Consider the following 53,656-nt stretch of genomic DNA (forward strand, 5'->3'; position numbering starts at 1 on the left):
AGTACAGAAAGCAAGAAATACGGGTTGCCTCCCGCAAAGCGCTGGTTTATCTAGGTCCCGCACGACCGTCTTACCAAGTACAATATCTAGGACCCTTGGCCTAACGCTTGATCGGGTGGTTTCTCACCCGGTCTAGCGGTGTTCAGGCTGCGATTCAGCTTTCTGACATACCCTATGGGACGCCAAAACATCTTATCTGGTGGGTCCTCTTTGACTTGGATTGGGGGATCTTCAATGCTACGCACTAAAAATCCTTCTTCGATCGAGTGTTGCTTCAAATTGTCATTGCGTTCAACATTTGCAACTCGATTTGGCGGAACACTTACCGTAGGATCGATTCGCACAACTTGCTTTAACGGTTCCACCTTTTCATCCTCAAAACCAAGACCAACATTGTAAAGTGCTCTTTCTATTGCATCGATTTCCTTCTGCCATTTGTCTATCTCATCTGAAAAGGATGCAACACAAGATACCGCCTCCAAGGGATCGTTTTCAAGAGCTTGGGGCTTGTTAGAATAATTTACAACCACATTAACACTGAAACATTTCTCCTCAGTCATGGAGCTTTTAGGGGCATTATTCAGATTAAAAACCACTTTATCGTCCCCTACTGATAGTGTTAACTTACCACTTCTTACATCTATGACTGCTCCTGCAGTGTTAAGGAATGGTCTACCCAAAATAATTGGGGTTTGCATGTCTTTAGCCATATCAAGAACAACAAAATCCACAGGTATATAAAATTTACCTACTCTAACGGGGACATCCTCTAAAACACCTAAGGGGTATTTGAAAGAACGGTCGGCCATTTGTAGAGTTATATTGGTAGCTTTTAACTTACCCATATTCAACTTGGAACACACAGATAATGGCATGACGCTAACACTAGCACTCAAATCACATAATGCATTATCAATCAAGAGATTGCCAATATGACAAGGGATAGAAAAACTACCCGGATCTTTTAATTTAGGTGGAGACTTATTTTGAAGTACGGCACTACACTCTGCAGTGAAAGCTACTGTCTCTACCTCACTAATAGACCTTTTTCTCGTCAAAATTTCTTTCATAAATTTTGCATATGAGGGGATTTGTGTGATCAATTCAGTAAAGGGAACTGTTACCTTCAAATCTTTAACCACCTCCAAGAACTTACCAAACTACTTATCCAAGTTTGTCTTCAATTGACGATTGGGGAAAGGAAGTTTGATGATTGGCTTTGGAGCATTCTTATTCTTGTCTGGAGTAGCCACCTTCTCTGGAGTTGTACCCTGAAATGTAGAATTAGATATGTTAGTATTATCCTTTAGCCCTGTAGGGCTATCAACTACATTGTTTGGTTTAATGGAATCAAGATTAGCAGTATTTAATAAAACAGGTTCATCAACTCTGGGCATAGAGGGCCCTTCATAGTTCGAACCACTCCTTAGAGTAATTGCAAATGCTTGATCCGTAGGCCTTGTAGGCTGTGCCGGCAAGGCTCCCTGTTGGCGGGCTTGTAGAGTAGCGGAGAGTTGCGCAATTTGATTATCTACAATTTTATTATGCGCTAAAATTTGATCAATTGTCGTATCTCTGCTCTCCATGTGCTTTTGCATATTGACCAACATTGCTCTAATTTCCGCCAGAGAAGGGTCGGAAGATGAGGAGGGTTGTTGTGGTTGGTTCTTTTGGCTAGCATTGGGATGATAATATTTCTGCTGCTGTTGCTGTGGCGCCTGTGGTTCTTGTGGTGGTGGATTTTGAACATTAGTGCTCCGATAGGAAAGGTATGGATGATTCCGATACCCAGGATTGTAAGTGTTGGAGTATGGGTTATTCTGCCTATAAGCTTGGAAGGCATTAACTTGCTCCACGGAACTCCTGCAATCCTGCTCCCAGTGACCTACAATACCACAATTTTCACAGAAAGCCTCATTAGAATTTTTATTAATCGCAGAAACATTGGCTACATTAGCAGTGCTCAGGTTATCTAATTTTTGGGAAATAGAGGTTAATTGAGCTTGCATAAAGGATACAGAGCCGACACTATGCTTCCCCTTGTTAGCAAATCCTCTGGGATTCCCATATTGGGAATTGTGTATCGCCATATCTTCAATAACCTGACCTGCATCATCAACATTAAGATTCATAAATCTCCCACTAGCTGCAGAGTCTAAAATTATTCTAGAGGAATTTCCAATGCCATTATAAAAGGCTTGGATTAACTGCCATTGTGCTAAATTATGGTGAGGGCATTCTCTTTGTAAGTCCTTGAACCTCTCCCAAGCCTCATATAAAGACTCATTGGCTTCTTGGGCAAAGTTCTGAATTGCGCTCCGTAGTACTGTTGTTCTCTCTGCAGGATAATACTTGTTATAGAAATTCAAGACAAGAGTTTCCCAGTCAGTTATACCAAGTGTAGTTCTATTTAAGCCATTAAACCACAATTTAGCTTTTCCAGTCAAAGAGAAGGGAAAGAGAATCTCCCTGATTTGGTCTTGAGTGACCCCGGCTTGCCTGATGGTGTTGCAATATTGACAATAGTCGACAATGTGAAGATTCGGGTCTTCACCCTTGGCTCCACTGAATTGCTTCCTCTCTATCATCGTTATAAATTGAGGTTTAATTTCAAATTGAACCCCATCAAGAGCCGGAGTAGGGGTGAGATGTGGAAAATTCGTAAGCTTTGGTTGTGAATAATCACTAAGCTTCTTTGGAGCCGTCATCTCTGATTCTGCGTCTGATGATGCCTCTAAATCGCTAGAATCAGTTGGAGGATCGCGGTGATTATTGTTATTATCACCAGAATCCGCCAGGATTTGCTTGTAGAGATTTTTCTGTATATGGAAGGAACGTTCGATCTTAAGATCGAATGGGATATAACCTGATCTGGAACACCTGGGCATAAACAAAAAACTAGAAGCAAATATGAGATTTGTCTCAGAGAACTAATGCTCTCTGAGACAAAAGAGAAATAATCTAGACTGCAAAAACAATCAGAAATAAAAATAAAACCGTTTCCCCGGCAACGGCGCCAAATTTTGACAGGGTAAAGTCGTATCCCCTAATAAAAAATAACTACCTAAATCACTAACTACAGTAGATAGGGAAGTAGGGTCGATCTCCACAGGGAAACAAGTCTTTTTACTCCTAATTAATTATTATAATCTAAATTATTTAAGTAACCAATAATTATAATTAAGTAAGAAACTAAACTACTAAGGTTGAGAATAGGAAGAAAACAATATATGAAAAAATCTAGGGCATAGGTTCACCAATAAATAATACTCCAGGGTAAAACATAGTAATCAATCATTGACATTGCATAAATAACATGATTAACAGGCTCTCACAATTTATTAATCAACATAGACCTAACAGGCTCTCGCAATTTACTAGATCTAAGTTCTTATTGAAAATAGCCTTTAATATCAAATTAACATCTGCTCGATTCATCAATTTAATATTGCTATACTTTTACAAGCCGCAATTGTAAAACATTAAAACAATCCAATAAGAAATTATCATGCAATACCAATAACCAATAATAGTCAATCATCAATGCATCAATTAACTAGATTGTAAAGGGCTCTCGCTACGTATTACAATCACACAATTAATTTACCGGTATTAAATCTCATCTCTCGAATCTCGACTTAACCATTTACAAATTAACCTGTCTATTGAAACTAGACCTAAACATTAATTCTCATCTCTCGATTCTTGAATCAATATTGTCAAACTCATGCATAAAAGATAGGCCTAATCTAGTCACAGAGCATTAAATCAATCAATAGGAAATTAATCTAGCATTGATAATCAACAACAATAATTTACCCCTTCATATTATTTATTAGATCCCCATAAACCCTAGAAATTAAACTACTCACAAATCATCATGACTAAACTAATCAAATAAATAAATAAAAGCATAATCAAGGGAGTAAATAAAATAACTGAAATTAAAGGGGAAGAAATTGTTACCAAAAAGTAATCTGGAATTAATGGAAGAATTAAGGACAAAAGTTTAGAGAAAGAATTCTAAGAGAGAGAAAAATACTAAGTAGAGAGAGAAAGTCTAAGAAAGAAGGTAACTAATAATTCCGTACAAAACGTATTTAAACCTCTCCTAAAACAAGAATTAAAACAAAACTAATCAGCTTCTAAGAAAACACGCGCCCGATCGGGCCCGCCTTTTTTACAATGCCCTTTACTGATGTGCCGCGCCCGATCGAGCTTAGCTCACCCGATCGGGCGCGCCTCTTCCTTGAGGGTCCTTATGCGCGCAGCCGCCCGATCGGGCGTATGCTTGCCCGATCGGGCCCGGTCTTCTTCTTCGAGGCTTGAACTTCGATTGGGCTAGATTTCTCGGCCCAATCCGGGTTTCCTCTCGGGTCTCGAATACTTGGTCCAAATGCCTCGTGATCCCAATTACCGAGCCCTTAATCACCGGCTCTCACCGATCCTTGGCTCCAAAAGTGGTCGTGTCCTTCTAGCTTCCGTAGTCGATCCAATAAAGCCCGGGAAAATGCTCCAAGAGTGCAATTTCCTGTAAAATACAACTAAAACTACGAAAACACTAGAACACACAAATTAGTAATAAAAGCGGCCCGAAAGAGCCAAAAACACTACTAATAACGACCAAGGGACGGGGGTAAAACACTATATAAAATGGATATATCTGCCCGATTGGGTGGAATTTTGGAGAAATCGAGTGCCACAAAAAGAAATATCGGGCAAGCAAATTGGCAATTTTCAGGTTCGTGTTCGCGCCCGATCGGGCGCGCACTTTACATTTCTGAAGGACATACCTTCGCCCGATCGGGCGAGGCTTGCCCGATCGGGCGCGCCTATTTATCAGGAGGTTTTATTCCTCCTTCTCCCTTTCTCTTTTCTTTTTTCTTTCTTACTTCTTCTTCCTTATTCACACTTTCTCTCTCTAAAACCTCCATTTTCAAACCTTCAACCTCACTTTCTTTCCAAGATCTCCTCCAATTCACCCATCAAAACCTTAAAATTTTTTACATATTCTCAATCCTCACACCTCCCTCTACATTTTCCACCCACTTTCTCCCACTTTATCTCATAATTTCTTCTAACCCTTAGAGAGAGAAAGCTTCAATACCCAATTTTCCACCTACATATGGCTTCCAAACGTTCTAGACAACAAAGGGGCAAAAGTTCGAGGCAACAACAACCAATGGTCGACCCGGAGCTTCAAATACCGGGATGGGAGGAGGTTGTTATCACCTCGACGGAACAACGGGCAAGGATGCTCACTCTCATCGAGAGGCAGGTAATCTCAACCCGTTTTGTTCATCATCCTACATTATCTAGATTAGGTCTTGATAAATATGTAGAAAAATTATTTAAGGGTATAGGCATGAGTGGTTTCTTCCAAATGCATCATGATACTTATGATTATTTAACATTAGAATTTATCTCTAGTTTTAATGTTATTAAAATGAATGTTATAATCACTCATGTACAATTCCGATTATTAAACAACGATGTGCGATTAACTCTAAAAGAATTTGGGAAGTTGTTTGAATTGAAATCGGATAAACCTATCGAACCCTCCCAAGACCACATTGCCGTGGTCTACATGAGACTCACTAGGGAGGGTTTATCTAACCTCCAACACGCCAAAGGGACGTGGATTCAACATCCCGTCCCAAAGTTTTGGCAAAGGTTTACCGGCCTCACTATTTTTAGGAGGCATGAACCGGCAAACGTGAGGAGGGATGAATTAGAATTGTTGGCATCCTATGTAATCCCTAATGCTGAAAAATTAAACATACCTCATAGGATTTCCAATCACTTTCAAAGGGCGGTCAATGCGGCCGAAACGGGTAGGTCTAGGGAACCTATCTATTTTGGGGGGTTAGTGACCCATATTGCCATAAAACACCTAGGTTGGAACCCGGATGGGCATAGGAAAGTAGTGGGCTCAACCCTCATGGACCTAGCTTATTTAGGGAGCCTAAACTGGGTGCAACCCATGGGAGGTGAGACTTAGTGGATAGTCCACCGACAATCGGGTAGGAGAGACCAAGCATTTACCTTACCCAACCCCGCCTTGACCAAATTTGAGAAGGGGAAGCCTTCTTACACATTTAAGATAAACGGTCAAGGCGAGGTTCAAGAACCTCACCTTTCACCACAACCCCACCAATCACCCCAAGACCATTCCCCCCAACATCATTCACCACACTACCCACCACCTCCACCCTTCACCTATGGCATACCCACCTACTCGGTCACTTTGAAGAGGACGAAGGCATTTGTTCTTTTAGGAAGCCTTCAGACGATATTAGATACATTTGTTCCCTTCTTGTTACCCATGTTGTTGCTTGTGCCCTTTTATTGTTTATTTAGCCACATTACAAGCCTATATGAGCCCCATTGGTTACTAGTCCCAAGCTTGGCTTGGGGGAGCTATTAGTTGGTGAGGTGAGGGAGTTGTGGTGTGCATATCATTTGCACAATGTGGGAATAAAAGAAGAGTGATTGTTCTTTGATATTATGATTGGGAAATATTGATGTTTTGTGTTACAAAGTTGAAAATTTCCAATATGAGGTAAAAAAGAAAAAAAAAAGCAAAGAAAAAAAAAAGTTGTCTCATATGTTCAAATGTTCTATTTGAAGGTTGTTCAAGAAAAAAAAAAAGAAAAAAAAAGAGTTCAAGTTTGAAAGAAAAAAAAAAGAAAGAAAAAGAATAAGTGGTTCAAAGTTTGTTTTAATTCACTCTATTTCATATTATCATATTTTGCGAGTGAATATGTAAGTGTTGGGATTGTGTTGTATATATGATTGTTTGGTCAACTTTTGTGGAGTTGAGTTGTGATTGGAGATGTTTTGGTCATCACTTGTTGTGACCTTGGGTTTTATTAGGATATGGCTCCCTTAAGCATGGCTTTACTCTCACATTTTCCCAAATTTGTCCTACCCTTTACCCTAGTCTTACATTACAAGCTTTAAAGACCTTCCGACCTTTGTGCATAAGAGTTGTATGAATGTGAAAGTGTTGTTTATCAATGCAAGTTATGATTTGACATATTTCGAGTTGACTAGTAGGTTGAGCGATCATTGTTTTAAACACACGAGAGTGTGAGATGGGAGGGCATTGTTCACAAATAAAGGGGTTGGTTGGAGAGCGATCGAGTACATCTTTTACTCGCCACATAAATGAGAGTTGAGTGCGTGAGCACTAGTCTTGAATTCTATATGCTCATGTGGTTTGCTTTACTTGACAATTGTTGGGGATGAAGGATGATTAGATGAATGAGATTGATTGACATTGAAGCATGTTCATTAGATTTATCTTGAATCGTTTGTGCTTGATTTTGTTTATTGGGATGCGGCATGTTTTATATGTTCATTGATGAGCTCTTTGCTTAGGGACAAGCAAAGGTTTGGCTTGGGGGAGTTTGATATGTCCAATTTGTATAGTGTTTTACCCTCGTCCCGTGGTCATAATTAGTAGTGTTTTTGGCTCTTTAGGGCCACTTTTATTACTAATTTGTGTTTTCTAGTGTTTTCGTAGTTTTAGTTGAGTTTTACAGGAAATTGTACTTTTGGAGCATTTTCCCGGGTTTTCATGGATCGACTACGGAAGCTAGAAGGACACGACCATTCTTGAAGCCCAGGATCGGTGAGAACCACTGATTAAGGACTCGGTATGTGATACCAGGGCTATTGGATCAAGTAATCAAGACCCGATGAGGAAATCCGGATTGGGCCGAGGAATCGAGCCCAATCAAAATCCAAGCCTCGAAGAAGAAGCCGGGCCCGATCGGGCGTATCGGGCAAGCATACGCCCGATCGGGCGGGTGCGCGCAAAAGCAACCTCAAGGAAGAAGCGCGCCCGATTGGGTGAGCGTAGGCTCGATCGGGCGCTGCATACCAGCAAGGGGCACAGTAAAAAGGCGGGCCCAATCGGGCGGCCCTTCGCTCGATCGGGCGCGTGTTTTTCTAAGTAGTTGATTAGTTTTGTTTTAGTTTTTGTTTTAGGAGTGTTTAAGTACGAATTATGTACGTAATTTTTGTTTACCTTCTCTTTTAGATTTTCTCTCTCTACTTAGGATATTTTCTCTCTCTTAAATTCTCTCTCAACTTTGTTCTTAATTACTTTCGTTAATCCAGATTTCTTTTGGTAACAATTTCTTCTCTTTTAATTTCAGTTATTTTATTTACTTCTTTGATTATGTCTTGCTTTATTTATTTGACTAGTTTAGATATGTTGATTCTTGAGTAGTTTTATTTCTAGGGTTTTTGGGGATCTAATAAATATTATGAAGGGGTAAATTTGTGATTGTTGATTATCAATGCTTGGTTAATTTCCTATTGATTTATTTAATGCTATGCAATTATGTTTGGCCAGATTTAATTGTATGAGTTTAGCAATATTAATTCGAGATTCGACATATGAGAATTTATGTTTAGGCTTAGTTTCAATAGGCGGACTAATTTATAAATGGTTAAGTCGAGATTCGACAGATGAGATTTAATACCGGTAAATTAACTCTGTGATTATAATACGTAGCGAAAACCCTTTATAATCTGATTGATCAATGATTGATGATTGCTTATTATGATTTGCCCTGGATTATTGTTTATTAGTGAAACTATGCCCTAGGTCTTTTAATACTTAATTTCTCCCTACTTTATTTCCTCCGATCTTATTCTTCGTAGTATAGTCTTTATTTACAACAATATTGGTTACCTTGATAATTTAGATTATAATAATTAATTAGGAGTAGAAAGACTTATTTCCATGTGGATTCGACCCTACTTCCCTATCTACTTTAGTTAGAGGACTTAGGTAATTACTTTTGATTAGGGGATACGACTTTACCCTGTCAATACTCCGTAAGAATCCTCAACTAAAACAAACTTAAACGTTAAAATTAACTCCTAATAATAACACGCGCCCGATCGGGCGAGGCACCGCCCGATCGGGCGCGCCTTTTTGCTCATCAAGTATGAATCTCGCGCCCGGCCGGGCGCGTCTCCGGGCGCCAGCCTTTTTAGCCGGACGTCTCTCTTGGGCCACTATTTGGACTACGATTGGGCTCCAATTCTTCGGGCCAATCTGGGTTTCCTCTTCGGGTCTTGAATACTCGATCCAAATGCCCTGGTATCACATATACCGAGCCCTTAATCACCGATTCGATGGCTCTAACCGGCCCTGGGCTATAAAAACTGGTCGTACTTCTCCAATGCTCGTAATTGCTCCATAATATCTCGGGAAAATGCTCCAAAAGTGCAAATCCCTGCAAAAGTCAACCAAACTACGAAAACACTATAAAACACCAATTAGTATTAAAAGTGGCTCTAAAGAGCCAAAAACACTACTAATTACGACCAAGGGACGGGGGTAAAATACTATATAAAATAGACACATCACAGTCCAACCAACACAACCACCAGCCTCCTAGAGCAGCACGGCCCAGCCGCGCAACACCTGTCGTTACCCTCACGCAACCACCAATTCCCACCTTCAGCCATAGCAGCCTCATGCTGCAGCTCTCACCACCAACAGAGCAGCCACCTTATCACCAATCTCAGTTCGCATCCATCAAGACCACCAACAGCCTTGCTCACGCAACCACCATTTTGGAACCCCCTGCTGCCACCATCACCGCGCAACCAACCCACAATCAGCCACATCAAAACACCCTGTCTCTCGCAAGCACCCATCATCAATTACCGCAGCAGCAATTCATGCAAACAACACCCATAAAATCAGAGCAAATTCTCAAGGTTCGGGCAAACCGTCAAAGAGTTCAGTCGAAGTGCCAAAAGAGTCAGAAACATTGGAAGTTTTCTTATTTGAAGAGGAGCGGTCGAACACGCACACCCATGGTTCGACCGAACCAACCTCTGGTTTGATTGAACCACTCCACGAGCTTCACACGTGATTTTAATAAAAATCGAACAGCCTTGATTGATGCTCAATGATAGGAGATGATGATGACGAACGGTGTTGATTTGATGATGATGATTGCTGAAGCTATTTTGGTGAGGCACAAAGCTTGGGATTATTTCCCCATTCAAGAGCAGCCGAAATATCAAAGAAGAAGAATAGGGTCTGATGGTTTTGGTGGGATTGGTGGGTTTTTGTTATTTTCTTTTCCTTTTATTTTTAATTACTCTTTCCCTTTTTCTTTTTCTTTCTTTCTTTCTTTATTTATTTCCTCTTTTTATTTATTTATATTTATTTATTTATTTATTTTCTCTTATTAACTTTGTATATATACCCATTTTGGGTAATTAGTGAGAGAACTATTATTCTATTTTCTTAATTAGTTTTAGGAGAGATTCTCTCTCTAGGTTTAGCTTAGGATTAGAGTAGTTTTGGAAAGAGAAAGTGAGGGTTTCACTATTGTTGGGCTTGGATTTTGAAGAAGAAGATTGATCATCTTGTTTGTAGACTTTCATCTTCAATCAATGAGAATCTCTAACTCTCTCTCCTCGATCTATTTTATTTACTTTCTTTTGTTATTGTTTTAGTTGTTAGTGTTGCTTGTTAATCATGTTGAGTCTTGGTTATTTGTTAATTAATCTTGTTATTATCATGATTAGTGAGTAATTTCCCCATTAAGGGGATGGTTGTGGTGTAGTTGGATTTTGAGCATGTTCTACGGTTTGGAATTGATTTATTTGTGATTAAAGTATTTATATGCTTGATATTCTTCAATCTACTTGCAAAATTCATGTTGTTAGTTGTAGATTGGGGATGAATTATTGTTAGAAGATGCAATAGCGGACCTAGCAAGATTCATTTGTATTGATCGTTATTTGATAGCACCTCCTAGTATATGGTTCTAATGTGGAAGCATAGAGGCTATGTTAGGAGAAGCCAATGAACCCCGGAAGGTGGCTAGATTGGACCTTATTTTGGTATTCGAGCATGTTTAGTTCATAATTAATTCAATTTCTATGCCTTTGTTTATGATTGAGTGAATGATATACCTAAACCATTTCCCTTAGTGTTTTATTTCTTGTTTTAGCATCTTTAGACTTTAGCTTACTTATCTCCTATTCCAGACTAGCTTAGTTTTAGATAACATTTGGTGGTATTTATTCGTTCCCTGTGGTTCGACCCCTATGCTTGCCTTATACTCATTTTAGGTTTGTTTAGGTTGTATAAATTGTATTTGATTTAGGGATAGACATTTGACGACGCGTTTATTCCTTTGTCAGCCAACAAGTCCAAAATACAATCATAACAGCAATAAGAAGCGGGGTGCCGTTGGAGTTTTTCTTCTTTGAATCCATTAGAGCAGAATCAATAACTTCATCTTTTGATTCGAAATTCGCAAGTTCAATGGGTTCACCAGGAACAAGGCTATCAACCATCTGTGAATAAGAATAAATTAAATAAATAATCAGACTCATGTCAAATGCAGACTTAAAATTGTATAAATATATGAAGAAATCAAATACATTCGCATAACCTCACTCATAACCTCATGAAAAACAGTGGTATAACCAAGTAATCTCACTCATAAACAAATTTAGAATCGCAAAATCTCACTCATAAACAGACTTAAGAATTGCATGAAAATATCAAATAAAATCAAATTAATCAGAACAGAACAAAAATCTGGTGCACATTTGTTCATATAAGCACTCAAGAACTCATAAGAAGACATCTCACACATAATTAATTCAGATTAAAAGAAGTAAATTGAAAAAATCAGATTAAAATCGCATACTCAAAACGCATAGTTGTTATGAAATAGGACCTTTTTTGGGACTTTGAATTTGATTGAGGAACAATGCAAAGCTAAATGAGAAAGCAATTAAAAATGAACAAAATAAAACACACAAGATTTATAGTGGTTCACTCAAAAATGAGCTACATCCACTTTTGGGGAGATTGGAGCTTGTATTACTCTTCAATGGAGGAAGAATTACAATGGAGAAAGATGGTGTTCTTGGTGAGCTAATTTAAGGTCTAAGTCTCACTTGTGTTTCTCTTTCATCCTCTCTACAATGAAAAACAAGAGTATATATAGTGCAAGATGAATCAACGGTTAAGATTACATCCCGAGCAAAATAAGAAGAAATCGCAGCGCTGGAACAGGGGCTCGAAGGTTCGACCGAACCTACCCAGAGTTCGGTCGAACTTAGTGTGGTTCGGTCACACCTCCATAGGTTCGACCGAACCTACTCTAGAAATCAAAAGAGCATCAGTTCTGCCAAAAGGTTCGACCGAACCTATTAAATGGTTCGGTCGAACTCCCCCTGCGCGGACAACACTTCTTTAAACAGTCATAACTCCCTCGATTCTTAACCAAATCAAGCTTATGACCAGTCGTTGGAAAGCTATTGAGAAGAGCTATCACCTCCAACTTGAATCATCTCAATATCACTTCTAGATCTTGAGATATTCTCATTTTAAGTCAGTCCTTTCCATGCTTCTTTGCTTAAAGCTCCAAACACCATAATACTAAAGCATATATCAACATGGAGCATTCGAGGCACACATATAACAATTCTCCACCTTGACTCGCAATCCTCGACACTTCCTCTTAACTAGTAATCATCAACAATGAAGCTCCATCCCCAAACAAGCCCTTTAAGGGCTTACATCGAACATAAAGAGAGACCAACTAAGTCCACGCACAAAGTGAACTTAGTTGTAGGCAAAGATTTTGTCAACATGTCCGCGGGATTCTCCTCGGTGCCAATCTTTTTCAAGAGTAACTCTTTCTTTGCAATCACATCTCGAACGAAGTTGTACTTAACATCAATGTGCTTGGTTCGTTTATAAAATGTGTTTTGGTTCTTGGCTAAGTGAATTGCACTTTGGCTATCACCAAAAACGGAGACCAAGCTTGAATATGAACTAAACTCACCCACTAGACCCTTAAGCCACTTTGCTTCCTTGAATGCCTCGGTAATGGCCATGAACTCGGCTTCCATAGTTGAAAGAGCTACAACATCTTGTAGCGAAGATTGCCAACTCACGGCCGTACCACCCAAAGTAAAAACATAACCGGATGTAGATTTCCGATCATCCAAGTCTCCTCCATAATCCGAATCACAATAGCCAACAAGTCCGTTTGCATCCCTTCCAAATTCAAGGCAAACGTTTGAGGTTCCTTTCAAGTACCTCAACAACCACTTCACGGCTTCCCAATGGACCTTTCCCGGTCTTGACATATACCGGCTCACCATGCTCACCGCATGAGCTATATCCGGTCTTGAACATACCATGGCATACATCACACTTCCAACCGCACTTGTGTACGGAATGTGAGCCATATCTTTCTCTTCTTCTTTGGATTGAGGACAAAGCTCTTTTGAGAGCTTAAAGTGAGAACCCAATGGAGTGGACACGGGTTTTGCATGCATCATGGAGAAACGCTCAAGCACCTTCTCTATGTATCTTCTTTGACTAAGATACAACACATCCGCACTCCTATCACGAATGATCTCCATACCAAGAATCTTCTTGGCTTCACCAAGATCTTTCATATCAAACTCACTACTCAACAACTTTTTCAAGTTGTTAACCTCAATCATATTCTTGAAAGCCACCAACATATCATCTACATATAAGAGTAAGTAGATAAAGGAACCACCTTCAAGTTCTTTGAAGTAAACACAACTATCAAATGAACTCCTTGTGAACTCATGTGCCAACATGAACGAATCAAATCGTTTGTACCATTGCCTTGGAGATTGCTTCAAACCATACAAGGACTTCACAAGACGGCATACATGATCTTCCTTTCCAACCACCTCAAACCCTTCCGGTTGTCTCATGTAGATCTCTTCCTCCAATTCACCATGGAGAAATGCGGTCTTCACATCAAGTTGGTGTAGCTCCAAATCTTCAATAGCTACCAAGGCAAGCAACACCCTTATGGATGAGTATTTCACAACCGGTGAGAAAACTTCATGAAAGTCAATGCCTTCAATTTGCGTGAAACCCTTTGCAACAACTCTTGCCTTGTAGATAGGACCGCCCAATTCCGGTGTACCTTCTTTCTTCTTGTACACCCACTTGCACCCAACAATTCTCTTGCCTTTTGGTGCACAACATAGCTCCCAAGTATTGTCCTTACTCAAAGATTCCATCTCTTGCTTCATGGCTATTAACCACTTACCGGCATCGGATTGAGACATTGCTTCTTTAAAGGAGCATGGATCATCATTGTTGGTCTCAACTTGACTTGCAACGGTGAGAGCATATTGGACATAATCACACTCCTCGATGTATCTACTTGGAGGCTTGATTTGTCTTTTTGCTCTCTCTTCGGCAATGGACTTCTTTTGGGTTTGTGGTGTTGCTTCACGAGGTCTCCTTGGAGAGGGACCATCTTCATGATGTGGATGCTCATCATCGAGCTCCACCTCCTCCTCGGTATCATGGTGTGTACCTACATCATCATTACATATAGAAATCTCCTTTTCGGGAGCAATCATACATGTTTCATCAAAGACTACATCTCTAGAAGTTATAACTCTTCTAGATTGGGTACACCATACTCTATAACCCTTAACACCTAAACCATAGCCTATAAAAATACATTTTTTAGCTCTAGGTTCAAGTTTACCATTTACATGAATAAAAGCCGGACAACCAAATACTTTCAAAGTAGAATAATCAACGGGTTTTCCGTACCATACCTCTTGTGGTGACTTGAAGTTAAGGGCCGAGTGAGGAGAGCGATTCACCAAGTAACAACGTTGACACGGCTTCCGCCCAAAAAGATTTCCCCATATTTGCTTGTGAGAGCATACACCTTGCTCTCTCTAGGAGAGTTCTATTCATTCTCTCCGCAACCCCATTTTCTTGAGGTCTACCTACACAAGTTCGATGCCGCACAATGTCATTCTTGGAACAATACTTTGTGAACTTCTTTTCAACAAACTCTAGACCATTATCGGTCCTCAAGGTCTTGATTCTTTTCTCGGTCTTTTTTCTCAATCATGGTCTTCCAATCAAGGAAAACATCAAATACATCATCTTTATGCTTGATGAAGAATGACCAAACTTTCCTAGAAAAATCATCAACCATAGTGAGCAAATAATTGCAACCACCAATAGAAGGGACTTTAGAAGGACCCCACAAATCCGAATGGATGTAGTCAAGAATCCCTTTGGTGTTGTGAATTGCGGGTTTGAAGCTAACCTGCTTATGTTTACCATACACACAATGCTCACAAAAGCCAAGGTTCCCAAGCTTCAAGCTTCCAAAACGACCTTGCTTACAAAGCTCCGACATACCGTGTTCCCCCATATGGCCAAGTCTCGAATGCCATAACTTGGTCTCACTATCACTCATAGTACCCGTGGAAACATTTGCCGAGCCAACCATGGTGGATCCTTGTAATGTATACAAGCTACCCACTTTTGAACCTTTCATCAACACAAGAGCACCTTTGACAATCTTCAAAACTCTACCTTCCGCTATGTACTTGCACCCATTAGTGTCAAGGGTGCCAAGAGATATCAAATTCTTCTTCAGCTCCGGAACATGACGAACTTTAGTTAAGGTTCTCACAACACCGTCAAACATTTTGATGGCGACCGTCCCAATTCCAATCACTTTGCAAGTAGCATTGTTTCCCATTGTGACATTACCTCCATTATACTCCTCATAAGAGCTAAAGAGATCCTTGTTGGGGGTCATATGAAAAGAGAAACCCGAATCTAAAATCCATTCATCCTTTCCCTTGAATTTCCCATGAGTGGCAACCAATGCACCACTATCACTATCGGTGTCAACATAACTAGCCTCGGCGGTAGTTTGAGAGTCTTTGCCCTTTGTGTTCTTAGCATCACCATTTCCTAATTGTTTCTTTTGCCACTTCCAACATTCCGTTTTAATGTGGCCCTTAATGCGACAATGATTGCAAGTCTTGTTACGATTAGGATTCGGTTTCTTTGACTTAGACCGACCCTTATTCTTCCCCCCATTACCATTACTAGTAGAACCCTTTTAAAAGGTTCTACCTCTCACAAACAAACCATCATTGGAGTTATTAGATGATTTAGAAATTAATTGATTATCAATTAAGTCCCTTTGGGTCAAAGCATCTCTAACATCATCTATACTCAAGTCATCTCTACCATACAAGATAGTTTCACGAAAATGCTTGTAAGAAGGTGGTAATGAACATAACAAATAAATTGCAAGATCTTCATCATCCAATGTCACATCAATATTTTGAAGATCCATGACAATCGAGAAAAATTCATCTAAATGAGACTTAAGTGAATTACCTTCCTCAAGGCAGAGATCATAGAGTCTACTCTTGAGTAATAGACGGTTGGTGACACTCTTTGCCATGTAAAGAGACTCCAACTTTGTCTATAGCTCCTCCGCGGTAGTTTCATTGGCAACTTCCCTCAATACTTCGTTCGAGAGACAAAGTTGTATAGCCGACAAAGCCTTCAAGTCGATCTCTTCCCACTTTTCTTCTGTCATGGTTAACGGTTTTTCTTCTTTCCCATCAAGGGCCTTGTGCACACCATTTTGTATCAAAATAGCTTTCATCTTTAATTTCCAAAGGCCAAAATTAATTGACCTATCAAACTTCTCAATGTCTAGCTTCATTGTTGACATGAGTACTCAATACTCAAAACAAGAAATCAAACAATCAACCCCAAAAACAACCTAAGCTCTTGATACCAATTATTATGAAATAGGACCTTTTTTGGGACTTTGAATTTGATTGAGGAACAAAGCAAATCTAAATGAGAAAGCAATTAAAAATGAACAAAATAAAACACACAAGATTTATAGTGGTTCACTCAAAAATGAGCTACATCCACTTTTGGGGAGATTGGAGCTTGTATTACTCTTCAATGGAGGAAGAATTACAATGGAGAAAAATGGTGTTCTTGGTGAGCTAATTTAAGGTCTAAGTCTCACTTGTGTTTCTCTTTCATCCTCTATACAATGAAAAACAAGAGTATATATAGTGCAAGATGAATCAACGGTTAAGATTACATCCCGAGCAAAATAAGAAGAAATCGCAGCGCTGGAACAGGGGCTCGAAGGTTCGACCGAACCTACCCAGAGTTCGATCGAACTTAGTGTGGTTCGGTCACACCTCCATAGGTTCGACCGAACCTACTCTAGAAATCAAAAGAGCATCAGTTCTGCCAAAAGGTTCGACCGAACCTATTAAATGGTTCGGTCGAACTCCCCCTGCGCGGACAACACTTCTTTAAACAGTCATAACTCCCTCGATTCTTAACCAAATCAAGCTTATGACCAGTCGTTGGAAAGCTCTTGAGAAGAGCTATCACCTCCAACTTGAATCATCTCAATATCACTTCTAGATCTTGAGATATGCTCATTTTAAGTCAGCCCTTTCCATGCTTCTTTGCTTAAAGCTCCAAACACCATAATACTAAAGCATATATCAACATGGAGCATTCGAGGCACACATATAACAATAGTAACAAACGAACTTAAATCAGATGAAATTGAAGAACTTAAATCGCAAACAATGAAACAAGTAAATGTATAATAACAAAACGAAACAAATTGAAGAAGTTAAACGCATAATAACAAAGCAAAATTAAGTAAAGTAAATGAATTAGCAAGGTAATAAATTAGCAAGTAAATTACCTTTGACAATCTTGAGATGAAGATTCACGAGCAGATTAGGGTGTAAAATTAGGGTTTTTTATGAAAAAAAAAATGAAAACAAGAGGAGAAGAGAGAGGAAACAGTAAAGGTTGGAAAGAGAGAGCATAGAGAAAGAGAATAAGGGGGAAGCGACGTGACTGAGAGAATTAGGGTGTAAAATTACGGTTTTTTTTGTCATTTGATGATTTGGGCTTAGCCTATATTTAAAAATTAGGGTGTGTAAACTTATGGCTGATAACAAGTTTAGGCGGGTTGGGTTCGGGTTGACCTAACTTAAAACTGACCCGATTACTTAAACGGGTTAGGCGGGTTGGTTTCGGGTTGGGATTTTCAACCTAAACACGACCGTTTAACTTCAGGTCGGATTCAGATTGACCCAATTACATAAACGGGTTGAAAATCCTTCTCAAAACCCATTTATTTCGGGTTGGGTTCGGATTGGGTCAGCTTTTGCGAGCCCTACCAACATTATTGCCACTAGAGAAACTGGGGCGCGCCTTTAGTGTAACTCCCGAGTCCCGATAACTAAGGATAACGTTCTCTCCTATTGCTGCATCCCCCAAAAAAATCACTTTACATTTCCATGGCTTCCGGCATTTTTCTTCACTACTCACCTCACTGCTTTCTCTCTCATTTTAAGGTCAATTTCCTTCTCTTATTGACATTCAATCATCCCATTTCCAAGATATTGATGCCCATTGTTTATTTGATTTTTATCTCACACAATTTAGTTTGATAAATTGAATGCAGCTTTGCAGTTTCAATAATGGCTTCCCACATGCAAGAAAACCATATTCTGTATTTAGTAGTCCAGAAAACATACATCGACCCATCAAAGCTTTGGCTGAGACTTCTTCATTTCCACTGTTTCAGGAACCCCAAATTGATAAAACTCCTTCTGAGGTAATTTCTCCTACTTTTCGGTTTAATCTGAATTTCTAATTGCTCTAGTTCTTCTTGTTGAATAATGAAATTCTGTTTGTTCTGTTTTAGATGAATTTAGCAGACCCAGATTTCTATAAGATTGGATATGTTAGAAGTTTTAGAGCTTATGGTGTTGAATTTCGAGAAGGGCCTGATGGGTTTGGTGTCTTTGCTTCTAAAGATATCGAGCCGCTTCGTCGTGCTCGGGTGAGACACTTCGTATTTCTCTCTTGATTTGAGCTGTTCATGATGCCATTTGTGTTTTATTTGTTGGAGAATCAGTGTTTTGCTGCAACTTTGTACTCCTGCTTGGAAAATTGGTCACTTTATACTAAAGTATAATTATGAGTTTTAGAATTATTTTTCTAGTGTAATAAATTTGTGAATCTTGTGCTACACTTGTGTGATCCCTGTCACTCAGTTTGAGTGGTCTGTTGTAGGAATTATCATCTTAATCTAATCCCTCTGCCCACTTCAATTAGCAACGTTGGATTAGGGGTCCTATTTAAGGAATTGGCTTGAATACCAGAGTTACCATTGATATGGGAATGTTCGTAGTACATATGAAGTCTAGAAATGTAGTCTGTGAAAGTGGGACGTCATATCATTTTAGAAAGCAGCTATTTTTTCAGATTAGTTTGTGACTATTTGTGCTATTCTATTAAACATGGAAGTTGTTGCTGTTAACAAGTTTGGATTAATTCACATAGTGACCTTAGGCAGTGGTGGTTATGGTGGCTTAGGTGGGTTAGGGGGGTTTTGGGGAGGTGGGTGGAAGGTTTATGGGGTGGTGATGTTGGTTTCTAAGGTGGCAATGTTATGGTGGCTTAGGTGGTGCAGTGGTGGGGCTTGGTGGTGGTTTGATGTTAATTAAGGGGTGGGTTAGTAATTTAACTAAGGGTAAGTTATGAATTAGGTTTTAATGAATAATTGGCCACAAATTATCCTATGAGGTCACTATGTGAATCAATCCAAAGTAGAGGGTCACTTTATAGAAGAAAAGTTTTGCCTTGCCTCCATATAGAATATTAAAAAGTTGAAGGCTCCATATAGAATTTCGCTTAACTTTTTTTGGTAAACATTACTTTCTCTTTTTCCCCCAAAAGTTGATTTGATATTGTATGGAAAGTTTGGAGAGATAAGTTGGTTAAGAGAAAAGTTTGATTTAGTAAGATATTACTAAAAGGTGGGTTGGTGAATGAAAATGGTGGGTGGGTGTAAGAAAAAGGTATATAACTTATGAGAGAGTGAGTGGAAACTCAAAAGGTGTAAGTATTGTGAAGTAAGTGAGGCAAACTTTCTGGACGGAGTATATAAGTTGGTATTTTAGAAGTATATATTGAGTCGAATCTTAACAAGATCCCTTATGATTATATTATGCCTTATGTATAAATCATAAATATGTTTAAGGGTGATTTATGTGTAAGGCCAAATGGTGAAATTATTAAAGAACGGAGGAAGTATCTGCTTTGAATTAATATTTTCCTCTCTTAATGCATATTTAGACAAATAATCTATTTATTTTCTCATCTTGCATTTTTGAATTGAAAAAGTAACTTATAATTTTGGCACATATACTTATGTGATGCCGATAATTTTACACGTCATTCTACACGATAATCTAGATGATCATGGAGATTCCTCTGGAACTGATGTTAACAATTAGCAAAAGGCTCCCATGGATGTTCTTTCCAGATATTGTGCCAGTTGGTCATCCCATATTTGATATTATCAACTCAACTGATCCGAAGGTATTTTTACTACATGAAGCTACTTGTTATTCTATGTTTTATTAAAAAAAGGAAAAAGTGTTAAAGCTACAAACATGTTGACCCCCTAATAGGGGACATATTTAATTTTTTATTGGCCCTTTTGGGACAGCTCAAGTATATAAACTTTGAGTTGTCCTTCAGTTATTACGTGACCATAGATTTATTATCTGACTTTTTTCCTGGAACATGTTAATTACTTGTGCTGACAGACAGACTGGGACTTGAGGTTGGCTTGCCTTCTTTTGCATTCTTTTGATCAAGATGATAACTTCTGGCAGTTGTATGGTGACTTCTTGCCAAGCCCTGATGACTGCACTAGCTTCCTTCTTGCAACAGAGGTATAACTGTGATCTGAAGATGAGAACTGTTAATTTGACTGATTTCTCATTCTTTTCAGTGTCTTTATTATTAAATTCTTGTCTCTTTAGTGTAGACTGTAGAGAATTAAAATTTAAGCTCATCTGGCTTGTGAGTATCTCATGGAATGATCAATGCCAAATCCATCTCTTTCGAGGGTTGACAAAATACCAATAAGGGTTTAACTATGCTGGTTGGTTTTTTTATTTACAAGTTTATGTGATGATTCATTGTCACAATCTAGCAATATGACGTAAGCACGCAAAGGCTTGGAGAAAAAATTCATCATGCAACACTTTGAGGCATTAGGCTATTAACTATCGCTGTCTATATATTGGTGTTTGATTGTGCGGGACTCAACCCTCATGCACACTTAACTGCAATAACACAGTAACACGCACACGCACTCACACACAAGAACAGAGCAAATATAGCAGCTAGTAGTGGATAGTTGACTGATTGTGAGGTAAAACCTTGGAAGTTACCAATCTCTAGGGAGTATCTTGAGGATACAAATCTCAAATACAAGTCTAATCACGTGCCAAAAACATTACCCCCCCCCCTTTTCTCTATTCCTTAATTTGTATACAAACAAGGACTGCAAAAATTTACTAGCTGTCATTTAATTAATGTGTCATCATTCACAAACACTGCTGTGCTAAAGTTCCACTACTCGATGTTGTTCCTTCCTTCAGCTCTTAATTTATTTTGTCTGCTTGTGCCAACTCCTCACTCCCTAAGCTTGCTGCTGCTGTGATTGGTGGTGGTTGGCTACTTGGCTCGACTGCTTTGCCCCTTCTCTGGTACTGTTTGATGCTAGGTGGCTTTGCTGGCCCAATTTCCTAGTCCATTACATTGATCTAATAGAAATACAAACAGCTTCTACTGTTGAGATAAAAGCGGTGCCAAATCCTTATGTAAAGCATCCCTAAGATCTTTCCACTATATTTCACGTCTGTTGGTGACCCTTCAAGGGATTAGTGGTAGATTTGTGGTGACACAAATGGGATGTTCAAAAAATTTTATTTGAACTATATTTATCATTTTCATTGGAATGATAATTTATTAAAACTAGTGCCCTTCCAAATCTACTTTCCTTTAAGAGTTAAAGTAATGTTTCTAATGGCCATTTGGCTTAATTCTTTTAAATTTGAATTAATATTCAAAGTCCATTTTCCTCAATAAATCACTCACCGATGCATATTATCATTCTATTCACTTCAATATGATTATGGTCTCTTCTTAAACTAAATTTAGGTCTTTCAAAATTTCATGCTCTATTACTTTTGGTTATTATACGGTGAATCATCATATATATATTTGTTGATAAGATGCATTATGGCTAAATTGATTGAAATGAAGTGACCTGCCTTCTTATGGATCATATCTCTGTGTCCAAAGTTTCTGATTCAATTCCTATGGGACAAATGAGATTAATCTGGATTTGTTTCAAATCCAAACTCCATTACCATCTCTAGTGGTGATCTTTTTATCATTTTGATACTGGAATTGTTGCTCTGAGTTTGTATTAATCTCTGCATACAATTAAGTGTTAGAATTTTAATCTTAGTAGTTATAGTTTCGTTTTGTCAGTCTATTAAACGTTTCTGTATCTGACTTTCCTAATTTACATTACTGATCATTTCTCAATTTTAATATTTTCCTTTATATGACTACTACTATTTAAAAAAGTAATTGCTACTCTCTCTACTTTGCTAGTGTTTGATATTGAAGTAGTTTCCTTGGCATCAAGCAAATTTTGCACGAAAGTTTAGTCTCTTGTCAATTGTAAGCTTGGACTAAGTAGTTTGATTTTGAGTTCTGGCCTATATTAGGCTCAGTACTTCACTTGCATAGCCTTACACTGCTGCTTTATAGAAGCAAATTTCAACCTTTTCAGACTCTTGACTTGATAAATGTATTTGCCAATTATTGAACCTGTATAGGTATCAAATTATAGCTGTGATTTTGTGATGAATCACCACAACTTATTTACCTTTTCCTGTCATAGGAGGATCTTTTGGAGTTGCAGGACCAAAGTTTGGAGCTAACAATGAGGGACCAACAACATCGTTGCCTAGAGTTCTGGGAAAAGAACTGGGTACTTAGATTCTTCTGTTTTCCCCTTTCTTTTTTTTTTATTTTATCTACTGTTGTTGTAGCCATTTATGATTGTTGCCCTAATTCAGGATGCATCTTTTGTTTCATTTTGCTCAGCACTATGCTGCACCTCTCAAGATAAAACGTATGGCACGTGATCCTAAGACATTCATGTGGGCTGTTGGTATCGCTCAAACACGTTGCATAAACTTGCAGTTAAGGATTGGTGCCCTAATTCAGGATGCAAATATGTTGATTCCTTATGCTGGTAAGTTAAAGACGTTACTGCTGTTGTCCTCTATTCAGTGCTTTAAACTGGTGATTTAAAGTCCTTATATTATACTATCTCTGTTCTTTGATGTAAGTGCGGTATGTCAGTATGTGTTAAAGGAAGTTTGCCAGAATAGGAAATAAGCGAAGTGTAAGCAATAAGAAGGAACAGGAGTAGTGATAGACCAGTACCAGCCTGGTCCGTATAATTGACATACTTTCTGTATAAAGTCATTCATTCCCTCCGTTCTCATATAATTGACAGACTTTATGTATAAAGTCATCCCTATATAGCCGACACACTTCTCTTTCTTTCTATACATGACATGAACCACTCATTATTTTTCTCACCTCACTTTAATTGACAGTTTGACACACTTTCATCCTAAAAAAAGACTTACTCCCTCCATCCTTTGTAATTGACACACTTTCCTTGTCAAGTCGTCCTTATATAGTTACACACTTCACTCTCTTTCCATATATGACATGGACCCACTCTTTATTATTTCTCTCACCTCACTTTGGACTCACTATCCATTAAATATAATAAAAAAAATACCCACTATAACCTAATTATAGTAAAATAAAATTTAATCATTCCACTAACTATTATAAAATCCACTTCACTGTCAACTATCACACAATCAAGTAAGAAGTTGATTAAATTTACCTTAAACTGTCCAGCCTACTGAACTGAATGGGGATTGGCCATGAAGGTGTATTAAATAATGACTTTTGTAAGCCACAGATCATAAAAACTGCCCACTCCGTCCGAAGCAACACCTTCCAATCTTAACTCCTTAAAATATACCCCTTCCTCTTCTCAGTAACCAACAAAAAGTATTATATTTAAAGTCTGAAGAAATCCATTTTGATACCTGTGTGAGGTTGGCCTTGAAAATTTTCTGTAAGTTTTTGCTGTGTTATTTAAACCATACTTAAACTCAACTAGTCTTAATTGCAACTATTACTCTTATATTTGAAAGCCTTAGATAATTTACCGGAGAAATGAGTTGGAAGCAAGCAATGAGCTGCTCATGCACAACTTTATAATTTTTCAGGCTCTTTGCTTACACTCAATAGACTTTGTCTGCCGCGCAAGATTGCACAGGCATGGGGGAATTTAACTTTGTGCACCAATGAAAGGCCTCCTTTAAAATCCATAATGCTCAATTTCATATCGTTGTTATACAAAGTGAAGCAGGGAGAATGTTTATTCATTTTGTTCACTTTCTTGGGGATAGGTGTTCATGCATCAGCTAGCTGGCAATCATGTTGTGTATGGGGATAATTCTCTCCTGTTCTTTCTATATAAATTGATCTTCTGTATCATGACTATTATAATTGATGGCAGGCACTCGTTTTACTTGGTCCTCTTATGCATTTACAAATATCCTTCATAATCCTTAGCTTATTTTATGCAAGAAAATCTTATTTTCATATGCTTCCCGGGTTATTGGCTATTTTTAGTCCATACCCTCTCCAAGGGAGTTAGAGGCTCTCCTTTAATTTGAGCCAATGAGCCAAAATTGCAGAATCTTTTTCCGAACTCAGGCTCCTCAGAACTTAACGTTTGCAGCAACAACATATTTCTCCTTGTTTATTGTCTGCTCCTTTAGTATCTTTTCTGCTTACCCTCCGAGCCAAATAGCCAAATAGCCAAATTTTCTCACGGAATTTCAAAACTTAGGCTTCTCAGGGCTTCAAAAACATTTGCAGTAACATCTCTCTCCTTATCTATACTCTATCTGTTAGTATCTTTTCTGCAAACCATAGTATATCTCGTCAGTCTGTGAGGATTGCTGAGCACCATTACTATGCGTTGGCTAAAGGATAGGATTCTCATGATTCCAAGGCTAGCTATATTAGTTGTCAACATATCTTTTCTCTTGCTTCTCCCTACATTACCCCTCATTGGTCAAATTACTTGCTGTAGGTATTAATAGGCGACTATAGTTGCTTTCCTATGGAAAAAAAATAGTCCCTGAAAAGTCCTTGTAGGTTTGGCACACTAATAAAGTTTTTGAAGACGTAAGGGTAGAGGTAGGCTTTATGGTACATATTGTTAATAATACAATAAGATATTATGTTGAGAAACAATGTAAGAAACATTAGGCTGTTTTATGTGACCCAAATCACATGTTAGAATTGAAGTCAGTTTGCTTTAAAAGAATCAAGGCTTCTATTCGTGGAAATACAAAATTAGTTTGTACGACTGTTATTTTGTGGATGGGTTGAGTTTTTTTCTTTATTCTTAATTTACTTTGGTTTATGCTTGCCCTAATTTGTATTATAAAATTGAGAGAGTGTGCTTATTTATTGCAGATATGTTGAACCACTCATTTCAGCCTAATTGTTTTTTCCATTGGCGTTTTAAAGACCGAATGCTCGAGGTTATGATAAATCCTGGAAGAAAAATAACGAAAGGGGAGGAGGTAAGTCATTTTATATTTTTATTTATTTTTTTTAATGGAATTCCCTTGATGCAGTTTCAAAATTGCTCTCACTGAGTTTGTTATTGCTATGATGCATGTAGAGTGCAAGCAAGTATATATTTTTTTACTGTGCCAACAGGTTTTGAACTTGGTTGCAAAATATTTAAGTGGAGCTTTTATATTTTAGAAAATATGCAGCAGCAAATAGTGTAAGGCTTGTTCAAGAGCATTAGATAATAAAAGGTTCCCATTTCATGTTTTTATTTTTAATGTCTGTTTGAATTGAACAATATTGAATTTATCTCCATTAGTTGAAGCAATCCTTTAATTGTTTTTTGACTAATAGAAATGTGACCGTATGTCTCAAGATTTCCATAGACCTAGAATCCTACATCAGCTAGATTAACAGGTAACGGTGATGGTGATTTTTTTTTTTGGTGAGTGAATAGTGGAATCTTATTTTTCTGTGCATTATGAATATTCGTCCAAGTAATGTTAAAGGTGGCTGTGCTTGCATTAAGTTTGGGAATCCTAGTGCTTTGCACCCTTTTGCTTCTCACATCACTCCTTTGGTTGGTTCATTACATTACCAGCCGCCCAAAGTTCCACCTCTTCCTCAGGGTGGATTATAGTCGACACTAGATTCTTTGCCTCGACAACAATGAGGTACCGTGTTGCGTACCCGATGAACATAAGAATTTAAAAAGATGTCAGAAGACTTAGATAGGGTGCTCTTATCATCATCATATATCAACCATCCCGGAGAAAAATCTTGAACACATTTGCTAATCACTCGTGTCACAGAAGACACATCTCCCACAAGCTATACTTTTGACTCACCAAACGACGAACTACCTGAAGGCTTGACATTGCTGAAGTCCTCGAATTCTTTGTTTCTGCATAGGGTGCTTGATCTTTCATTTTATTTAATCATGTACAATTGTACTTATGAAAAGTTGATTGACTAGCTTAAAAATTTAAACTAGATTTATAATATAATTAGCTTTGTAGTCAATTGGGTCAAAAAAAAAAAAAGTTGTTTCAAACTTGTGATATATTGTGTCTGTGTGTGTGTGTGTGAATTACGAGTCTTGCTATCACTCATTTTTTTTTATATATATATTTTTTTCTTCTATAATATCCAATAAAGTTATAGGCTTGAACTAGATTTTGGAGTAGCAAAATGACTTAATTTTTTGCTTTGGAAATAATTATTTAAGCTTTATCTGTCAGTATTTGATGATTGCAACTGTAATGCTCACAGATCTGAACTAACCAATCCTAATCTTTCTTTTGTCTACTCTTATCTGCCTAGAAACCTCTAATTATATTTTGTGTTTGTAAATAATATTTTTTAAAAACAATTTTATAATTTTTTGCTTTGCTGATTGCTATAGATGACTTTGAACTACATGAGTGGACAGCAGAACCATATGTATATGCAAAGATTCGGATTCTCCTCAGCTGTGGTAATTTCTGGAATCTGTACTTTTCAATTGGATGGATTGATTGTTATTTTTGCTGTTGTTGACTTCCCCCACCTGTGATATTTCTTTTTTAATGCAATTAATTGTGGCTGGACATTTTTTTGTTCCCCCACCTGTGCTACTTCTTTATTGCGATTAATTGTGGCTGGATATTTTTTAATCCCCCCCCCCCCCCCCCCCCTCGTGCTATTTCTTGTTTATTGATTAATTGTGGCTGGGCAATTTTTTTTATTCCCCCACCTGTGCTATTCCTTATTTATTGATTAATTGTGGCTGGACAATTTTTTCCCCCAACCTGTGCTATTCCTTATCTATTACGATTAATTGTGGCTGGACCTTTCTCTTATTCTTTTAAATTTTTTTATGCAGTAGGCATTGCACAATAACATTCAAATAATGAGTGCTGTAAATAAATTGATCATTAATTTTATATTATTTATCAGTATCATGTAACAAACTAGTACACTAAGCAATCAACACACAAACAATACTAGAAATTAATTTAGAGAAGAAGGAAGCTATTTCATAAATAAAGGTTCAAGCTTTCTTACAAAGAGGCTTGAGGCCACCACTCTCACTCAGTGACTTAAGGTCACCACTCCTTTAATTAATGACTACAATTCTCTAGCTACCTAGCACATTTTTCCCTCCCCTTTCTTATATCTACACAAATAGCCAAAATAAAGTATTGACAAAAGACAAAAGGTGTGCAGCTGTCATCATGTGTGATACGAGAAGAGCTCTGCCTTGGGTCCTCACTGATTTTCATGTTGCTGCTCCACTTCTACCCTTGACGGCTCTCCCTGTCCTCTCTTGCCACTTCTTGTGTATGTAATCCAATCTCACCCTTCTGCTTGCCTGTGGCGTTCGTTACATATCACTGCCAATACTCAGAATTTTTGTGAGACTAAATATACTAAGTTATTGCCTTGAAAGTATTGGGAATTGAGAGATGGTATCATTTGGTTTTTTTTTTGTGGTGTACGTGTTTTTAATATAAATCCATTTTCACACTCTGACAATCACAATCTGGCTGCGACAACCGTATTCTCAATATCATGACCACAAGAGCGGTGCAACCGTATCTTCAGATCATGCTTGTAACATGCAGGGCCTGTATTTGGCTTTGGTAAAGAAAAATGATTTCTGCATGCATTTATTGTTGAAAAGTTATTTTCTGACCACATGTTACATCTTAATGTGGCCTTGATTCTGTTTTATCCTTTCCAGAATCCTTGGGATGCCATATGTTTCTCTGGTGATTCCCGTATACATTTGGATACATTCTTGTCTGTCTTCAACATTACTGGGCTTCCAGAAGAATATTATTTTAATAGTAAGTTCTGGGGATTTTCGTAATGGGAGATTTTACTTTGCATACTTCACCACATTTGTGATGTGAGTACTGTCCTTTCTATTACATTTAGGTCAGTTATCAAAAGAAGGAGATAGTTTTGTTGATGGAGCAGTCATAGCTGCAGCAAGAACGTTGCCCACTTGGTCTGATGGTGATGTGCCTATGATTCCTAGCACAGAAAGAAAGGCAGCAAAGGAATTACAGGAACAATGCCAAAATTTCCTTGCCAAGTATCCTACAACAGCTAAGCAAGATCAAAAAATTTTAGGTAATTTTTAGAGCAGTTATCTCTTAAGTTCTGCATATATGTTGTATATTACTTCCTGATTATGGAAAAAAACAAAGCAGCGAAGGAGATTAGGTAAATGGAGCAATGGTCTTCACTACTGTGATGATTGAAATAATGGATTCCCTGTGATGTATCTTGCCCCTTAAAGTGGTGTTGGGTGTTTTTTTTTTTTTATTTATTTTTATTTATTTTTATTTTTATTTTTTTTAAATTTATTTTTTAGTTATTTTTTTATTTATTTAAAACACAGTATGAAGCAGGTTTCACACTTATAAAATATATGTGAGTGAATTCTCTATATGATGTTTAATTATTTAAATATCGGCGTGCATCCTGCTTCGTTTCATCTTTATGTTCTATATGTTGTTTAGAATAGGTGTAGATGTATGATTCTGTTGAATCTTTCCCTCTGATACCAAGTGGTAGGTCTTATTATTTATATTATCCTACTTTATTATTTGGGAGACCTTTGTGTCATAATCATGTAAAAATAAAAGCAAGGGTGGAAAAATGTACAAATTGTCGATAATTGTTGGGAGGGTCACCTACGGACATCAATATCTTCTTTGTCACAAATCATATAAGCTGATTTTATTTGGAGATGATAGTTGGATTCAAAAGATTTCCATCTATAGGTCATAAACTAAACTATAAATTTAAATGAGCAATATATGAGTATTTTGTTTGAAGCTGTGCTGCTGCTAAAACTGCTCATGGTTGTGGTCCTTGTGGAGGTGTAACATCTTGCAAATGTCCAAAAGCTTAAATTACATGTTTCTTTGTTTCTATTTGTTGAAATGATTTTGAACCATTCATTTGTAATCTAAGGGCCGATGTTCGAAGTAGCCATTTTATAAACATGATAAAGTCATTTAAAAAACTTTTGCATTTATTAATTAATCATGATATTTTCTTTATCCTATTTCATGTTTGTGAGCATATTTATAAATATATATAACCCCCCCCCCCCCCAAGGATATTGGAAAGTGAGCAATTTCTGTAAAGTGACTGGTTGTTGAAGATTATATATCGGTTATGGTCAAACATATATCTGAGTGTCTTCCATTATCAAAAAGAGGGAGTAAGCCTAACTAACTAATAAGCTCAGTATGCACTTCCTCATTCTGTTGTACTTATGCTAGTCACTAAGCATGCATTTAGACTCTAAATTCTCAAGTATGATGTGTAAACAACTTTAGTCATAATAATCGATCAGGACACTTGCAAATTAATCAAACTAGGTTAGGTCCCGTGCCACGCACGGTAATTTTCAATAATTCTATATTCAAAGAAATAACAAAATTATCATATTTGATTTGATATTTGCATTTCATTGTTTAAGCATGAAACTTCTATTACACAATAAAAAAAATATATAATCTTGTTGTAATACATAGTACATAATAAAGTATGTATTTTCTATTAAAAAAAATAGTTCATGTCACAAATTATGTTTAGAGTATTATTTTTTTTTTATTTTCTGTGTAAGTTTATAATTGTTAATAAGATTTTTTTACAAGACACATCAAATCTTTTTAATATACATAATTATTACTTTATATAAATAAGAGATTTGTTTCTTAAATAGATTTTTTGAAATAAAAAAATTAGGACACACTAGGAGATGACACGTGTCATTGCTGGCGTGTCTTTTAGTATATAGTTATTGATTGATAACATAATTTAACCCTCTTCTATTGTACCCTGGTTCCCCATTTTTTATGTTCACAGTGACCAACATCTATTTTTTTTATTCTCTTATTTTTATTATTTTTTTTCAGGGTTATAAATAGATATCTACCCTAACTGAAATGTAGTAAATCATTTTGCCAAAACAATAGGATACCTGTTAATTGCTTATTTTAAATAATAATAAACATTTTGTGTTGTTTTCTGTGGTTAGGCATTAGATTATATGCAAAATCTTACATATGCCTTCATTTATAAGTTTTCCTTCCTATAATGTTCTTATTCACAATAGTTATCCTCCTAGACAAGAAATTACATAAAAAGGGGGTAAGACGGCAGTGCTATATTAATGCTTTATTGACGCAAGGTTGTTCATTTTATAATTTGGATTATATCTTGGACTGTACTACTGATGTATTTTTAATTCTTTGGGTTTAGCTCTAACTTTTTTATTTACAAACAACAGATACTACATCGGATGCGCGAAGAACACTGGAAGCTGCAATCAAGTATGTTTTATTTTTAAGATGTTCTTAATAGCTTTAAGATTTCTCGTAGCTTGGGGAAGCTATCACATAATTATTTTAATGAGCTTCTTTCATGTGCTGAACTTCAAATTGCCTTTAAGACTCGTAGTTGGAGTTCTCATCGAGACCCAAATATCTTAAACTACCTGACACTCAAATCCCTACTCATACCTAGGAAATGTGCACTAGTCTAGAATTGTAGTAAATCTTGAATGGATTGAAGTCGGAATCCCCAAATATCTTAGATTGGTTATAAAATTATTTGGTCCGTAATGCCTTTCCGCTTCGGTCTATTTTTAAAACAATTACCCGAAGATCTAGAGTTTTATTTTTATTTTTTTATTAATTTATTTTTTTGAAATAAAATTGATTCATAAATAAAAGTTATACTCCCTCCGTTTTTAAATACTTGATCCACTTTCCTTTTCCGGCCGTTTTTAAATACTTGCTCCATTTCCTTTTTTGGAAAGCTTTTACAATATTTAATTCATTTCTCACACTTAGTGGACCCAACATAATACTCTTTCTCCTCCTATTCTTCCACTACTTTTGTTTTTTACAATTTTTTATTTTCTCAACTACCCCACTACCTCCATATTTTATTACTTTCTTCAATTTCTCCTAAAATTCCGCTCGTGGAGAAATGGAGCAAGTATTTAAAAACGGAGGGAGTACAATATCCACAAAGTAATTTATTTATGTCAAATACGTGATAATTGAATTTAATTAAAACATCCTACAGCATTGCTACGACCGTTATTGCACATCGTCTATCGATCTATTGTTGTGAATTTTTTTTCGTCAAACTCATTAGATTGTAATTGAAAGATTAACCTTTTTTTCGATCCCGCACTGATCTTTATCCACGACACAACTTTATAGCAATCAATAAATCGTAAAAGCAAATTCTCCCTTAATAGAGAGAAGAAAAACTCAATTTCGAAGGAGCAAAATCCTCCTAAAGAAGTAGAAAAATCCTCTCTTTTAAAAGAGAAATGTTTCCCCTTAGAAGAGGAAGAGTTATTATAAACCTAAATTAAACAAAGATTGGGGCTTTTCAGCAGTTTTGCCCCTCCTAAATTTAAAAATGGAGGCTAGGGTTTTAGAAAAAAGAGAGAGTGACTTGGGTTTTTTGAAAAAATTACAACTTTACAAGTACTTGTGATTTTACATGTAGATCAAACATCATATAACATAAATACCAAGTTTCATATGTGCTGTGTGCCTCGTGTTACTTATTCTGGGGTTAATGGGTTAGTCACGGAGTTAGGGGTTACTTGATCGGTCACGGGTTACTTGGTCAGTGGTACTTACTCGGAGGTTTTTTCTGTTGGTTAGGGGTTACTCGGTCATGGGTTACTCAATTAATCAGGGTTACCCGTTTCGTACACAGAAAACGCACTGTAAAATAAATGATTCAAAATAATCGCTTAATAATTCAAAGAGGGTGACTTATGTATTCACACATATGAATAGAAAATTAAAGATTAATACTGGCATGTTCCAATGCTGTTGTAGCCTTCATCCTTCCTTTCATTTTCTTTGTTGTTTAGAGAAGCTATCAACGTAGGAAATAAAAATAAAATGTTCCAAATTTCCCTAAAGCTCTTCAGTTTTCAGAAAATTGGTAGATATAAGTATAAAGTATGAAGGAGGAAGTAGGTAAAATGGGGAGGAGGCTGCACAAGTATAACCTATGGCATTTGAATCATGTATTTCACCGGAAAACCCATTGGAAAAAATAAAAGCCTAAAAATTTCAATCGTTAGAAATAGGGTTTGTACTTTGTAGTAATCGATTTCTAGAATTTTATGATGAAATTGAGGAAGAAATTCATTCATCATGTGTGGTGTTTTTTAGGAGAGAAAATAGATTAATTTGATGGCATTCTAACTTTTGGAAGAAAGAGAGAGGTAATGGGTAAAATTGAGGGTGGTCAGTCAATAACATCCACAATGGTTGACAAGAGGTCCTTGCTTGCAATTTCTAATTGTTAGAACTAGTAGCTAGCTAGTGTGGAGCTACAAGGGGTGTACTTTTGATGAAATAAGATAGCTCTACAAAGCTATGCATTTCACTACAGCCAAAGCCACTTCGATTCAGTAAATTGTTAAAGCTATGTAGTTTCACTACACCCAAAGCCACTTTGATTGATTAATAGATTTGTTTTTTATTTTTATTTTATTTTATGCATTTATTTTTTCCTTTTTTTTATTGTCATTATTATTAGTATTATTATTGTTATTATTATTATTATTATTATTATTATTATTATTATTATTATTATTATTATTATTATTATTATTATTATTATTATTATTATTATTATTATTATTATTATTATTATTATTATTATTATTATTATTATTATTATTATTATTATTATTATTATTATTATTATTATTATTATTATTATTATTATTATTATTATTATTATTATTATTATTATTATTATTATTATTATTATTATTATTATTATTATTATTATTATTATTATTATTATTATTATTATTATTATTATTATTATTATTATTATTATTATTATTATTATTATTATTATTATTATTATTATTATTATTATTATTATTATTATTATTATTATTATTATTATTATTATTATTATTATTATTATTATTATTATTATTATTATTATTATTATTATTATTATTATTATTATTATTATTATTATTATTATTATTATTATTATTATTATTATTATTATTATTATTATTATTATTATTATTATTATTATTATTATTATTATTATTATTATTATTATTATTATTATTATTATTATTATTATTATTATTATTATTATTATTATTATTATTATTATTATTATTATTATTATTATTATTATTATTATTATTATTATTATTATTATTATTATTATTGTTATTATTGTTATTATTGTTATTATTGTTATTATTGTTATTATTGTTATTATTGTTATTATTGTTATTATTATTATTATTGTTATTATTATTGTTATTATTATTGTTATTATTATTGTTATTGTTATTATTATTATTATTATTATTATTATTATTATTATTATTATTATTATTATTATTATTATTATTATTATTATTATTATTATTATTAATTATTTTATTTTATTTTATTTTATTTTATTTTATTTGAATAAAGGTTGTAGCATGCCATTATGGATATTTTAGCTTAAATGATGAAGTTTGAGAATAATGATGTGGCAACCTGAAGCTACAAGGAGAATTTGCTAGCCATTATAGATGCTCTTGCGGAAGAAGTGAGAAAATTAAGATAATTGGCAAATGGGTCACAAGTCCCAATATGTTTGACCTGCCATTTGACTTCTAAAAACAAATATAAGAAACGGGTTTCTCTTATGGACTGGAAATTTTTTATTGAACTTGGAATCTCACCTTTCGGGACCAGATTTCTTCGTGCCAATCCAATCTGTTCCATTCCACAATATTAAAATTTTTTGGTTTAGGTCCAGTGTTTGGTCAAAGTCTATTTTTTCACTCCTACTCGTAGGAGTAATAGCTGTGTTCTATTAACATACTCAGAGATGGCGAAGTATAACCATGGCCACTGACTTTTCTCACATTACACATGACATCATCTTAATATACGTCTTAGCCTTGTGGTTTGTAGTAATTAGGAATTCATCTTACAATGTTATTTTTAAGTGCTACAAGAAAGGGCAATGTTGTTGACAAGATTTGATTTGAGATGTTAGGTTCCAATTGCGAAGACTTTAAACAACTAAGTTATGCAACGGACAGCGTCACTCACACACAAGATTAGAGGTCGAATGGTTGTAGTAGTATTAATTAATGGATGAAAGCTCAAGGCTTGCAAAATAACGTCAATGGCTTGAGGCCATTACTCTCCAAGTTCACACTCAATTTTCTGGATACCCTCCTACATGCTAGACCACTTCTACTTATACTACCAATACAAGCATAAAAATGGCAACAAGCCTTAATTACTACAACTTACTACTATTGGCATTTAACTACTTTAGTTCATTACAAGTCCCTGCTGCTTCAACGGCTCTCTGTTCTCTGCTCCCCTTTCTTTGGCTAAGCCGTGGTAATTTGCTGTCCTTGCCTTTGTCTCCTGCTGTAAACCAAGGTCACGGGTGGTGGCCTGGGATGCATTGCAATACTCCCCCCCAAAAGAGCCACCTTGTCCTCAAGGTGGAACTCTAGAAACCTTTCCTTGAGCGTTTCGGCATCCTCCCATGTGGCCTCAAAGTCCGGAAGGCCGTGCCATTTAATTAAGACCCCAGACTCTTTCTTGCGACCCGCCTTTGACCTTACCTCGAGTACACTCTCCGGCACCACCACGAGCTCCAACTCCGGAGTAATCTGGCAGGAATGGTTGGAGAGCTTGGTAATTCCCTAAGAGCCTTCTTGAGCTGTGACACGTGAAAGACTGGATGGATACGACAATGATCGGGTAAGGACAACTCATAGGCCACTTTGCCAATTCGCTGCAGCACTTCGAAGGGCCCATAAAATCTCGCAGCCAATTTCTCGAAAGGCCTCTTCGCAAGCGATTTCTGTCGATACGGTTGAAGCTTGAGAAAGACAAAATCCCCAACCGGAACTCTACCTCCCTGCGTTTTCCATCAGCGTGTTGCTTCATGATGTGTTGGGCTCGAGCCGGGTTAAATTTCAGCTCATCGAGCATCAAATCCCGTGCCTTCAACATTTCCTCCACGGTGTCTACCGTAGTTTGACCCCTCCTATCCTCACCAACTTAGGAGGGTCCCTGCCGTATAAAGCCTTGAATGGAGTCAGCAATGTGGACGAGTGTGAAGTAGTATTGTACGAGAACTCGGCCCATGGCAACCATTGTGCCCACGCCTTGGGTTGTTCCCCGGCAAAACATCGTAGGTAGGTCTCCAATCTCTTATTCACCACCTCCGATTGTCCATCGGTTTGGGGGTGATACGAAGTGCTCTTCTTCAATTCGGTCCCTTACATTCGAAAAAGCTCCTTCCAAAATGTACTAACAAAGACACAGTCTCGATCTGACACAATGCTGCCCGGCACACCGTGTAACCTCACGATCTCCTTGATGAAAATTTCAGCCACCGAGTAAGCGGTGAACGGGTGTTTAAGGCCGATGAAATGCGCGTATTTGGTTAAGCGGTCGACCACTACCAAAATGGTGTCAACCCCTTTCGACCGCGGCAACCCCTCGATGAAATCCATACTTATATCCTCCCAAACTTGCTCCGGAATCGGCAAAGGTTGCATCAAACCCGTCGGGGATTGCTGAGAGTGTTTGTTCCTCTGGCAAACGGCACAATTTCGAACATATTCTGCCACATCTTTTCGCATTCCTCCCCAAAACCACTCACTCCCTAATCTCAAATATGTTTTTGTCACCCGTATGTCCGCCCTCCGGAGTATCGTGGTATAGCTTCAGCAGCGCGAGCTTGAATTTGGATTTCTGGGAAATTACCGACCTCCCCTTATACACCAAGTGCAAGTTGTCAATTGAATACCCTTGAGGCCCTTCTCCCTTCTCTACTTCCGCCCTTATTTTCTGAATCTCCGCGTCCTCTGCAATCTCACGACTGAGATTACCCCAATTAATTCCCTGATTGACATACAATGCCCCAAATTCTGCTGTCTTCTCACCTTCCCCCCGCCGCGACAGGGCGTCGGCCACCTTGTTCGAGATTCCCGGCTTATATTGTAATTCAAAATCAAAACCAATCAACTTCCTCACCCATTTCTGATATTCGGCCCCAATTTCTCTTTGTTGCGTGATATATTTAAGGCTTTGTTGATCGCTTCTCACGATGAACCGCCGGCCTAACAAATAGTGTTTCCATTTTTGCACCGCTAAGCAAACGGCCATAAGCTCCTTCTCGTAGACCGATTTGCCGCCTGGTCCTTGGTCCTAGAACCTTACTGTAGAATGCAACCGGTTTCCCATCCTGCATTATTACGGCCCCTAGATCAAAACCGGAAGCATCCGATTCAACAATGAAGGTTTTCGAGAAATCACGCATAATTTAACACTGTCGCTTCAGACCACCCGAAATTATCTTTCTTCAGTTGGTCAGTTAGGGGGTGGGCGATCTGAGCATACTGCCTTGTGAACTTTCTGTAGTACCCGGTCAAACCCAGAAAGCCCCTTAACTCCTTTAATGTTTTCGGAGTGGGCCAAGTTAACCTGGCTTTGACTTTGTCTTGATCCACCGCCACTCCATCTCTTGAGATTACATGGCCCAAGTAGGCCACAATTTCTTTACCAAACTCACACTTCTTTTTGTTAGCAAATAATGTATGTTCTTTCAAAAGTAGCTAATACAAGAGTTAAGTGTTTAGCATGCTCTTCACGGTTCACACTATAAATAAGTATATCATCAAAAAATACAAGGACAAATTTGCGTAAATAAGGGCGAAATACCTCATTCATGAGCGATTGGAAAGTGGCCGGAGCGTTAGTCAAACCGAATGACATCACAAGGAACTCGTAGTGCCCCTCATGAGTTCGGAACGCCGTCTTATGAGTGTCTTCCGGCCTCACAAGTATTTGACCCGGCCTTTAGATCGAGTTTGGAGAAGACTTGTGCCCCATAAAGTTCATCTAGTAGCTCATCGATCACCGGAATCGGGTATTTATCGTTGTTGAGGGCCCGGTAATCGACACAAAAACGCCACGACCCGTCCTTTTTCTTCACTAGTAGCACTGGGCTAGAGAAAGGGCTCGTGGAGGGCCTAATGATTCTGGCTTGCAACATCTCTCGGATGAGCTTCTCAATTTCATCCTTTTGAAATTGGGGGTATCGATATGGGCGCACACTAACCGGATTACTCCCATCCTTAAGGACGATAGCATGTTCATGTCCCCTAGTAGGAGGAAGCCCATTGGGCTCGACAAACACCTCCTCAAATTCGGATAACACTCCTTCTAAGTAAGTGGGTAACCCACTGACTTCCTGCTCCTTTGTCTCCTCTTCCATCCGATTCAATTCCACAAGCATCCCCCCACTCTCTTTTCTCAAGGTCCGGATCATCGCTTTGAGGGTGATACCGGTTTTTGATAAGCTCGGTTCACCCTTAATTGTGACGGACTGCCCCTCCCACGTGAAAGTCATCTCTTGGAGCTTCCAATTCGTCATCACCATCCCCAATTTTTCGAGCCACTCTACTCCTAAGATAACATCCGAGTTCCCCAATTGAAGAGGCAAAAAATTGCCTCTTCGATCTCAATTGCTTCTCCGAGTTTCAATTGCACGCCCTTACACTGTCCCTGCCCTCTGATAGTTTCCCAATTACCGAGCGAAACACCAAAAGCACTCTTACCTACTACCGGCAGCCCCAATTTCTCGATGACTTGCAATGAAATAAAGTTATGTGTCGCCCCCGGGTCGATCATAATCACCACTGACTGCCCTTTGATGTAACCCCGTAATTTCATCGTCTTGGGGTTCGTCAGCCCCACAATGGAGTTCATCGAAACCGAGGCCGGAATCTCCTCTTCGTAGTCCTCGGGCTCTTCTATGGCTGCAAACTCTCCTTGCTCTGCCTCGTCTCCTTCCTCCACCAGCAATACACTCAAGCCTTTGGTAGGACAGACATGTGTGGGCCCAGTCCATCGCCCGTCACATTTGAAACATAACCCTCGCGCCCTCTTGTCCTGTATTTCCCGGTCAGTGAGTCGCCAGACCTCACCGTTGAAACATGAGGTGTTTGAAGGTGCTCTGTTCTGATAACTGTTGCTGTGTTGGGGGTCGAGGCTACGGATCCTTGGCTGGATTGACTGGGTTGGAAATTTGCTTTGGGTGGATTATATGGTGGGTTGGATTTGGCTGGGTGGGTGTTAAGTGGGCTGCTAGTGTGGGAAGTGTGGGCCTGCCCACCTCCAAACAGAGTTGTAGCTGGACTCTTGTTAAAATATGAGTAGGGCCCTGGCTTGGCAAAGGCTCCACCCAACCTTTTTGACCCGTTGACACGGTTCCTTTCTTCGACCCGAATGGCCAGATCCATCACGTCTTCAAGGGTATGCGGGTTTAACATTCAGATCTCCACCCTTATGTCTTCCTTAAGTCCGTTGATGAATTGCCCCTTGAGGAGGCTCTCCGGTATGTCCGTCAGTGGCGACGCCTTCTCAATGAAGACGCGGCGGTATTCCGTCACCGTCGTGGTTTGCTCAACGGCAAGCCACTGCTCGTGTAGTGTTCCGGCATTGACCGGTCGAAATTGCGTGAGGACTCTCTGTTTCATGTCCTCCCAACTAATGACGGGGCGGCGGCGATTCTCCCATTGATACCACCGTAGAGCGTCACCCTCCATAGCCACCACTGCCGCCTGAATCCTCTCGACTTCCGTCAGCTTGTAAAATGGAAATATTGCTCACCACGCAATATCCAACCGTCTAGATCAGATCCATCAAACGTCGGTAAATCGAGCTTTTGATATCTCCACGTTCCTCGACTGTCCTGGTTGTCGCCGTGGTTGCGGTAATCGCCCCCACCTCCTGGTTCCCAATTTCCGAACCTTAGGCCGTTGAACCCCCCAAGCTGAGGTTGCTCCACCTCCTCGTTCACCGGAATATGTTGTGGAGTTGGTAGCGTATTCTGGGTCTTCAGGGAGTTTCGAATCTCATCCAAGACCTTGTCTTGCCTGCTCGCGGTCATGTTAATTTGCTGGGTTATATCCTGCCGGAACCTGTCCATCATGCCGTCGTTCGTTTGCCTCATCTTGTCCATGGCCTCTTCCTGTTGCTTCAGCAACGTCCTCTGAAGAGAATTTTCTCCATCTCCCAACTTCTCGAAAATTTCCTCCACCCTTTCTTCGAGCGCCGCCACCCTCTCCGGCGTCACGGTCAGCGGTGTTGGCGGCATGTCTTCTCTGATACCACTTGCAACGGACAGCGTCACTCACACACAAGATTAGAGGTCGAATGGTTGTAGTAGTATTAATTAATGGATGAGAGCTCAAGGCTTGCAAAATAACGTCAATGGCTTGAGGCCATTACTCTCCAAGTTCACACTCAATTTTCTGGATACCCTCCTACATGCTAGACCAATTCTACTTATACTACCAATACAAGCATAAAAATGGCAACAAGCCTTAATTACTACAACTTACTACTATTGGCATTTAACTACTTTAGTTCATTACAAAACAAAAGCTAACAAAAGGCTACTGCTTCCTGTCCCCTGCTGCTTCAACGGCTCTCTGTTCTCTGCTCCCCTTTCTTTGGCTAAGCCGTGGTAATTTGCTGTCCTTGCCTTTGTCTCCTGCTGTAAACCAAGGTCACGGGTGGTGGACTGGGATGCATTGCAAGTTATTTGACATCCATTGAGCACATCTTGTATTATTCGTGACAATATCTTGTGTAAATCCGACTGTCCTAATCTTGTTCATTGTAGGTACCGATTGCATCGAAAATTGTTTTTAGAGAAGGTCATTGATGCTTTGGAAATTTATCAAGACAAAATTTTGATTTAAGTTGCCAATTTATTAGAACTTAGGTAAGAGCTTTTTACTTGGTGCTAACCTATATAGTCTGAAGCATCAGCTACAAATGGCTAACTACTATTTGTTTGCGTTTTAGGTACTCTAATTATTCAATTGGGCACTCGACACGTATGGACAATCAAGTGGCTACTTTTGAGATGAATAGCGGTGATCGTTATTTTCCCTTGTTGATCAGGGAAAAGCTCTTGCTACTCTCAAACAAGGTTGAAAAGGAAAGGGTAAGGTTGCTGAATTTTCATGTAATATTATGTTTTTTTAGGAATAGTACAAGGTAGTTTATGAATAAGAGATAAAATTTTCTCTATTACATGCATAAATTCTGAAGTAATTGATTATAAGTCATGCTTTGTTCAATGCTTCATGCACATCAATCTTCGAGTAGAAATAATATCAGCAGTGAAAAAGCCTTTAGTGCTGAATGTAGGAGACTTTGGTTATATATGAAAGGATGTACAATTGTATAATCCTGGAAAGTTGGAAAAGCAAAATAATTCTGTACTTCGTATTAAAAAATTCTCCCTAATTTAAGTCTTGTAGTGCCTTCACTGCCTTGGCTACCTGGAGTTCTATTGAACAAAAGTGTGTGTGTGTGTTTTTTTTTTTTTTCTTTTTTTTTTTTTGGGGGCTCCAAGAGGTATAAGCTAACATAGATCATATTTCTGGACTAGGGAACTGTGGAATTTCATCCCCCTCTCTAATACCTCGTATATTTTTTGACTTAAAATTTCAGCTCATATTTCATTTATCAAGCTCTGGGTTGGTTTTCAATGTCATTGCTCACTATATTAATCCGGCAATTTTTTCTGCTTTGGAATAATCACTCACAAAAACCTCCCCTTAGCTGCTTCTACCCATTTCCCCTATCATTTCCATCCCAAACCCTTTAGACCTTCCGATTAATTTCCTTCCCTGTTGTAATCTTTTGACAGCAGCGTTCATGCTTCTTGGTCAAATGTCTCTTATTAAGCAGTTATCGACAGTATCACAGGTGAGGTTAGTGATCAGTCTGGTCAGTTGGTGGAGAAGTTACTTTGCAGGCTCAGTGGTGATCGCTGAGACTTTTGCCATAGAAAGCTTCTCCCAATGGGTGAACAAATTTCATTGTTTATTAAGATGATTAATGAAAATCTCTAATTTTGGATTCTATGGCACTGGATACCACATTAAAAACAGACAAGTCAGTATTTCGGGTATTTAATTCGTTTTGAAGGAAGTGAAACCAACTTGATAAAAACTGAGAGGATCACTTCATGGGATTATGGGGACATTTTGTAAACCCCCCACCCTTTCTCCCCTAACCCCCAATTTCCCTTATAAAGACATTTTATAATGCCGATCTAACTCGGGTGTCTAGGTGTAGAAGTCCTATTCCAGCATGAACTTGGTTTATGTTTTTCAACTCATTTGTGTTGTATTCGCGTCTCACTCTAGCCAATCAAGGAAAAATAAAAAGCATTGTAAAGAATCAAGCTCTTGATGATTGCTCTTTCCTGAAATCGATTATTATACTGATACACACAATTTTGTGATTGTTAGTAAAAGAAAAATTTGCCAATTGCAACCTTTTAAAGTTTGTATTGTGCAAATTGCAGCAAATTTTTTTTTTTTTTTTTATAAATTGTAGCTCAAAAGTTGGGCCGACACTTTTGTTTAGCTCTTGTATGACCAAGGCATCAACAACATTCCCATATTTTGCATTGCTGCTACTTCTTGCTGGGAAGACACCTTCGTTCGTCAAGCTGCCTAGTTAAGCCAAACTATATTCATATTGAGCTACTCACAGAATTGGCTCGTAGGTAGCTCAAATGTATAAAGAATGTTCATTGCTTGGTTTTTAAGATCCTCTTGTTAAAGATTCACATATTGTAAGAAATTGTACCGGAAATGTTTGTACCAAATGGAAGTATTGCATACGTCCAATTGAACAATGTCTAATTTCATACTAAGATCTTAGGGTGTCAATTGTAAAGCATTCTTTTGTGTGACTGAAGGTGTACTTCATTGATAACAGGTTAATCATATTGTATTTAATCATCTTGGGGCTATTATACTCCCCGGCTTCTCCTAGTTTACACTTAGTTCCCATCTTCCCTTTCTTTTACCAATTCATCTACGTCTCAGTCCTATTCAACTCTAACATAGATTTACGTAATTACAGTTATATAGAGGGTGGATGAGGTAGAGCTGTCAAATTGGTTGGTGGTGTTGTATTGTCGTGATTTATAGTTATATCAACTCAACGAGTTTGCTCGTTGTCTAGGACAAAGTTATTAAAATCGGGATTCTACTTTGAATCGGAAGGGGATATCAGAATCGAATCGTAGAATCGTAAGATTCTACCAATATCAAGACGTCATATATAAATTTAATTAAATATATTGAAATTATGAGTTTGAAACCTAATTATTGATAGATAATAGTTATTTAACCATTAACCAATCAATACTTGACAATATTTATATATAAAAACCTATATAAACATGATTTTTACTTGTAAGGATTTCGCTAGTTCAGAAAAATATGTAAAATCGGGTAGAATCGTAAATCGAATCGTATGATATACATGAATCGTAAAATCGTAAGATTCTAAGATTTAAATCGGGATTTTAATAACAATCTAGGATCAGTTCAGGTAATCTCTTTGGAATGAATCAATTTTTGATTGCTTCAGGGTGAGGTTGAAGGAATGCTGATTTGCGACAAGGGTTAATTTTCAGGTAAAGTTTAATTTTGTAAAAGAATCTCCCAGACCCTGTTTTATCTGTTAATAGCCTGTTTAGTTAAGTAGTTTAGTTTCATTATGCAATGGGGTAAACACATCAAGTTATCGACACTTTGAAGTAAATATATCACTTTACTCTAGTTGATTAAAGATCTTGATGTAACTGAGACAATCCTGTACTTGTTCTTTTGACAAAAATTGAATGACTGAAAAGAGGAACCTAAAGTACATAGTAGTAACAAGTTAGACTCTCTCTCTCTCTAAAACCCATCCGTATCCCTCCACTGCCTTCCACCGCTTCCCCCTTTTCTCTTGCTTGCCGGCGATCGGCGTCCTTCTCCTTGCCATCGCCACTGAGCCTTGTTTAGTTTAGCTTGCCTTTTCTTTTACTCCCCCCGTTCCCATTTGTTTTTTACGTTTCCATTTAGGATGTTCCTTTTTATTCTTTACATTTAAGATATTTCTTTTTTAAGTCATTGATTTTAGACAAAATTACCCTTGCTTTACAAATTAAATACTCAATTGTCCTTCACTTTTCATGTGCATATGTACCTTTTATAATATTTTAATGGGTTTTCAATACTCATAAATTACTTTCTCTCTCATCTCTCTTCTACATCCTTCCAACTTTCTTTACCCCACATGTACAATATTCCTTTTTTTAACTATAATTGTACTTTGAATGATTAATTTATGTCAATTCATCTCAATTTTACACAATTTCTTAACAACCGCGCATAATTCCAAACGTAAAGAACAAAAGGGAACGGAGGGAGTAGTATTTTTAATAAAGAAGACAAGGTAAATCGCTCTGTCAATTTCATCGAGGTTTATTTTGATTTTGGTGCGGTCGTCGTCACTCGTCAGTGTTAGGTTTCAATTAATCAACGAAACAAGAAGCCAAGGCTAGTCTTACACCGCCAACAAAAGGTAATTTGTCAGCTGTTTTCCCGGTGGTAAAGGTGAAGTTAAGGTTAGGGTTTTCCTCCCTTAATCAAAGGTTAGTTTTAGGTGAGGCGGTTTTTCTTGCGTTGGCCTTTGACGGCTGAACTTAGTGGCTGGTTCTGTTGGACGATGAGGCTTTCTTTTGCTATCTTCTTCTAGTTGACTCACTAGTAGCTCTGTTAGTGTTTTTTATTTTCTTTGCTTTGGCTACTAGAGTACTAGTTTTAGTCGTTGTTCCAAGTGTGGTTATGTTTATTTATGTTTTCGTTAGATAGTTTGGTTGTGGGTGTTCCTTTCGGCTTTCAATAACGGCCCTACTACTGCTCTGGTTGTGTTGGGTTGGGTTACTTATGGTAGCTCTAATTATGGGGGTTGAAGGAGTGTTGTCTTTGGAGTCTTGCTGCAAGTTTGGCCCTTGGTTTTAGGGGATGCAAGATATAACAGTCTTGTTTGTTGGTAATTTTAAGTGCCTTCTTGGGGTATGACTTAGGTTCCCTGGGAGTTTCAAGAATTTGGGTACGTGAGAGCTCTTGAATTGAATTAGTGGCTTCCTTTGTGACTAGTGTTGGAGCTTTCTTAGTTTTGTCTTCCAGGGAGTGGTGTTGTTTGTGCAGAGGGAAGGGTTACCCTGCATTTGGAGTTTGCAGGAAGAAAGGGTTGTTGAGGGGGAAGGTGTTTTGGCTTATCTTGTTGTCTCTTGGTTGTGGGATGTTAAAAGTATTCATTCAATTGCTTTCGTCCCATTGTTAGTCTTTGTGATGACAAAGTTAGTCATCGCCATTAATCGAAATCTAGAACCAGGCTCCCTATCTTTAATGTTTGGGATGAGCAAAGTCCTCCATTTTCTTGCACTCTCTGTTGATAGAGTTGCAGGAAGAGAAACTATATTTCAGTTTACGGTTTATCATGGCAGAGTCATTAAGAAAGATGACTCCTTTGGGTTTGTTCCTAAACTACTAGGTAATTGCAATTTCCGATCCCTGGGAGTGGAATGGTATCGCGAGTCTATTTTTCGCCAACGGGTAGCATTCATCTTTGGGTTGTTTCAAATCTCTTAACAACTTCCATCACAAACTTGCATTCATGGGTTTGCAAGTTTCAATTTCCTTCCCTATTTTCAATTTGCATTTAAGGTCCACCTCAAATTTTTTGGCTAAGTTGGTATATTGGTAGAGAGCTTATATGTTTCTCTTGGTGTTCCGGGCTCCGAAGTTTACGGCACGAAGCACGAAATTATTGGAGTTCTCATTCACTTTCTTTTGTCCTCCAATGGTGGTCATGGCAAGACCCGTCTATGGAATGGTTTAAGGGTTTTGCCTCAGCTATTGTTCTCAAGTTTTCTCTTTGATGTTTGTTTGTGCGGTTTGATGTATTTGGTTGTTGTTTAAGTTTTGTTTAGCTCTAGATTGTAATTTATGTATTCGTTTATAGTACCCTTTGTCCCAAAAAAAAAAAAAACCATTTTTCATATGGTTTGTTGATAGGCGTGTCGCGTACCTAACAAAAATAAACTTAACTAGACCACTACTATGTAGACAGGCAAGCAAGGGTCAGATCCCAAGAGACTATGGTTCAACTAATTAAATAGACTCAAGTAAATACTAAGCAAGTAACCAAATCAAATAATTGAGAATTAATAACTAAATATCAAGAGCGACGATTAAACTTAAAAAAATGATAATCAAATACTAAAAACATCCAAGATCGAGCATTACCACGAATACAATTAATGCAATAATAGTTCTACCCCTAACATATAATTCAATTGATTAAAGAGGAAAAGTAATCCCTAAATAGTACCAATGGTCTCTCCCGAGTTATCAATGGCTTCTCTAATCACAATCAAGCCTACTTCCATGGAATCATGTAAATTAAAGACCTTGAGCACATTACTCTAACTTCCTAATCATCCATTCAACTACTCCTGTGATGAACTTCAAACCCTTAATTGATTTATTCAAACCCGTCAAAACCCAACTCCCGTTGCGATTAAAACAATGGATTAATAACAATACCAATTATCCCTAATCTAGTATTGGCATGAGCACAATCAATTAAGCATATCAATTGCAATCACCATTAGAGAATTTAAAGAATTAAATCAAGCATTAATCATATTCGGGTTCCGCTAGATCTTGGAATAGGGAAACTACTCACACATATTAATGAAATCAAGAATAATAATCAATAAAGAAAACATAATTAACAATAATAAAATAAGAGAATTGAGAGAAGAAATCAATACTTGGAATTAATTATGAAATCTTGAATCTTGAAAGCAAAACCCTAGAAAATAATATGGAAGAACGTAATACCCAAAAAGAAGTCTAAAATAATATCTGAAAAAGTGATAAAGTGATAAATAAAAGATTATCTAAAACCTATTTATATCCTAGCATAAAAGTAGATATTTTTTTATCTAAATAGGACTCTCAAACGCCACCGAAACGAGCTGCCACAGGTAGGTTGTGGCACGAAGAAAACCGCCACAACCAGGGTGTGGAGCGGGCTGCCTTCGCCTCTCCCTTGCTCCAATATAGACGCCCACAACCAAGTTGTGGCCAACAGATTGCACGCCACAACCGAGCTGTGGAGTAGGCTGCCTAAATGCTTCATTGATGCTCCATTGGTGCTAGAAACACTCCATATAAAAGAAATATCTCTCGATTAAAATAAATTCCACGCAAATCGAGCCCTATTCCTATAAAAACAAAAAAAAAACAAACCGAGAAGAGCAATATCGAAATAGGAAGAATAATAGCTCAAAAAGATTAAGAGAATGAAGAAAACACAATAAAACATGACCAAATATCACATATAAATCGTGTATAATATCGTGTTATCAAATTTCCCCAAGCTAAACCTTTGCTCGTCCTCGAGTAAAGCAACGAATAAATAAATCAATACTTCAGCCCAAAAGTAATCAAAATCAAGAACAACCAATTCAAGGTAAATCCAACAAATATGCTTCAAAAATCAACCAATTTCATCCATCCAATCACTTATCCTCCCTAACAATTTTCAAGTAGAGCAAACCACAAGAGCATATAGAATTCAAGACTAGTGCTCGCACACTCAACTCTCATTTACGTGGCGAGTAAAAGGCGTACTCGATCGCTCTCCATCCCAACCCCATCATGTGAACAATGCCCTCCCAACTCACGCACTCGTGTGTTTAAAAGACATACACTCAATCTAATAGTCGACTCGGAATATGTCAAGTCATTCCTTGCATTGATAAGTAACTACTTTCACATTCGCACAACTCTATGCACAAAGGTCGGAAGGTCTTTAAAGCTTGTTATGTAAGGTTAGGGTAAGAGGTAGGATAAATTTGGGAAAATGTGAGAGAAAAGCAATGCTTAAGGGAGCTAAAATCCTAACAAAACCAAAACCAAAAATAAATAATGACCAATCATCTCCAACATACTCAACTCCACCAATAATTCACCAAATACAACTCCAATTATAACAATAATATTTTTCAACTCTTACAATAAATCACTCATAAAAATATAATGATATAGAATTTGAGTGAATAAACAAACTTTGAACTCATTCTTTTTTCTTTTGTATTTTTTTTTCCTTGAGCAACCTTCAACTATTACACTTGAACATTGAAACAAATTTTTTTTTTCCTTTATATCTCACATTGGAATTTTTCAACTTTAAAACACAAATTGTCAACATTTTTTCCAATCACAATAATCAAAGAACAAATTACTCATCTTTTATTCCCACATTGTGCAAATAGTATGCACACCACAACTCCCTCACCTCACCAACTAATAGCTCCCCCAAGCCAAGCTTGGGACTATTAACCAATGGGGCTCAAATAGGCTTGTAATGTGGCTAAATAAACAATAAAAAGTCAAGGCAACAACATGGGTAGCAAGAAGGGAAAAACTGTATCTAAATTCATCTGAAGGCTACCTAAGAGAACAACGCCTTCATCCTCCTCAATGTGCATAATAGTGAGTCATGAAACACTACTCATAGTTGCAAACCAATACTCAAATTCATTGACATATCAGGAACTAACACACATTCTTCACCAAATCAACTAGTCAAGCACTATATTCACAAGCAGTTGGACAAAATTGACGCATGTTAAAGCATCCAAGCAATCAAATATCAAATCATGGCAACTTATCCAAAATACTCATCATCATATACTAATGATCAAAACAATTTTTTTAGTATGGGGCACATGGAAGCATGATTTATCATTCATTGGAACGTATTTTTGTAATTTTTGAATTTTTTTTTCATTTCATTTTTTTTAAAGCGGTAAATCTATACTACAAAGCAATAAATCTATACTAAGCAAAAATGTACCATGGGTACACAAGAACCTCCCCTACACTTTAATATTGCAATGTCCACAATGCAATAATATAACATGAATAACATAAGGGGAAAAAGTACTCACAAAGCATCATTGTGGAGGTAGACAAGGAGGGCTTGAGTGATTAATATGCTGCATCGAGTCGAATTTGCGCCAAGTTTCTCAATTTAAAATTTACAACCATGAAGTTTCAAAATATCACAAGTCCTCAAACCAAACCGCCTAAGTCACAGGCTCACGGCAAAAGTCCTTCGAGAAGCAATAGAACATCAGCCGTATGATAATATCTCAATTAAACTCCAAAAACCCACTTAATCATATGCATCCTTCTCCAACCCGTATCAATGTAGCAATAAGCCACTATATATCAACACAAATTCGGTTATAATATTGCAGCCAAGAAAATTAGAGATCAAGGTCACAAATACCCAATAACTTCCAGCCAATATACCAGCATATTCAAGAAATAATGTTCGAATTATATTCGATAAAAAACAGAGGATAAAATTCTTTGTACTTGTAATGATGATCTCCTCTAATTCGAGTCAAAATCAAACAAGAAAATCAGCATTAGCTCGCCTAGAATATGAGATGATTGGGGAACGGTGAGTTGAGTCGAGAAGTGCCATAAATAACGCTGAAATTTTCGAATCCAGTAGTTGATTTCCAATCAAGAACAGGGCAAAAGTGTTGCCAATTTTTAGAGGATATGCGCCAAGAATTCAAACCAAGGAAATCAGAGATCAATGGAGGCCTTGAAAGAACTACGTTGATCGGTAAGTTACCTCTCTTCATCTTGCCCTTTTTTTTCAAATTTTTTTTTTCGGCCTCTTTATGTGCTGATTCAGGGAGTGCTGCAGCTTGGATGTGGTGTTTGGGCTTTGGCCGCAACCGGGTTGCGGAGTAAACTGTTTTGCTCAGAGTTTTTATACACACTCAAAGTATCACCGCAACTAGGTTGCGTAGAGAACGAGAATACCGCAACCTGCTTGTGGACTATACTGTGATGTTAAAATTTTAGCCTCCACTATGCATTCTTCCTCCTTTAATTACACACCACTAAAGAAGAGAACTAAGAAAACTAAGAAAAAGAAGTTAAAAGAATTAATTTTAAAAAGGAAAAATGGAAAAGAAAAATCCAACCTTTGCACTTTTTTCTCCTAAAAATCCAACCTTCATTTTATTCCTCAAAAATCCAACCTTTATACCCAACCTTCTCCAACAGATCCATTTGACCTTTAACCTCCTAAACAGGTTAAAAAGTTTTTTTTTTTTTTTTTTTAAATTCTCTCAATTTCCTTTCTCTCTCCTCTCTCCTCAAAAATGGAAACAACCCAACAATCCACCAATGACACCGCCAGCACACCACGTTAACCACCGTACCACCAGAACACCGCCAGTACACCACCAACACTAGTCTCTCTCCTCTTCTCTTTCTCCTGGTTTGTTTCACCCAATTTCCCAAATATCTCTCCTTTCTTCTTCCTCCTCCCCCCATTAATCCAAACCCCAGGTTGAAGGAGAAAGATCACCATTAATGGCGGGGGCTTCTAGAAGGTTATGAGACCTTCAATCACAAACAGGGAACAAAACTTGTGTTGATTGTTCCCATAAAAACCCATTATGAGCATTTGTTTCTTACGGGATTTTCATGTGTTTGGAGTGTTATGGGAAGCATCGAGGTCTCGGTGTTCATATTAGTTTTGCCAGATTTGTTACCATGGATTCATGGTATGAGATCCAGTTTAAGAAGATGGAGGTTTGTGGTCATGATAAGCTTAATATGTTCTTACAACACCACCACCCCAAACAACTGCACCAACACCACCACCCGTAACCACCGATGGTCAGAGAAGAGAGAAGAAAGAGAAGCAATGTTTGGGTTCGGGGTGGGTTGTCAGAGGGAGATGGACGTCGCCAACGATTGGGGGAAGACTGGGCGCGGACATGGGAGTTGTGCCGTGCGCCGGCAGCGAAGGGGAAGGGGGAAAAGGTGGCTGGCTGGTGGAGCGGTGGTGTTTGGCTGGTTTTCTGTTTTTTTTATTATTTTTTTTAACAATTAAAATTTTAATTGACCTATTAATAGCTAACACGTGGCATATGACTTACAAAAACTGGTCATCACAGGTAATGGATCTGTCGGAGAAGGTGGGGTATAAAGGTTGGATTTTTGAGGAATAAAGGTTGGATTTTTAGGAGAAAAAAGTGTAAAGGTTGGATTTTTCTTTTCCATTTTTCCATTAAAAAAATATTAAAAGGTGAAAAGGCTAAACTAGGCTACTGGCAAGAATACTACCTAATCTTAATAAAACAATAAGAAAAACACTACTCCGTTAAAATGCCATTTTTTTTTTTTTGAGAGAAGAATTAAAAATAACTAACTAAAAAAAAAAAACTAAATTAAGAGTTAGAAAGTTGGGTTGCCTCCCAAAAAACGCTTGTTTTTAAGGTCATAAGCTCGGCCTCCTTTTGTAGCTCAACCTGGATCACCACCACGCGGAGAGGATTCTCTACGGTCTTGTCTGTAATTGTGTTCACATGTATATGACTCCTTCAAACTAGGGTTGATATAATTTGTATCCGAACTCATTTTGATGTAGCTAAACCCATCATGCGGTGGAATATAGTCATTTTTGCTCACAAGATATCTATTAGAAACACACTTATCAACCAAAGGGTTAGTAGCATCAATTCTCAAACAAGTACCACCATCAAAAGTGAAATTATGGTCATTGAAAAGCTTAAACACAACTTGCTTATCCTGAGCTCTAATGGTCACTTGTCCTTGAGAAACATCTATTAAAGTTTGACTTGTAGCAAGAAAAGGGCGACCAAAGATAAGTGGGATCTTATGGTCATCTTTCATATCCACTACAACAAAGTCAACAGGAAAAACAAGTTCACCGATCCCAACTAATACATCTTCAACTACACCCTTAGGGAGTCTAACAGTTCTATCAGCAATATGAAGAGATATAGGAGAGGGTTTAAGGTTTTTCAAACCTAATTTGTCATATACTGAAGAAGGCATTAAGTTAACACTATCACCCAGATCACACAAGACCCTATCAAAATATGTTTCGTTTATCATACAAGGGATAGTAAAACTACCAGGATCATACAATTTAGGTGGTAAGCTATCATGTAAAAGATCACGACATTTCTCCTTTACTACCAAACATTCTAATTTCTTATCATTTTGATCATGATCTAGAATTCCTTTCACAAAATTTGCAAATTGAGGCATTTGAATTACAAGATCGAAAAAAGGAATGGTAGCATATACCTTCTTAAGAGTCTTAGAATACTTCCCAAAATGCTTATCGAGAACGACTTTTGATAACCTTTGCGGGAAAGGCATCGGCTCCTCATATGCTTGTGGAGCAACATATTTGGGACCTTCATTCTCGCTCATTTCAGTTTTTGACTCCAGATTGCACACTTTCTCCTCTAATCCCCCCGTAGTCAATCCATCTCTTTTCACGAAAGTTGCATTGCATTGTTTCGTTTGGACTTTTGCTTGATCTTGAAGAGTTGATAGATGACTCACTTGTTGTGATAGTTGAGAAACATGAGTTTCTATCCTCTTATTTTGAGCAACAAGCAATTGAATCGAGTTTTCAAAATATTCATTTTGCTTTGCTTGTAAATCAAATTGCTTTGATATAAGCTCTTGTTGTTGATGTTGGGAGGTAGCAAAAGTCTCCATAATGGATTCAAGATTTGAAGATTGAGGTGGTGGTTGGTGCATGGGATGATGATTTAAAGGTGCCCTTGCTTGAAAAGCTGGTGGTGGTGGAGGATTTGCTATAGCTTGAGTGTTCTTGTATGAGAACCCTTGATGATTTCTCCACCCTTCATCAACTGGCCTTGTGGAGGTCGTGGTATAGAAAGCATTAGCTTGCTCAATCGTCATTCCATCATAATTGGGCTGACACTCCCGCGGAGTATGGCCTTGCAATCCACACATCTAACAAGTTTCCATCGGGGGTCGAGGGGACTCAGCTTGGAGTTGATTGACTTTATAAGTTAGTGCCTGCACAGAACTAGTCAACATGGTTAGAGCATCAACATCATGTTTATTAACTATGTTGATAGCATTCCGTCCTCTTGAATGGTAATTATCATTAGCCGCCATCTTCTCAATCAAATCCTTCGCATCGGTTGGGTTCTTCGTCATGATAGAACCTCCGGACGCAGCGTCAATGTATATGCGAAACTTATGGGTCAAACCATTATAGAACGTTTGGATCAACATCCACTCTGGAATGCCATGATGAGGGCATTGTCTCTGCAATCTCTTAAATCTTCTCCATGCCTTATATAGGGATTCGTCATTGGATTGATGGAAAATAGATAACTCGTTCCTTAATTTTGCGGTTTTCTCTTGCCCCAAGAATTTGACTAGAAAGGCCTTGGCAAGCTTGTCCCACGTATCAAAAGAACCAATACCTTCATCTCGTAACCACTCCCTGGCTCTATCCCGTAGTGAAAAAGGGAAAAGTCGTAATCTAATAGCATCATCAGTGACACCATTGAGCTTAATGGTGTCACACTTTTCCAAGAAACTATCAATATGAGTCACAGGACAATCATTCGGTGAGCTCGCAAAAGAATTATTGGAGATGAACTGTATGAATTGGGGCTTCAACTCGAAACTCTGAGCAGTGACAGGTGGTCTAACAACACTGGAGAGGAATCCGGTTGTTATATCCGGAATACCATACTCCAAAAGAGATTTTGTTCCCGGGTCGACCATGTTTCTTGTAATTTGATTTTTCCTCCTTCTACCTCTTCGTCTTCTTGCAGTAGCTTCGATCTCAGAATCAAAAGGTGTTAAATCATCTGAACCTGAACTTCGAGTTTGCATGCAACAAAGAAACTAAAACGAGATATCAAAGACACAAGGAACAATAGCCGAAGCAACAAAATATATGCTTAGTAAAAACGAATCACAAATAACTAGAATGAAACCGTTAGTCCCGGCAACGGCGCCAAAATTTGATAGGCGTGTTGCGTACCTAACAAAAATAAACCTAACTAGACCCCTACTATGTAGACGGGCAAGCAAGGGTCGGATCCCAAGAGACTATGGTTCAACTAATTAAATAGACTCAAGTAAATACTAAGCAAGTAACCAAAACAAATATTGAGAATTAATAACTAAATATCAAGAGCGACGATTAAACTAAAAAAAAATGATAATCAAATACTAAAAACATCCAAGATCGAGCATTACCACGAATACAATTAATGCAATAATAGTTCTACCCCTAATATATAATTCAATTGATTAAAGAGGAAAAGTAATCCCTAAATAGTACC

General features: G+C 37.6%; 1 protein-coding gene and 2 non-coding genes across 6 annotated transcripts; all 3 read left to right on the top strand.

Moving 5' to 3' along the window:
• The first annotated feature begins 2,220 nt into the window (after positions 1–2,220).
• Positions 2,221–2,327, top strand: LOC145625964 (small nucleolar RNA R71). Its single transcript, XR_014110854.1, has one exon. It is a non-coding gene; the product is annotated as a small nucleolar RNA R71 (small nucleolar RNA).
• Positions 2,328–18,117: 15,790 nt separating this feature from the next.
• Positions 18,118–42,388, top strand: LOC145623895 (protein PLASTID TRANSCRIPTIONALLY ACTIVE 14-like). 4 transcript variants are annotated; one of them, XM_081676801.1, is made up of 14 exons: positions 18,118–18,249; positions 18,360–18,512; positions 18,603–18,740; positions 20,159–20,284; positions 20,515–20,643; positions 22,674–22,763; positions 22,880–23,030; positions 25,358–25,467; positions 26,865–26,936; positions 28,185–28,290; positions 28,382–28,579; positions 30,756–30,798; positions 40,393–40,534; positions 41,909–42,388. In XM_081676801.1, the coding sequence occupies exons 1-14, from the start codon at positions 18,193–18,195 to the stop codon at positions 42,065–42,067; spliced, it is 1,674 nt and encodes a 557-aa protein (XP_081532927.1). In that variant the 5' UTR covers positions 18,118–18,192; the 3' UTR covers positions 42,068–42,388. The 4 variants fall into 4 exon arrangements, with proteins under 4 accessions (XP_081532927.1, XP_081532928.1, XP_081532929.1 ...); XM_081676802.1 differs by having other exon boundaries at positions 41,971–42,388; XM_081676803.1 differs by having other exon boundaries at positions 41,941–42,068.
• Positions 42,389–52,599: 10,211 nt separating this feature from the next.
• LOC145625676 (small nucleolar RNA R71) lies at positions 52,600–52,706 on the top strand. Its single transcript, XR_014110585.1, has one exon. It is a non-coding gene; the product is annotated as a small nucleolar RNA R71 (small nucleolar RNA).
• The last annotated feature ends 950 nt before the right edge of the window (positions 52,707–53,656 follow it).

This window comes from Chenopodium album, chromosome 3, assembly GCF_948465745.1.
Source record: "Chenopodium album chromosome 3, dcCheAlbu1.1, whole genome shotgun sequence".
In the NCBI taxonomy this organism is placed as follows: domain Eukaryota; kingdom Viridiplantae; phylum Streptophyta; class Magnoliopsida; order Caryophyllales; family Amaranthaceae; genus Chenopodium; species Chenopodium album.

Bases quoted from the DNA above. Each gene is read 5' to 3' on its own strand.
- LOC145623895 (XM_081676801.1), top strand. From the start codon at position 18,193: ATGGCTTCCGGCATTTTTCTTCACTACTCACCTCACTGCTTTCTCTCT. The intron at 20,644-22,673 runs GTATAACTGTGA...TTCCTGTCATAG, and splicing joins GCTTCCTTCTTGCAACAGAG to GAGGATCTTTTGGAGTTGCA. The intron at 26,937-28,184 runs GTAATTTCTGGA...TATCCTTTCCAG, and splicing joins TCGGATTCTCCTCAGCTGTG to AATCCTTGGGATGCCATATG.